Raw genomic sequence first — 72,089 nt, forward strand, 5'->3', positions numbered from 1 at the left:
CATCTCAAGCTCAAGATGCCCGGTCCACGCGGCGTCATAACAATCAATGGAAATACGGAACACTCCCTCCGTACCGAGGAGCACACAACGGCCTTAGATGCAGAAATACAACGCGACCTTTTCCAGCGGAACCTTAGTTCAGTGGCCAAGCCCCCGGACACCATTAAAAGAGTCCGGACTATCCTGCAGCGAAGCAGCCTGGCTCGTCAAGAGCTTAACTAGCAATTTGGCCTCCATCCCAGTCCCTATCAAACAGCGGCATTCGTATCGCGCGTACATAACTACACTCAAAATCCCATGGGTATCGACGGAGGCATAGCTAGCTTGCGATCCACAGTGCGGCTCGACCGATCCCAGGATTCGCACACTTTTACTTTTCTCTTTAATTTCGAGGTTTGTCTCTTTTCGAGGTCTCTCTTGATAACCCGTTTGTCGGACACACCAAGGAGGCAAGGAGCTTTGGCGTACAAGGGAACCCCCAGGTGGTCTCTGCTAACGATTGATATACCTGTTTTACATACCCGCACGCAGCTCGCTCTTGGTCATGGCATGTTAAATATCCCTACTTGCTTATCGCATTACTTGTACAAGTATGCCTTGACGTATTAATCACATTACAATGGTAATTAAATGGTAGCGTCAGCTTATTACTTAATTTCCCTTTTTTCCTTACCCTTTGTATTTACTACTCATTGCACACGTACACCCTGGTACATTTTACTTCACCAGGGGCTTTCGCGCCCCGCAGTACAACAATAAAGTCCGAACACCTTTCTCAGTGCAGTTCGGCACCCCGAACTTATAGCATTATATGCATCGGCTCCGAATCATGTCTTTCGTCAAAAGTTGGGTTGCCCGGCTCCTGTGCTTACTACCTTACGTTCCACTAGATCGGCTAGGGTAGTAAAGGGAGAACTACTGCGATTGTGTCCCGGTTCTTCCGGACGAGCGCCTCAGTAGAGAAAGCCGAAAACTGACTGTCATGATGAAGCGCGAGCCGGTCAGCTGTTCGTGAGGTTTCAAATCCTTAGAGATTTTTTCCGCTTTATGCGAGGAATCGGTTTCTTAACCGATCAGGCGTGTGTCATGCCCCAAGTTCGGCCTTCCGAATACAAGGGGCTTCGCCAAAATTCTCATTATCAAGGCTAAGTGAGGGCGATAAAGGCCGTATAGTCTGATTGCCTTGTTCGTTGCGCTAAACACCTCCTTTAAGGACTAGAATATGGAGTAAAGAGTGTTTAGATTTATACCGAACACCCCCGTACTATCTACGTGGGGGCAGAAGCCGACGACTGGCCAACCCTCAGATTTCACAAACGGCCGCACATGAGGTAAAATTTTAAAATCCCAAGCATTATATTACATAACATCATTGTTTGATATTACAGGACAGGATAATACGAATGTCTTCATGAGAATATAACATCCTTCGTACATTGCTCCGCCACAAGGCGGGATCCCTCCAGGACACCATCAAAATATAACTTGGGTCGGCGATGCTCCTTGCCCTCAGGCGTCCCCTCGGTCATTAGCTTCTTGGCATCCATCTTCGCCCAGTGCGTCTTGACGCGGGCAAAGGCCATCCGGGCACCTTCGATACAGATCGACTACTTTATAACTTCAAGCTGCGGGCAGGCATCAACAAGCCGCTTCACAAGTCCGAAGTAGCTGCTCGGTATTGGCGCGGCATGCCATAGTCGGACTATCAGTTCCTTCATGGCTAGCTCGGCCGCCTTGTGTAGCTCGACCAGTTGTTTCAGCTGGTCGCTGAAGGACAACGGATGTTCTGGTCCAATATATTGAGACCAGAACAACTTCTCCATGGAACTCCCCTCTTCGGCCCGATAGAACTCGGCAGCATCTGATACGCTGCACGGCAAATCCGTAAACGCCCCTGGAGAGCTCCAAATTCGGGTAAGTAAAAGGAACGCTTCCTTCACAGACTCGCTTTGCGTAAGGAAAGCCTTACCCGCCGCGATCTTCTTGGCCGCTTGGATTTCCTGAAGGGCGCTCTGGGCCTCGGCTCGAGCCTCTTGTGCGCTCTGGCGGGCGTTCGCAAGTTCGGACACTTGCATCTTTGAATCACGCTCCAAGGACTCGTACTTCTTGACAGCGTCCTAGAGCTCTTGCTGGACCTCGCCGACCCGGGCCTCGTGCTCCTCGCGCGCGACGCGCTCCTTGGCCGCTTTGTCCTCGGCCTCGGCTAATGCCTTCTTGAGGGCCGCCACCTCGGTCGTGGCCCCTAATAAAGTTCATGACACTTTAGTCAGCATGAAGCATTCATCCTTCCTAAATATACGTGCAGGTTACTGCGTACCTTGGCTGTCCTCCAGCTGCTTTTTCATGAGGCCGAGCTCTTGTTCGGCCCGCTCGAGGCTCTGCTTCAAACCGGAGACCTCCGCAGTACGAGCGGTAGCAGCCAACAGAGATGCCTGCTTATTCACATAGAGATTTTATGTTAGACTTCTGCGAAAATTATTTTGATCCTCTGTTCGGCCTTTTCTTTCCGAACACCGAACAGAGCATCAGGGGCTACTGTCTACGCTGTGATATTCTTCCTACAATCAAATTACTTACCTCAAAGCCTATTAAAAGGCTAGCGCAGGCTTTGGTCAGTCCGCTTTTGGTGGACTGAACCCTCTCGATCACTGTACCCATAAGGACACGGTGTTCATCCACAATGGAAGCGCCTCGCAGCGCTTCCAGCAGATTATTCGGTGCCTCTGGTTGGACAGAGGTCACCGGCGGAACAGGCACACTTCCTCCTTTCGGGGAAGGCCGTTCGCTGGACTCCGGAGCCGTGTAGGTCTCCAGAATGGTATCCGGCTGGGGGCTGAATGGAATTTGGTCCCCATCACCAGTCCCCATGGGGACTTTTTCCCCCATGTGTACGGCAACCGAGGAGTCATCCTGGGGCGCCACCCTGGCGGTTTTCGGAATCTCCCCCCGGTCTGGGAAGATCCTTTGAGACACCACCTCGTCATCACCCTTGGGTGATACAGAGTGAGCGGGCGGCTGAGACATGCTGGCCATCTCCTTTGAGTCTAGCGAACTCTTTGTCGAGGATCGCAGGGAGCCGTCGCGGGCCGGACTGTAATGGCATAATTTGAACATATTAATATTATAAACCAGAAAGGCCAGGTATTTGGAGATGCATAAAGGTTTTTGGTACTTACGAGGCGGCCCAAGGCTTGGCCCGGGGCATTCTCTCCGGACTGCTATCGACATCCCATGGGGAGTTATCCGCAAGGGAACCCTTCCCCCTCTTGGGCGCCTTCGCCTCCAGATTCATGGAGGCCCCCCTTTTCTTCCTTCCCCCTCAGGGGGGAGCCGCTTTCCTCCTCCTCCTCGCCGTCGTCGGCGTCCGAAGAGTCAGTTTCGTCTTCGGACGGCATGTCCGAAGCACCCTTTCGGCGAAGGCCACTCCTGGTCGCCTTGGCCGCCTTCTTGGCCTTCTTCTCCGGCACATCATAAGGCGCCGGAAACAACATCTTCGTCAAGAGTGGGGTCTCCTCGTCTTCGGGTAGCGGAGCTGGACAATTAATGCCCCCGATACTTCGGTCCAGGCCTAAAAGAAATTGATAGGAAGGCTTAGACTCCTTCCTCAAAATATGCCAGTAAAGGCTATACCTTGAAAACATGAAAAAGCTTACCGAATTAGCCTGGCGCTTCAGGCTAAGCCCACGATCCTCGGTTGTAGGCGGTGGTGTCATGCCGGCCTTGAAGAGCACTTTCCAAATATCTTCGTGCGTCGTGCCGAAGAGCTCTAGCAGCGTCTGGTGCTTGGCCGGATCGAACTCCCACAAATAGCAGGTCCGGCGTTGGCACGGAAGGATCCGACGGATGAGCATAACCTGGATCACGTTGACAAGCTTGATCTTCTTGGTTATCATGTTCTGGACGCACGTCTGGAGCCTAGTTAGCTCGTTCGAAGATCCCCAGGTCAGGCCCTTCTCTTGCCAGGAGGTGAGCCGCATCGGAACTCCGGATCGGAATTCGGGGGCCGCCGCCCAGTTGGTATCGCGCGGTGATGTCTATTACACAACCTTCTTCTTGTAGACGTTGTTGGGCCTCCAAGTGCAGAGGTTTGTAGGACAGTAGCAAATTTCCCTCAAGTGGATGACCTAAGGTTTATCAATCCGTGGGAGGCGTAGGATGAAGATGGTCTCTCTCAAGCAACCCTGCAACCAAATAACAAAGAGTCTCTTGTGTCCCCAACACACCCAATACAATGGTAAATTGTATAGGTGCACAAGTTCGGCGAAGAGATGGTGATACAAGTGCAATATGGATGGTAGATATAAGTTTTTGTAATCTGAAAATATAAAAACAGCAAGGTAGCAAGTGGTAAAAGTGAGCGTAAACGGTATTGCAATGCATTGAAACAAGGCCTAGGGTTCATAATTTCACTAGTGCAAATTCTCTCAACAATAATAACATAATTGGATCATATAAATATCCCTCAGCATGCAACAAAGAGTCACTCCAAAGTCACTAATAGCAGAAAACAAACGAAGAGATTATGGTAGGGTACGAAACCACCTCAAAGTTATTCTTTCTGATCGATCTATTCAAGAGTCCGTAGTAAAATAACACGAAGCTATTCTTTTCGTTCAATCTATCATAGAGTTCGTACTAGAATAACACCTTAAGACACAAATCAACCAAAACCCTAATGTCACCTAGATACTCCAATGTCACCTCAAGTATCCATGGGTATGATTATACGATATGCATCACACAATCTCAGATTCATCTATTCAAACCAACACAAAGTACTTCAAAGAGTGCCCCAAAGTTTCTACCGGAGAGTCCAGATGAAAACGTGTGCCAACCCCTATGCATAGGTTCATGGGCGGAACCCGCAAGTTGATCACCAAAACATACATCAAGTGAATCAATAGAATACCCCATTGTCACCACGGGTATCCCACGCAAGACATACATCAAGTGTTCTCAAATCCTTAAAGACTCAATCCGATAAGATAACTTCAAAGGGAAAACTCAATCCATTACAAGAGAGTGGAGGGGGAGAAACATCATAAGGTCCAACTATAATAGCAAAGCTCGCGATACATCAAGATCGTATCACCTCAAGAACATGAGAGAGAGAGATCAAACACATAGCTACTGGTACATACCCTCAGCCCCGAGGGTGAACTACTCCCTCCTCGTCATGGAGAGCGCCGGGAATGATGAAGATGGCCACCGGTGAGGGATCCCCCCTCCGGCAGGGTGCCGAAACAGGGTCACGATTGGTTTTTGGTGGCTACAGAGGCTTGCGGCGACGGAATTCTTGATCTATTCTGTTCCCCGATGATTTTAGGGTATATTGGTATATATAGGAGAAAGAAGTCGGTCAGGGGAACCATGAGGGGCCCACGAGGGTGGAGGGCACGCCCAGGGGGGTGTGCGCGCCCCCTGCCTTGTGCCTTCCTCGTTGATCCCCTGACGTGCACTCCAAGTCTCCCGGATTGCTTTCTTTCCAAAAATAACTCTCGTGAAGGTTTCATTCCGTTTGGACTCCGTTTGATATTCCTTTTCTTCGAAACACTGAAACAAGGGAAAAAACAGGAACTGGCACTAGGCTCTGGGTTAATAGGTTAGTCCCAAAAATAATATAAAAGTCTTTAATAAAGCCCATAAACATCCAAAACAGATAATATAATAGCATGGAACAATAAAAAATTATAGATACGTTGGAGACGTATCAGCATCCCCAAGCTTAATTCCTGCTCGTCCTCGAGTAGGTAAATGATAAAAACAGAATTTTTGATGTGGAATGCTACCTTACATATTTATCAATGTAATTATCTTTATTGTGGCAAGAATATTCAGATCCATAAGATTCAAAACAAAAGTTTAATATTGACATGAAAACAATAATACTTCAAGCATACTAACAAAGCAATCATGTCTTCTCAAAATAACATGGCCAAAGCGAGCTATCCCTACAAAATCATATAGTCTGGCTATGCTCTATCTTCATCACACAAAATATTTAGTTCATGCACAACCCCGATGACAAGCCAAGCAATTGTTTCATACTTTTGATGTTCTCAAACTTTTTCAATCTTCATGCAATACATGAGCGTGAGCCATGGACATAGCACTATAGGTAGAATAGAATGGTGGTTGTGGAGAAGACAAAAAGGAGAAGATAGTCTCATATCAACTAGGCGTATCAACGGGCTATGGAGATGCCCATCAATAGATATCAATGTGAGTGAGTAGGGATTGCCATGCAACGGATGCACTAGAGCTATAAGTGTATGAAAGCTGAAAAAGAAACTAAGTGGGTGTGCATCCAACTCGCTTGCTCACGAAGACCTAGGGCATTTTGAGGAAGCCCATCATTGGAATATACAAGCCAAGTTCTATAATGAAAAATTCCCACTAGTATATGAAAGTGACAACATAGGAGATTCTCTATCGTGAAGATCATGGTGCTACTTTGAAGCACAAGTGTGGTAAAAGGATAGTAGCATTGCCCGTTCTCTCTTTTTCTCTCATTTTTTTATTTTTTTATTTGGGCCTTTCTCTTTTTTTATGGCCTCTTTTTTCCTTTTTCTTTTTTCCTCCGGAGCCTCATCCCGACTTGTGGGGGAATCATAGTCTCCATCATCCTTTCCTCACTGGGACAATGCTCTAATAATGATGATCATCACACTTTTATTTACTTACAACTCAAGAATTACAACTCAATACTTAGAACAAAATATGACTCTATGTGAATGCCTCCGGCGGTGTACCGAGATGTGCAATGACTCATGAGTGACATGTATGGAAGAATTATGGACGGTGGCTTTGCCACAAATACGATGTCAACTACATGATCATGCAAAGCAATATGACAATGATGGAGCGTGTCATAATAAACGGAATGGTGGAAAGTTGCATGGCAATATATCTCGAAATGGCTATGGAAATGCCATAATAGGTAGGTATGGTGGCTGTTTTGAGGAAGGTATATGGTGGGTTTGTGATACCGGCGAAAGGTGCGCGGTATTAGAGAGGCTAGCAATGGTGGAAGGGTGAGAGTGCGTATAATCCATGGACTCAACATTAGTCATAAAGAACTCACATACTTATTGCAAAAATCTATTAGTTATCGAAACAAAGTACTACGCGCATGCTCCTAGGGGGATAGATTGGTAGGAAAAGACCATCGCTCATCCCCGACCGCCACTCATAAGGAGGACAATCAATAAATAAATCATGCTCCGACTTCATCACATAACGGTTCACCATACGTGCATGCTACGGGAATCACAAACTTTAACACAAGTATTTATCAAATTCACAACTACTCAACTAGCATGACTCTAATATCACCATATTCATATCTCAAAACAATCATAAGGAATCAAACTTCTCATAGTATTCAATGCACTCTATATGAAAGTTTTTATTATATCCCTCTTGGATGCCCATCATATTAGGACTAAATTCATAACCAAAGCAAATTACCATGCTATTCTAAATACTCTCAAATAATATAAGTGAAGCATGATAGTTCATCTATTTCTTCAAAATAAAACCACCTCCGTGCTCTAAAAGGATATAAGTGAAGCATCAGAGCAAACGACAAACTACTCCGAAAGATATAAGTGAAGATGAATGAGTAGTTTAATAATTATGCAACTATGTGAAGACTCTCTAACATTTAAGAATTTCAGATCTTGGTATTTTATTCAAACAGCAAGCAAAACAAAAGAAAATAAAATGACGCTCCAAGCAAAACACATATCATGTGGTGAATAAAAATATAGCTCCAAGTAAAGTTACCGATGAACGAAGACGAAAGAGGGGATGCCATCCGGGGCATCCCCAAGCTTAGGCTTTTTGTTGTCCTTGAATATTACCTTGTGGTGCCTTGGGCATCCCCAAGCTTAGGATCTTTCCACTCCTTATTCCATAGTCCATCGAATCTTTACCCAAAATTTGAAAACTTCACAACACAAAACTTAACAGAAGATCTTGTGAGCTCCGTTAGCGAAAGAAAACAAAACACCACTTCAAGGTACTGTAATGAACTCATTCTTTATTTGTTTTGGTGTTAAACCTACTGTATTCAAACCTCTCTATGGTTTATAAACTATTTTACTAGCCATAGATTCATCAAAATAAGCAAGCAACACAATGAAAACAGAATCTGTCAAAAACAGAACAGTCTTCAGTAATCTGTATCGAACGTATACTTATGGAACTCCAAAAATTCTAAAATAAATTTGTGGACCTGAGGAATTTGTCTAGTAATCATCTGAAAAAATAATCAACTAAATAGCACTCTCCAGTAAAAAGTTGAAGCTAATCTCGTGAGCGCTAAAGTTTCTGTTTTTTACAGCATGATCATAAAGACTTCACCCGAGTCTTCCCAAAGGTTCTACTTGGCACAAACACTAATTAAAACATGAAAACACATCTAACCAGAAGCTAGATGGATTATTTATTACTAAACAGAACCAAAAAGCAAGAAACTAAAATAAAATTGGGTTGCCTCCCAACAAGCGCTAACGTTTAACGCCCCTAGCTAGGCATGATGATTTCAATGATGCTCGCATAAAAGATAAGAATTGAAACATAAAGAGAGCATCATGAAGAATATGACTAGCACATTTAAGTCTAACCCACTTCCTATGCATAGGGATTTTGTGAGCAAAAAACTTATGGTAACAAGAATCAATTTGCATAGGAAGGTAAAACAAGCATAACTTCAAAACTTTAAGCACATAGAGAGGAAACTTGATATTATTGCAATTCCGACAAGCATACATTCCTCCCTCGTAATAAATTTCAGTAGCACCATGAATGAATTCAACAATATAACCAGCACCTAAATCATTCTTTTCATGATCTACTTGCATAGAAATTTTACTACTCTCCACATAAGCAAAATTCTTCTCATTTAGAATAGTGGGAGTATCATAAGAGACTTGAATACTATAAATTGTTTCCACATTAAAAGAGTAATGTTCAGAAAAAGGGTAATCATAATCATGACAAGTTTTATAAATATAATCATCACTACTTCTTATAGCATAAGTTTCATCACAATAATCATCATAAGTAGCAAATTTGTTCTCATCATAATCGATTGAAACCTCTTCCAAGATAGTGGACTCATCACTAAATAAAGTCATGACCTCTCCAAATCCACTTTCATAAATATTATAAGATTCAACATCCTCCAAAATAGTGGTATCATTACTTCCTAAAGTTGACACTCTTCCAAACCCACTTTCATCAATATAATCAGCATAGGTAGAAGGCATGCTATCATCATAACAACTTTGCATATCAAAACTTGGGAGGCTAAAAATATCATCATTATTAAACATAGCATCCCCAAGCTTGGGACAAACATTAATTTCAGCAAATATATTCTCAAATATGTCATCCTCATCAAACATAGGTTCCCCAAGCTTGGGCCTTTTCATGTCATAAGCATAATCACTCTCATCATTAATAGTATGGATAGGACCAATAGTATAGCAATTATCATATTCTTCCAAGAAAGTGCCAAAAAGATTTTCAAGATCATAAGAAGTATCATTATCTTCCCAATCATAATCATCACAACAATCAATAGGCATAACGAGATCATCATCAAGTGCATCATCTTCCATAATTATTTTTGATTCATTTTCATGGGGCACAACAATAATAGGAGCAACATTATTTGGGAGAGATATCTTTTTACCTCTCTGACCTTTTCTTTTCTTCTTCTTCACCACACCATGTGTGGGTTCAATCCTCTTTTTGGAGCTCCTTATTAATGAGATTGGTTGAATAGAAGGCTCCTCCTCGTTACCTGATTCATCATAAGAAATAATAGGAGGATATTGGGAAGTCTCTTCCCTTTCTTTAGTATTCTCTTCATCTTCTATTTCTTTTCTTTTCTTTATGTAGTTGGCAATATAATAATTTTCAATGCAATTCACCGTGCAATACATATAAATTTCCTCTAGATCAAAATGAAGAACTCTATCAAGGGAAAATTCTGGAATGACCTTAGTTATACGTTTCATTTCTTCATAACCCAAGAGCAAACTAAGTTCATTATGATGTGCAAGGGAAATCAAGTCATCACAATTTTTGGACACGATACAACCATGAAACAATTTGCATTGGGTACTGAAATGATCATGTTCATTGCAAAGTTCACAAGTACGGCTAAGAAAAACTAAATTTTCAGCACAAACATGTAGCCTTTCTTGCAAAAATTTAGTTTCTAAATGCTTATGCCTCTTGCAATATCTATCTTCCCTATTTGGTGTGTACTTGCAACCCAATACACTCCACAAAAATCGACATGCTTATAAGAGATATTTTCATCATGACTAGTGCAATCATCATTAGTACTATGGATATTCAAGGAGTTCATACTAACAACATTGCAATCATGCTCATCATTCACATATTTTATGCCAAGCATTCTATGTAATTCTTCTTCTAGTACTTCAGCACAATTTTCCTTTCCATCATACTCACGAAAGATATTAAAAAGATGAAGCGTATGAGACAAACTCAATTCCATTTTTTGTAGTTTTCTTTTATAAACTAAACTAGTGATAAAAATAGAAACTAAAAGATTCGATTGCAAGATCTAAAGATATACCTTCAAGCACTCACCTCCCCGGCAACGGCGTCAGAAAAGAGCTTAGTTGACGGGGTGTGAGTGCCGCTTACCTCGCCTCCCCAGCAACGGCGCCAGAAAAGAGCTTGATGTCTACTACACAACCTTCTTCTTGTAGACGTTGTTGGGCCTCCAAGTGCTGAGGTTTGTAGGACAGTAGCAAATTTCCCTCAAGTGGATGACCTAAGGTTTATCAATCCGTTGGAGGCGTAGGATGAAGATGGTCTCTCTCAAGCAACCCTGCAACCAAATAACAAAGATTCTCTTGTGTCCCCAACACACCCAATACAATGGTAAATTGTATAGGTGCACTAGTTCGGCGAAGAGATGGTGATACAAGTGCAATATGGATGGTAGATATAAGTTTTTGTAATCTAAAAATATAAAAACAGCAAGGTAGCAAGTGGTAGAAGTGAGCGTAAACGGTATTGCAATGCGTTGAAACAAGGCCTAGGGTTCATACTTTCACTAGTGCAAATTCTCTCAACAATAAGAACATAATTGGATCATATAAATATCCCTCAGCATGCAACAAAGAGTCACTCCAAAGTCACTAATAGCAGAAAACAAACGAAGAGATTATGGTAGGGTTCGAAACCACCTCAAAGTTATTCTTTCTGATCGATCTATTCAAGAGTCCGTAGTAAAATAACATGAAGCTATTATTTCCGTTCAATCTATCATAGAGTTCGTACTAGAATAACACCTTAAGACACAAATCAACCAAAACCCTAATGTCACCTAGATACTCCAATGTCACCTCAAGTATCCATGGGTATGATTATATGATATGCATCACACAATCTCAGATTCATCTATTCAAACCAACACAAAGTACTTCAAAGAGTGCCCCAAAGTTTCTACCGGAGAGTCAAGACGAAAACGTGTGCCAACCCCTATGCATAGGTTCATGGGCGGAACCCGCAAGTTGATCATCAAAACATACATCAAGTGTATCAATAGAATAATCCATTGTCACCACAGGTATCCCACGCAAGACATACATCAAGTGTTCTCAAATCCTTAAAGACTCAATCCGATAAGATAACTTCAAAGGGAAAACTCAATCCATTACAAGAGAGTGGAGGGGGAGAAACATCATAAGGTCCAACTATAATAGCAAAGCTCGCGATACATCAAGATCATATCACCTCAAGAACATGAGAGAGAGAGAGATCAAACACATAGCTACTGGTACATACCCTCAGCCCCGAGGGTGAACTACTCCCTCCTTGTCATGGAGAGCGTCGGGATGATGAAGATGGCCACCGGTGAGGGATCCCCCCTCTGGCAGGGTGCCGGAATAGGGTCACGATTGGTTTTTGGTGGCTACAGAGGCTTGCGGCGGCGGAACTCCCGATCTATTCTGTTCCCCGATGATTTTAGGGTATATTGGTTATATAGGAGAAAGAAGTCTGTCAGGGGAGCCACGAGGGGCCCATAAAGGGTGGAGGGCACGCCCAGTGGGGTGGGACACGTTGGAGACGTATCACGCGGCTCGGTGATGTAGAACCACTCCGATTGCCACCCCTTCACTGTCTCCACAAAGGAGCCTTCGAGCCAGGTGACATTGGGCATCTTGCCCACCATGGCACCTCCGCACTCTGCTTGTTGGCCACGCACCACCTTCGGCTTCACGTTGAAGGTCTTCAGCCATAGGCCGAAGTGGGGCGATATGCGGAGAAAGGCCTCGCACACGACTATAAATGCTGAGATATTCAGGATAAAGTTGGGGGCTAGATCATGGAAGTCCAGCCCGTAATAAAACATCAGTCCGCGGACAAATGGGTGGAGAGGGAATCCCAACCCGCGGACGAAATGTGCAAGGAACACCACCCTCTCTTGAGGTTCGGGGGTAGGAACAATCTGTCCCTTGACCGGGAGTCGGTGAACGATCTCCTTGGCCATGTATCCGCCCTCTCGGAGCTCCTTGATATCTTTCTTCTTGACGGAGGAGGCCATCCACTTGCCTCCAGCTCCGGATCCGGACATGTTCGAGTGCTTTCTAGGGCGGGGAAAGCTAAAGCTTGGGCGCTGGAGCTCAAGGATGGATGGGCAGTGAAAGGAGAAGGCGTGGGTAGATGAGGACGAATCTTTATCCCCTTATAAAGGCCGCGAATGTCAAATGCCCTCCCACTTGCCCTAAAGCTCGCCTATTCCCAAGGGCTGTGTAAATGACACGGTTGGGTTACCCACGCCCGTATTGATGAGAATCCCGCAATAAGGGGACACGATCTCTGCTTTGACAAGACGTGCCAATGGCAACCGCGTCTCGAAACATGGAGCGGCAGACGGGAACAGTTCAAAATTATGACCGGGCAGACGTGATGTCATGTTACAAAAAGTTGTCGGCAGATTGGATTCGTGAAATATTATATTCTCTCTAAAGTTGTGTGGGGTGTGTGTGTTACAGATCCGGACACATCGATACGTCCGAAGACTACTTCGGGTACAGTTCGGAAGGAGGAACCCGCCTTGCAATGCCGAAGACAGATCAACGCGCCGGATACCTTGTCATTGAAGCCAGGTTCAGGGGCTACTGAGGGAGTCCTGGACTAAGGGGTCCTCGGGCATCCGGCCTGTTATCATGGGCCGGACTAATGGGCTATGAAGATGCCAAGACCGAAGATTGCACCCGTATCCCGATGGGACTCTCCTTGGCGTGGAAGGCAAGCTTGGCGACCGGATATGTAGATTCCTTTCTTTTGTAACTGACCTTGTGTAACCCTAGATCCTCCCGGTGCCTATATAAACCGGAGGACTTAGTCCGGAACCAGGGATACTCATTACCATAGTCATACACGCTAGACTACTAGGGTTTAGCCATTACGATCTCGTGGTAGATCAACTCTTGTAATACTCATATTCATCAAGATCAATCAAGCAGGAAGTAGGGTATTACCTCCATAGAGAGGGCCCGAACATGGGTAAACATCGTGTCCCCTGTCTCCTGTTACCATCGACCTTAGACGCATAGTTCGGGACCCCCTACCCGAGATCCGCCGGTTTTGACACCGACAGCAAGCGTCAAGAAATGTCTATGAATTATTCACTTGCTGTTGAACCATTTGATGTTTGGGGTTTTGATTATATGGGACATTTTCCTTCCTCTAATGGGTATACGCATATTTTGGTTGCTGTTGATTATGTTACTAAGTGGGTAGAAGCTATTCCAACTAGTAGTGCTGATCACAAGACTTCCATTAAAATGCTTAAAGAAGTTATTTTCCCGATGTTTGGAGTCCCTAGATATTTAATGACTGATGGTGGTTCACACTTTATTCATGGTGCTTTCCGCAAAATGCTTGCTAAATATGATGTTAACCATAGAATTGCATCACCCTATCATCCTCAATCTAGTGGTCACCTTGAACTTAGCAATAGAGAAATAAAACTAATACTACAAAAAACTGTTAATAGGTCCCGAAAGAATTGGTCTCAGAAATTAGATGATGCACTTTGGGCCTACCGAACAGCATACAAAAATCCTATGGGTATGTCTCCCTACAAAATGGTCTATGGAAAAGCTTGTCATTTTCCTCTTGAGTTAGAACATAAAGCATATTGGGCAATTAAAGAACTCAACTATGATTTCAAACTTGCCGGTGAAAAGAGGTTATTTGATATTAGCTCACTAGATGAATGGAGAACCCAAGCTTATGAAAATGCCAAGTTGTTTAAAGAAAAAGTCAAAAGATGGCATGACAAAAGAATCCAAAAGCGGGAATTCAAAGTTGGAGAATATGTTCTTTTGTACAACTCTCGTTTCAGGTTCTTTGCAGGGAAACTTCTCTCTAAATGGGAAGGACCATATATCATCGAAGAGGTTTATCGCTCTGGAGCTATCAAAATAAATAATGCCGAAGTACTAACCCGAAGGTGGTCAATGGACAAAGAATTAAACACTATATCTCAGGTACACCTATTAATGTTGAAAGCAACATTATTCAAACCATGACACCTAAGGAACACATAAAGGAGACCTTCTGGAACACTCCAGAATAAAAAAAAGGAGGTACGTGGTATGGTAAGTAAACGGACTCTGAAAAATCTGCAAAAATATTTTCTGTCAGTTTTGGAATATATTAAAATTAGGAAAATAAGAAGCAACCAGGAAGGCACCCGAGGAGGGCAGAAGACACCAGCCTTGCGCGCCCAGGTGGGTTGTGCCCACCTCGGGAACCTTCCCGACTCCATTTTCCTCCCGTTTGTTTGTTTCCCAAGATAAAAAAAAAATCTTTATATACCCCCCGAACATATTGAACACCGTATCGCGGAGAAATCTTCTGTTTTTCTTTCTTGCAGTTTTCTGGCAGATCTAAAAATATGGCATCTCAAGATTCGGAAGGTGAGAGCTATGTTGCTGATTATATTGCAAACCCCAAGGTTTATGGAGATGTGGAACATAATGGTTGGACCTCGGAGGAAGAAGATGATTATGATCCGAAAAGGGAAGAGGAGACAAGTTCGGATGAAGATGAAGTTTCATTACCCCAACCTGGGGACATGCACGTGGAATTCAAGAAGTCAAGTCTCCCTAATAAAGCAAAGAAACCTAAGATCCATTTTATCCCTTTTCATCTCTTCCAGGAAAACAAGCAAGAATTATGCAGAAAGGTACTAAAGCTTGAGCAGGAGATCGATGACTTGAGGGAGGAGAACTCCATCCTCAAGTGTAAGCTGAGGAAGAAAAATACTCATACATCACCACCACCTTCTTCATCACCAAAGGAGACTTGAGTTCATGATATGGACACTCCCCTTGGCTTGTGCCAATCCTGGGGGAGGTGTCCCGGTATCGTATCACCACCACTATCTTTGCTTTTATCTATTTTAGTTCGATCTTTAGTTTTCCAATGATTTAGTTGAATAAAAGTTTAGTTTGATCCTTTCTTTTCATGTGTTTGCTTAGTGATCTATCTATCGATGTAATCGTGTTCGAGATATATAATGAAGAGTACTTTGAGTCTTGTTTCTTTACTTTAACGTTTCAATAGAGAGAAAAGAAAATAAATGAATAAGATCATATGCTAATATTATGGTAAGTAATGACATCACATAAGGAAAAGTATAAGTGGTAAAATTTGTTGAAGATTGACAAACATAGCATTGGTCAATGATGCAAATCATGAAAGAATTAATAAGGGAAGAGAAGAATCACATGCAAATACACTATCTTGGACATCTTTTGTGATTGTGAGCCCCCATTAAATATTTTGTGTCAAAATAGTTGACGTTGGACAAGGAAGATAACGTAATGATTTATGTGTGTTCATATTCACATAGAAGTTATATTGTCATAGATCCTTTAACATGTGGTTCTTGCCCTATATCTTTTCTAGCCAAAAATTCCGCACTAAGTAGAGATACTACTTGTGCATCCACAACCCTTAACCCAAATCTTATTTTGAGAGTCCACCATACCTACCTATGGATTGAGTAAGATCCTTCGAGTAAGTTGTCATCGGTGCAATAAGGCAATAAAAATTGCTTCTAAAAGTGTTGGATCATTTAGTGTAAGAGAAAATTGAGCATTGTATGAACTTGTGATGGCAAAGAATAAAAGCGACAGACTGCATAATAAAGGTTGCTATCATAAGGGGCAATATAACGTGACGTTCTTTTGCATTAAGGGATTTGGCATACAAACAAATAAGTGCATGACAACCTCTGCTTCCCTCTGCGAAGGGCCTATCTATTACTTTTATGCATTTACTTTTATGTAAGAGTCAAAGTATTCTTCCCTATTCCTTTTTTATTTTCTCTTTTTGCAAGCACCATGTGGTGAGGAAAGATCTAGGCACATATATCTAGTTGGATATGAGTAGACATGAGTTATTATTGTTGACATCACCCTTGAGGTGAATACGTTGGGAGGCGAAACTATAAGCCCGTATATTTCTATGTGTCCGGTTGAAACTTTTTGTTCATGGGTACGCTGTGAGTGTTAGCAATCATAGACGATTAGATGATGGTTGAGTATGTGGACTTGCCTAAAGGCTCTGATACGTGACCCTTCCTGAAAATATGATGAATTGTAGTTACAAAGTTGACTCAAAACATAGTTGGTTGGTTTTCAATAATGTTTATGCTTTATACTTCAATGTTGTGATGAATTGTTACTTGTTCATGAGAATTTATATGATAAAAAGGTTGTGTGATAAAAGTCATTTGATAAAGTTTTATGTTAAATTTCCTTGCTGTTATAATAATATGCATGATGCTTCTATTTCCGTATTTTGTTTTTATCGACACCTCTCTCTCTAAGCATGTGGACATGTTTTTCGATTTCGGTTTTCGCTTGAGGACAAGCGAGGTCTAAGTTTGGGGGAGCTGGTATGTCCATTTTGCATCATGTTTTACTACTGTTATTTATAATGTTTTTATGCATAATAATGCTTTTCGGAGTAATTCTAATGCCTTTTCTCTCATATTTTGCAAGGTTTACACAAAGAGGGAGAATACCGGCAACTGGAATTCTGGACCTGAAAAAGCATGCCAGAGCTACCTATTCTGCACAACTCCAAATAAGTTGAAACTTCACAGAGATTTTTTATGGATGATTTCAGAATTATTGGAGCAAATAACTACCAGAGGGGACCCACCAGGTGGGCACAACCCACCTGGGCGCGCCAGGGAGCCCAGACGCGCCCTGGTGGGTTGTGCCTTCCTCGGCCCACCTCCGGTGCCCCTCTTCTGGTACATAAGTCATTTTGACCTAGAAAAAATGATGGGGAGGACTTTCGGGCCGAAGCGCCACCGTCTTGAGGCGGAACTTGGGCAGGAGCACTTTTGCCCTCCGGCGGAGCGATTCCGCCGGGGGAACTTCCCCCCCGAAGGGGGACATCAGCGTCATCATCATCACCAACAACTCTCCCATCTTTTGGAGGGCCATCTCCATCAACATCTTCAACAGCAATATCTCCTCTCAAACCCTAGTTCATCTGTTGTGTTCAATCTTTGTACCGGAACCTTAGATTGGTGCTTGTGGGTGACTAGTAGTGTTGATTACATCTTGTAGTTGATTACTATATGGTTTATTTGGTGGAAGATTATATGTTCAGGTCCATTATGCTATTTAATACCCCTATGATCTTGAGCATGATTATTATCTGTGAGTAGTTACTTTTGTTCTTGAGGTCACGGGAGAAGTCATGTTGCAAGTGATCATGTGAACTTGATATGTGGTTGATATTTTGATGATATGTATGTTGTGATTCCCTTAGTCGTGTCATGTGAATGTCGACTACATGGCACTTCACCTCATTAGGTCCTAAGGGAATGCATTGTGGAGTAGTTATTAGATGATGGGTTGCTAGAGTGACAGAAGCTTAAACCCTAGTTTGTGCGCTACTTCGTAAGGAACCGATTTGGATCCAAAAGTTTAATGCTATGGTTAGATTTTATTTTAATACTTTTCTCGTAGTTGCGGATGCTTGAGAGGGGGTTAATCATAAGTAGGAGGTTGTTCAAGTAAGAACAACACCTAAGCACCGATCCACCCACATATCAAATTATCAAAGTAGCCAACACGAATCAAACCAACATGATGAAATTCCCGTGTACCCTCAAGAACGCTTTGCTTATCATAAGAGACCGTTTTGGCATGTACTTTGCCTCAAAGGTATTGGACTACCTTGCTGCACTTTTGTTACTGTTACCATTACTTGCTTGTTACAAATTATCTTGCTATCAAACAATGTGTTACCTACAATTTCAGTGCTTGCAGATATTACCTTGCTGAAAACCACTTGTCATTTCCTTCTGCTCCTCGTTGGGTTCGACACTCTTACTTATCGAAAGGACTACAATTGATCCCCTATACTTGTGGGTCATCAAGGCTCTTTTCTGGCGCCGTTTCCGGGGAGTGAAGCGCTCTTGGTAAGGGAAAATTATTACTACGTACTGAAATTTATTGTCACTTGTTACTATGGAGAATCATGCTTTGAGGCGTTTGTTTGGGGTATCTTCACCTCGACATGAACCATAATTAGTTGCCCCTCAACCTAATGCACCTACTGAAAATATTGGTTATGAAATTCCTTCGGGTATGATAGAACAACTGCTAGCTAATCCTTATGCAGGAGATGGAACTAAACATCCTGATATGCACTTGATATATGTGGATGAAATTCGTGGATTATTTAAGCTTGCAGGTTTGCCCGAAGATGAAGGTAAGAAGAAGGTTTTCCCTTTATCTTTGAATGGAAAAGCATTGGCATGGTATAGGCTATGCGATGATATTGGATCTTGGAATTGGGATCGATTGAAATTGGAATTTCACCAAAAAAAATATCCTATGCATCTAGTTCATGGTGATCAGAATTATATATATATATATAACTTTTGGCCTCGTGAAGGAGAAAGTATCGCTCTAGCTTGGGGGAGTCTTAAGTCAATGTTATATTCATGCCCCAATCATGAGCTCCCAAGAGAAATTATCATTCAGAATTTGTATGCTCGGCTTTCTCATGATGATCGATCCATGCTCGATACTTCTTGTACTGGTTCTTTTATGAAGAAGACTATTGAATCCAGGTGGCATCTTTTAGAAAGAATCAAACGCGACTCTGAAGATTGGGAACTCGATGAAGGTAAAGAGTCAGGTATTAAGCTTGAATTTGATTGTGTTAAATCTTTTATGAATACTGATGCTTTTCACAAGTTTAGCACTAAATATGGACTTGACTCTGAGATAGTAGCCTCCTTTTGTGAATCATTTGCTACTCATGTTGATCTCCCTAAGGAGAAGTGGTTTAAATATCACCCACCTATTAAAGAAGAAATTAAAGAACCCGACATAGCTAAAGAAGAAACTATCATTCACAATGTTGATGCAGTTGTGCCTACTGCTTATATTGAAAAACCACCTTTCCCTGTTAGGATAAAGGAGCATGCTAAGGTTTCAACTGTGGTTCGCAAAAGTCATATTAGAACCTAAACCTGCTGAACAAATTAAAGTAGAACCTAGTGTTGCTATGGTTAAAGATCTCCTGGTAGAAAATATTGATGGGCATGTTATTTACTTCTATGATGAAGCTACTAGAATTGCCAAACCCAATGAAAAATATAAACATAGACCTGTTGTTGGCATGCGTGTTGTCTCAGTTAAAATAGGAGATCGTTGTTATCATGGTTTATGTGATTTAGGTGCTAGCGTGAGTGCTGTTCCTTTTCCCTTATATCATGAAATTATGAATGATATAGCACCCGCTAAAATAGAAGACATAGATGTTACTATTAAACTTGCTAATAGAGACACCATCACACCACTTGGGATTGTTAGAGATGTTGAAGTCTTGTGTGGGAAAATAAAATGCCCTACTGATTTTCTAGTTCTTGGTTCCCCACAAGATGGCTTTTGTCCCATTATCTTTGGTAGACTGCTACCTCTTGAGCTTGCGTTGGTTTTTACCATGAAGAGGAAAGGGTGATGCAGCAAAGTAGATTAAGTATTTCCCTCAGCTTTTGAGAACCAAAGTATCAATCCACTAGGAGATAACGCTCAAGCCACGGAATACCTACACAAACAAACACCAACTTGCACCCAGCGGGACAAAGGGGTTGTCAATCCCTTCACGGATATTTGCAAAGTGAGATCTGATAGAGATGGATAAACGGTAAAGTAATATTTTTAGTATTTTTGGTTTATGGAAGGAAAAGTAAAGATTGCAAAGAAAGTAAATAGGAAACTAAAATTGTAGATCGGAAACTTATATGATGGAAAATAGAAGATTATATGATGGAAAATAGACCAGGGGGCCATAGGTTTCACTAAAGGCTTCTCTCAAGATAGAAATTATTACGGTGGGTGAACAAATTACTGCCGACCAATTGATAGAAAGGCGTAAAGTTATGACGATATCTAAGGCAATGATCATGAATATAGGCATCACGTCCGTGTCAAGTAGACCGAAACGATTCTGCATCTACTACTATTACTCCACACATCAACCGACTCCTGCCTGCATCTAGAGTATTAAGTTCATAAGAACAGAGTAACACATTAAGTAAGATGACATGATGTAGCGGGATTAACTCAAGCAATATGATGAAAACCCCATCTTGTTATCCTCGATGGCAACAATACAATACGTGCCTTGCTTCCCCTACTGTCACTGGGAAAGGACACCGCAAGATTGAACCCAAAGCTCTTCTCCCATTGCAAGAAAAACCAATCTAGTTGGCCAAACCAAATCGATAGTTCGAAGAGACTTGCAAAGATATCAAATCATGCATATAAGAATTCAAAGAAGATTCAAATAATATTCATAGATAAGCTGAAGATAAATCCACAATTCATCGGATCTCGACAAACACACCACAAAAGAGTATTACATCGAATAGATCTCCAAGAACATCGAGGAGAACATGGTATTGAGAATCAAAGAGAGAGAAGAAGCCATCTAGCTACTAGCTATGGACCCGTAGGTCTGTGGTAAACTACTCACGCTTCATCGGAGAGGCAATGGTGTTGATGTATAAGCCCTCCGCGATCGAATCCCCCTCCGGTAGGACGCCGGAAAAGGTCCCTAGATGGGATCTCACGGGTACAGAAGGTTGCGGAGGTGGAAAAGTGGTTTCGTGGCTCCCCTGGTAGGTTTTGGGATAGTTGAGAATATATAGGCAGAAGAAATAGGTCGGTGGAGTCACGAGGGGCCCATAAGGGTGGGGGCGCGCCCTACCCCCCTGGGCGCGCCCTCCGACCTTGTGGCCGCCTCGTGGCTTTCCTGACGTGCACTCCAAGCCCTCTGGATGTCTTCTAGTCCAAGAAAAATCATCGTGAAAGTTTCATTCCATTTGGTATTCCTTTTCTTCGAAACTCTAAAACAAGGAAAAAACAGGAACTGACACTGGCCTCTAGGTTAATAGGTTAGTCCCAAAAATCATATAAAATAGCATATTTATGCATATCAAACATCCAAAACAGATAATATAATAGCATGGAACAATAAAAAATTATAGATACGTTGGAGACGTATCAAGCATCCCCAAGCTTAATTCCTGCTCGTCCTTGAGTAGGTAAATGATAAAAATAGAATTTTTGATATGGAATGCTACCTAACATATTTATCCATGTAATTCTCTTTATTGTGGCATGAATGTTCAGATCCGTATGATTCAAAGCAAAAGTTTAATATTGACATAAAAACAATAATACTTCAAGCATACTAACAAAATAATTATGTCTTCTCAAAATAACGTGGCCAAAGAAAGCTTATCCCTACAAAATCATATAGTCTGGCTATGATCCATCTTCATCACAAAAAACATTTAAATCATGCACAACCCTGATGACAAGCCAAGCAATTGTTTCATACTTTTGATGTTCTCAAACCTTTTCAACTTTCACGCAATACATGAGCGTGAGCCATGGACATAGCACTATAGGTGGAATAAACGGTGGTTGTGGAGAAGACAAAAAGAAGGAGATAGTCTCACATAAACTAGGCATATCAAAGTGCTATGGAGATGCCCATCAATAGGTATCAATGTGAGTCAGTAGGGATTGCCATGCAACGGATGCACTAGAGCTATAAGTTTATGAAAGCTCAAAAAGAAAACTAAGTGGGTGTGCATCCAACTTGCTTGCTCATGAAGACCTAGGGCGTTTTGAGGAAGCCCATCGTTGGAATATACGAGCCAAGTTCTATAATTAAAATTCCCACTATTATATGAAAGTGACAATATAGAAGACTCTCTATCATAAAGATCATGGTGCTACTTTGAAGCACAAGTGTGGCAAAAGGATAGTAACATTGTCCCTTCTCTCTTTTTCTCTCATTTTTTGGGGCCTTCTCTTTTTTATTATTTTATTTGGCCTTTTCTCTTTTTTTTTCCTCACATGGGACAATGCTCTAATAATGAAGATCATCACACTTTTATTTACTTACAACTCCAAAATTACAACTCGACACTAGAACAAAATATGACTCTATATAAATGCCTCCTGCGGTGTACCGGGATGTGCAATGAATCAAGAGTGACATGTATAAAAAAGAATGATGAACGGTGGCTTTGCCACAAATATGATGTCAACTACATGATCATGCAAAGCAATATGACAATGATGATGCGTGTCATAATAAACGGAACTGTGGAAAGTTGCATGGCAATATATCTCGAAATGGCTATGGAAATACCATAATAGGTAGGTACGGTGGCTGTTTTGAAGAAGGTATATGGTTGGTTTATGGTACCGGCGAAAGTTGTGCGGTACAAGAGAGGCTAGCAATGGCGGAAAGGTGAGAGTGCGTATAATCCATGGACTCAACATTAGTCATAAAGAAGTCACATACTTATTGCAAAAATCTATTAGTCATCAAAACAAAGTACTACGTGCATGCTTCAAGGGGGATAGATTGGTAGGAAAAGACCATCGCTCATCCCCGACAGCCACTCATAAGGAGGACAATCAATAAATAAATCATGCTCCAACTTCATTACATAACGGTTCACCATACGTGCATGCTACGTGACTCACAAACCTTAACACTAGTATTTCTCAAATTCACAACTACTTACTAGCATGACTTTAATATCATCATAATCATATCTCAAAACAATCATAAGGAATCAAACTTCTCATAGTATTCAATGCACTTTATATGAAAGTTTTTATTATATCCCTCTTGGATGCCTATCATATTAGGACTAATTTTATAACCAAAGCAAATTACCTATTTTAAGGACTCCCCAAATAATATAAGTGAAGTGTGAGATTTCATCAATTTCTATAAAATAAAACCACCGCCATGCTCTAAAAAGATATAAGTGAAGCACTAGAGCAAATTTTCCTAGCTCAAAAGATATTAGTGAAGCACATAGAGTATTCTAATAAATCAGGATTCATGCGTATCTCTCCCAAAAGGTCTGTAAAGCAAGGATGATTGTGGCAAACTAAAAAGCAAAGACTCAAAGTATACAAGACGCTCCAAGCAAAACACATATCACGTGGTGAATAAAAATATAGCCTCAAGTAAAGTTACCGATAGACGAAGATGAAAGAGGGGATGCCTTCTCGGGGCATCCCCAAGCTTAGGCTCTTGGTATCCCTGAATATTACCTTGGGGTGCCTTGGGCATCCCCAAGCTTAGGCTCTTGCCACTCCTCATCAAATCCTTACCCAAAACTTGAAAACTTCACAACACAAAACTCAACGGAAAATCTCATAAGCTCCGTTAGTATAAGAAAATAAATCACCACTTTTGGTACTGTTGTGAACTCATTCTTTATTTATATTGGTGTAATATCTATTGTATTCCAACTTTTCCATGGTTCATGCCCCCCGATACTAGCCATAGATGCATCAAAATAAGCAAACAACACGCGAAAAACAGAATCTGTCAAAAACAGAACAGTTTGTAGCAATCTGTAACTATCGAATACTTATGCAACTCCAAAAATTCTGAAAAATTAGGAAAACCTGGGCAATTTGTGTACCAATACAGTTCAAAAAGAATCAGATCAATAGCACGCTTATGTGAATTATGAAAATTATTTTCCTGGGCGCAAAAGTTTCTGTTTCTCAGCAGGATCAAAACAACTATCACCGTAAGCTATCCCAAAGGTCTTACTTGGCACAAACACTAATTAAAACACAAAACCACATCTAATCAGAGGCTAGATGAAAAATATTTATTGGAAAACAGCAAGGAAAATATTGGGTTGTCTCCCAACAAGCGCTTTTCTTTAAAGCCTTTTTAGCTAGGCATTGAGATTTCAATGATGCTCACATGAAAGACAAGAATTGAAGCACAAAGAGAGCATCATAAAACATGCGACAAACATATCTAAGTCTAACATACTTCCTATTCATAGGCATCCTATAGGCAAACAAATTATCAAGACAAGCAAAAACCACCATATGCAAGGAAGAAGAAAGAAACAATAGCAATCTCAACATAACGAGAGGTAATTTTGTAACATGAAGATTTCTACAACCATATTTTCCTCTCTCATAATAATTATATGTGGTATCATATTCAAACTCAACAATATAACTATCACACAAAATATTCTTTGTATGAACCACATGCATGAAAAGTGACACTCTTCCAAAATAGTGGGATTAACATTAACTAAAGTCATGACCTCTCCAAACCCACTTTTATCAAAAATTTCATAAGATTGAACATCCTCCAAATATGTGGGATATAACGTTGACACTCTTCCAAACCCACTTTAAATATTATTGCAAACACTATTATCAATCTCATATTCATCATGGGGCTTAAATAAATTTTCAAGATCATAAAAAGAATCACCCCAATCATGATCATTGCAACAAGTAGTAGACATAGCAAAATTAGCATCCCCAAGCTTAGGGTTTTGCATATTATTAGCACAGTTGACATTAATAGAATTTATAATAACATCATTGCAATCATGCTTTTTATAAGATCTATCGTGAATCACTTCATAAAGTACTTCATCACAATTTTCACATTCACGAATTTCAAGCAAAACTTCATAAAGATAATCTAGTGCACAAAACTCACTAGCAATTGGTTCATCATAATTGGATCTCTTAAAAAGATTAGCAAGCGGATGAGGATCCATAAATCTTAGGTTCTCCGATTTGCAACAAATACACAATTATTCCAACCAAACGAGCCAAATAAGACATCAAGGCAAACGAAAAGATAACGGAAGAAGGGTGAACAAAAGGAAAATATTTTCAAAAATCATTTTAGAAGTGGGGGAGAGGAAAACAAGAGGCGAATGGCAAATAATGTAATGCGAGGGATGAGAGTTTATGATGGGTAGTTGGTATGTCTTGACTTGGCGTAGATCTCCCTGGCAACGATGCCAGAAATTCTTCCTGCTACCTGTTGAGCTTGGTTGGTTTTTCCCTTGAAGAGGAAAGGGTGATGCAGCAAAGTAGAGTAAGTATTTCCCTCATCTTTTGAGAACCAAGGTATCAATCTAGTAGGAGATAACGCTCATGCCACCGAATACCTGCACAAACAAACACCAACTTGCACCCAACGCGACAAAGGGGTTGTCAATCCCTTCACGGTTATTTGCAAAGTGAGATCTAATAGAGATGGATAAACGATACAGTAACATTTTTGGTATTTTTGGTTTATGGAACGGAAAATAAAGATTGCAAAGAAAGTAAATAGGAAACTAAAATTGCATATCGGAAACTTATATGATGGAAAATAGAAGATTATGATGGAAAATAGACCTGGGGCCATAGGTTTCACTAGAGGCTTCTCTCAAGATAGAAATTATTACGGTGGGTGAACAAATTACTACCGAGCAATTGATAGAAAAGCGCAAAGTTATGACGATATCTAAGGCAATGATCATGAATATAGGCATCACGTCCGTGTCAATTAGACCGAAATGATTCTGCATCTACTACTATTACTCCACACATCGACTGACTCCTGCCTACATCTAGAGTATTAAGTTCATAAGAACAGAGTAATGCATTAAGTAAGATGACATGATGTAGCAGGATTAACTCAAGCAATATGATGAAAACCCCATCATGTTATCCATGATGGCAATAATACAATACGTGCCTTACTGCCCCTACTATCACTGGGAAAGGACACCGCAAGATTGAACCCAAAGCTAAGCACTTCTCCCATTGCAAGAAAAACCAATCTAGTTGGCCAAACCAAATCGATAGTTCGAAGAGACTTGAAAATATATCAAATCATGCATATAAGAATTCAGAGAAGATTCAAATAATATTCATAGATAAGCTGACCATAAATCCACAATTCATTAAATCTCGGCAAACACACTGCAAAAGAGTATTACATCGAATAGATCCCCAAGAACATGAAGGAGAACATGGTATTGAGAATCAAAGAGAGAGAAGAAGCCATATAGCTACTAGCTATGGACCCGTAGGTCTGTGGTAAACTACTCACGCTTCATCGGAGAGGCAATGGTGTTGATGTAGAAGCCCTCCATGGTCGAATCCCCCTCCGGCAGGACGCCGGAAAAGGTCCCTAGATGGGATCTCACAGGTACAGAAGGTTGCGGTGGTGGAAAAGTGGTTTCGTGGCTCCCATGGTAGGTTTTGGGATATTTGAGAATATATAGACGGAAGAAATAGGTCGGTGGAGTCACGAGGGGCCCAGAAGAGTGGGGGCGCGCCCTCCGACCTTGTGGCCGCCTCATGGCTTTCCTGACGTGCACTCCAAGCCCTCTGGATGTCTTCTGGTCCAAGAAAATCATCGCGAAAGTTTCATTCCATTTGGACTCCATTTGGTATTCCTTTTCTGTGAAACTCTAAAACAAGGAAAAAACAGGAACTGGCACTGGGCTCTTGGTTAATAGGTTAGTCCCAAAAATCATATAAAATAGCATATTAATGCATATAAAACATCCAATATAGATAATATAATAGCTTGGAACAATAAAAAATTATAGATACGTTGGAGACGTATCATAAACCTTTCTTGAACACCGTTAATGCTAAAATAGATTGTGAGAAACAAACCGTCGGTGTAAGTTTTGGTGATGAGTCTCATGAGTTTATTTTTTTTTCAAATTTAATGGACAACGTCACAAGAAACAATTACCTAGTAAGGATGAAATAATTGGTCTTGCTTCTATTGTCGCGCCTCCTACAGATCCACTAGAACAATATTTGCTAGACCATGAAAATGATATGCATATGAATGAAAGAAATGAGATAGATAAAATTTTCTTCGAACAACGACCTCTGCTCAAACATAATTTGCCTATTAAAAATCTAGGTCCTCCTCCTCTACCTAAAGGTGATCCTGTGTTTGAATTGAAACAATTGCCAGACACTCCGAAATATGCTTATCTTGATGAGAAAAAGATATATGCTGTTATTATTAATGCTAACCTTTCAGAACATGAAGAAGAAAGATTATTGGAAGTTATGAAAAAGCATCGTGCTGCTATTGGATATACTCTTGATGATTTTAAGGGCATTAGTCCCACTCTCTGTCAGCACAAGATTAATATGGAACCTAATGCTAAACCCGTTGTTGATCATCAACGACGATTGAATCCTAAGATGAAAGAAGTGGTAAGGACTAAAATATTAAAGCTTCTGGAAGCAGGTATAATCTATCCCATAGCTGATACTAGATGGGTGAGTCACGTTCATTGTGTCCCTAGGAAAGGAGGTATTACCGTTGTTCCTGATGATAAAAATGAACTTATTCCACAAAGAATTGTTACTGGCTATAGGATGGTAATTGATTTCAGAAAATTAAATAAATCAATTAGGAAAGATCATTACCCCTTGCCTTTTATTGATCAAATGTTAGAAAGATTATCAAAGCACACACACTTTTGTTTCCTTGATGGATATTCTGGTTTTTCTCAAATACCTGTTTCACAACCTGATCAAGAGAAAACCACCTTTACTTGCCCTTTTGGAACTTATGCTTATAGACGTATGCCTTTTGGTTTATGCAATGCACATGCTACCTTTCAAAGATGCATGACTGCTATATTCTCTGATTTTTGTGAAAAGATTGTTGAGGTTTTCATGGATGATTTTTCTGTTTATGGAACTTATTTTGATGATTGCTTAAGCAACCTTGATCGAGTTTTGAAGAGATGTGAGCAAACTAATGTTGTCTTGAATTGGGAGAAGTGCCACTTTATGGTTAATGAAGGTATTTTCTTGGGTCATAAATTTTTTGAATGAGGTACTGAGGTGGCTAAAGCTAAAGTTCATGCAATTGAGAAAATGCCATGCCCCAGAGATAATAAATGTATTCGTAGTTTCCTTGGTCATGCTGGTTTCTATAGGAGGTTTATTAAAGACTTCTCTAAAATTTCTAGGCCTCTTACAAATCATTTACAAAAGGATGTTCCATTTGTTTTTGATAATGATTGTGTAGAATCCTTTGAAACACTTAAGAAAGCCTTAACATAACGGTTCACCATACGTGCATGCTACGGGAATCACAAACTTTAACACAAGTATTCTTACCAATCCACAATTACTCACTAGCATGACTCTAATATCACGATCTTCACATCTCAAAACTAATGCAAGGAATCAAACTTCTCTTGGTATTCAATGCACTTTATATGAAAGTTTTTATTATATCCCTCTTGGATGCCTATCATATTAGGACTAAATTCATAACCTAAGAAAATTACCACGCTGTTTAGAGAGTCTCTCAAAATAATATAAGTGAAGCAAGAGAGTTCAATAGTTTCTATAAAATAAACCCACTGGCGTGCTCTAAAAAGATATAAGTGAAGCACTAGAGCAAAATTGCCTAGCTCAAAAGATATAAGTGAAGCAGATAGAGTATTATAATAAATCACGATTCATGCGTGTCCCTCTCAAAACGTGTGTACAGCAAGGATGATTGTGGCAAACTGAAAATCAAAGACTCATATCATACAAGACGCTCCAAGCAAAACACATATCATGTGGTGAATAAAAATATAGCCTCAAGTAAATTTACCGATTGACGAAGACGAAAGAGGGGATGCCTTCCGGGGCATCCCCAAGCTTAGGATCTTGGTTGTCCTTGAATATTACCATGGGGTGCGTTGGGCATCCCCAAGCTTAGGCTCTTGCCACTCCTTATTCCATAGTCCATCAAATCTTTACCCAAAACTTGAAAACTTCACAACACAAAACTCAACAGAAAACTCATAAGATCCGTTAGTATAAGAAAGTAAATCACCACTTTATGGTACTGTTGTGAACTCATTCTTTATTTATATTGGTATAATATCTACTGTATTCCAACTTCCTCATGGTTCATACCCCCTGATACTACCCATAGCTTCATCAAAATAAGCAAACAACACATAGAAAACAGAATCTGTCAAAAACAGAACAGTTTGTAGCAATCTGAAAACTTCGAATACTTCTATAACTCCAAAAATTCTAAAAAATTAGGAAAACCTGGGAAATTTGTATATAAATCTTGTGTCAAAAATTCAGATCAAAATCACTCTTTATGAAAATTATTTTACTGGGTGCAAAAGTTTCTCATTTTCAGCAAGATCAAGTCAACTATCACCGTAAGCCATCCCAAAGGTCTTACTTGGCACCAACACTAATTAAAACACAGAAACACATCTAACCAGAGGCTAGATGAATTATTTATTGAAAAAAATAACCAAAAAAAAGCAAGAACAATAATAAAATTGGGTTGCCTCCCAACAAGCGCTATTGTTTAACGCCCTTAGCTAGGCATAAAAACATAGATCTAGGTATTGTCATCTTTGGTATGCAATTCTTTTCTCATCAAATCCTCCAAAACACGTCTTAACAAATCTATCCTTTCCTTTATTTCCCTTCTAGTAGATGAACTTAAATCATGAAAAGAACCTTGATTAGTGATTTTGACATTCATAAACCCGTAATCGGGATCATCACCATATATATCATCATATAGGATACGTATCTCGTTTCTTACGGGTTCCTTCATCATCTTATTCAACCAATCCCTATTAAATCCTACATAAATTCCCCTTGTAATCCAATCAAATTCCATGTAGGCCTCAGGGTACAAAGCTTGAGAGATTTTTGAATAGGGAAGCCCCCTCCTAAGATTTTTGCTATAAGATTGGTAATCCCTAGATTCCAAACTACGCATAGTTTCTTTGTCATGGAGGATATCTTCAATCGGAGGGTGTTCAACATCTTTATTATAGAAAGAAAAATATCCCTAGCCTCTTGTATTATAAAATCAAATTCTCGCATAAGGATGATTGTGGCAATCTTTTTAGCTATTGGGTGATTAATATTGGGAAGTTCGTAAAACACCTTTTGCAAATCAGGATGGATGTGCACAAATTTTCTTTCTAATTTCTCAATGAGCATAACAATGGCATCCGCATAACAGTTAGTATCGAGAAGAATAGATCTTTTACTAATGGGCATAGATCTCATACAATCAAAGAATTATTGAATAACACTTTTTCCAATAATATTACCATCTCTTACATGAAAAGTTTTTGCTTTGTAGTTAGGGGGAGCTTCAGCTTCATGATCTAAAGAACAAGATCCAAGTTTTTCCTCTAGATTTATACTAGCGGGACCCTCAAAATTTTCAGCGATAACCTCCTCAAAATCAGAAATGGTGGTACAAACCAATCTAGCAACCGAGCAAACAAAAAGCAAACTAAAATATGAACGGAAGAAGGGCGAAAAAAGGCAAATCTTTCCAAAAATTGTTTTAGAAGTGGGAGAGAGGAAAATGAGAGGCAAATGTCAAATAATGTAATGCAAGAGATGAGAGTTTTATGATGGGTATTTGGTAGGCTTGACGTAGATCTCCCCGACAACGGCGCCAGAAATTGGCAAGTTGATGGGAGACTGGTCTTGACTTGGCGTAAATCTCCCCGGCAACGGCGCCAGAAATTCTTCCTGCTACTTCTTGAGCTTGCGTTGGTTTTTCCCTTGAAGAGGAAAGGGTGACGTAGCATAGTAGAGATAATTATATCCCTCAGTTAAGAACAAAGGTATCAATCCAGTAGGAGAAATGCGCAATTCCCCAATAGATGTACCTACACAAACAATCAAACACTTGCACCCAATGCGATAAAGGGGTTGTCAACCCTTCACGGTCACTTGCAAAGGTGAGATCTGATAGAGATAGATAAAACTAAACAAAAGATAAAATATTTTTGGGTTTTTTTGGTTTATAGATATGAAATTAAAAGATTGCAAAATAGTAGATCGGGAACTAATATGATGGAAAATAGACCCGGGAGCCATAGGTTTCACTAGAGGCTTCTCTCATGAAGGGAAATAATACGGTGGGTGAACAAATTACTGTCGAGCAATTGACAGAAAGTGCAAAGTTATGACGATATCCAAGGCAATGATTATGCAATATAGGCATCACGTCTGTGTCAAGTAGACCAACTCCTTCCAGCATCTACTACTATTACTCCACACATCGACCTCTATCCAGCATGCATCTAGAGTATTAAGTTCATAAAGAACGGAGTAACGCCTTAAGTAAGATGACATGATGTAGAGGAATTAACTCAAGCAATATGATGAAAACCCCATCTTTTTATCCTCGATGGCAACAGTGCAATACGTGTCTCGCTACCCCTACTTTCTCACTGGTGAAATCACGCAAGATTGAACCCAAAGCTAAGCACCTCTCCCATTGCAAGAAAAACCAATCTAGTTGGCCAAACCAAACTGATAATTCGAGCAGAAATACAAAGATATCAAATCAAATCATGCATGTAAGAATTCAGAGAAGATTCAAATAATATTCATAGATAAGCTGATCATAAATCCACAATTCATCGGATCTCGACAAACACACAGCAAAAGAAGATTACATCAGATAGATCTCCAAGAACATCGAGGAGAACATGGTATTGAGAATCAAAGAGAGAGAAGAAGCCATCTAGCTACTAGCTATGGACACATAGGTCTGAGGTAAACTACTCACGCTTCATCGGAAGGGCAACAGAGTTGATGTAGATGCCCTCCGTGATCGAATCCCCCTCCGGCAGGATGCCGGAAAAGGCCCCAAGATGGGATCTCACGGGAACAGAAGGTTGCGGTAGTGGAAAAGTGTTTTCGTGGATGCTTCTGAGGGTTTTAGAATATATGTGAATGTATAGGAGGAAGATCTAGGTCAGGGAGTCACCGAGGGGCCCACAAGGTAGGGGCGCCTTCCTAGGGCGCGCCCTCCACCCTTGTCGCCGCCTCGTGGATCTTCTGACTTGCACTCCAAGTCCCCTGGGTGTCTTCTGGTCCAAGAAAAATCATCGTGAAGTTTTATTCTGTTTGGACTTCGTTTAGTATTCCTTTTCTGTGAAGCACAAAGACAAGGAAAAAACAAAAACTGGCACTGGGCTCTAGGTTAATAGGTTAGTCCCAAAAATAATATAGAATAGCATATTCATGCATATAAAACAAACAAAACAGATAATATAATAGCATGGAACAATCAAAAAATATAGATACGTTGGAGACGTAGCAGTAAGTGTCAAGAGATGCCTATGAATTATTTACTTGCTGTTGAACCATTTGATGTTTGGGGTTTTGATTATATGGGACCTTTTCATTCCTCTAATGGGTATACACATATTTTGCTTGCTGTTGATTATGTTACTAAGTGGGTAGAAGCTATTCCAACTAGTAGTGTTGATCATAACACTTCCAATTAAATGCTTAAATAAGTTATTTTCCCGAGGTTTGGAGTCCCTAGATATTTAATGACTGATGGTGTTTCACACTTTATTCATGGTGCTTTCCGTAAAATGCTTGCTAAATACGATGTTAACCATAAAATTGCATCACCCTATCATCCTCAATCTAGTGGTCAAGTTGAACTTAGCAATAGAGAAATAAAACTAATACTACAAAAAACTGTTAATAGGTCCCGAAAGAATTGGTCTAAGAAATTAGATGATGCACTTTGGGTCTACCGAACAACATAGAAAAATCCTATGGGTATGTCTCCCTACAAAATGGTCTATGGAAAAGCTTTTCATTTGCCTCTTGAGTTAGAACATAAAGCATATTGGGCAATTAAAGAACTCAACTATGATTTCAAACTTGCCGGTGAAAAGAGGTTATTTGATATTAGCTCAGTACATGAATGGAGAACCCAAGCTTATGAAAATGCCAAGTTGTTTAAAGAAAAAGTCAAAAGATGGCATGACAAAAGAATCCAAAAGTGGGAATTCAAAGTTGGAGAATATGTTCTTTTGTACAACTCTCGTTTCATGTTCTTTGCAGGGAAACTTCTCTCTAAATGGGAAGGACCATATATCATCGAAGAGGTTTACCACTTTGGAGCTATCAAAATAAATAATACTGAAGGTACAAACCCGAAAGTGGTCAATGGGAAAATAATTAAACACTATATCTCAGGTAAACCTATTAATGTTGAAAGCAATATTATTCAAACCATGACACCTAAGGAACACATAAAGGAGACCTTCTGGAACACTCGAGAATAATTAAAAAAAGAGGAGGTACGTGATACGGTAAGTAAACGGACTACAAAAAATATGCAAAAATATTTTCTGTCAGTTTTGGAATATATTAAAGATTAGGAAAATAAGAAACAACCAGGAAGGCACCCGAGGAGGGCACAAGACACCAGGGCGCGCCAGGCCCCCCTGGCGTGCCCAGGTGGGCTGTGCCCACCTCAGGAACCTTCCCGACTCTGTTTTCCTCCGGTTTGCTTGTTTCCCAAGAGAGAGAAATCTTTATATCCCCCCCAAACGTATTGAACACCGTATCGCGGAGAAATCTTCTGTTTTTCTTTCTTGCAGTTTTCTGGCAGATCATAAAATATGGCATCTCAAGATTCAAAAGGTGAGAGCTATGTTGCTGATTATATTCCAAACCCCAAGGTTTATGGAGATGTGGAACATAATGGTTGGACCTTGGAGGAAGAAGATGATTATGATCCGAAAAGGGAAGAGGAGACAAGTTCGGATGAAGATGAAGTTTCATTACCCCAACCTGGGGACATGCACGTGGAATTCAAGAAGTCAAGTCTCCCTAATAAAGCAAAGAAACCTAAGATCCAATTTATCCCTTTTCATCTCTTGAAGGAAAAGAAGCAAGAATTATGCAGAAAGGTACTAAGGCTTGAGCAGGAGATCGATGACTTGAGGGAGGAGAACTCCATCCTCGAGCGTAAGCTGAGGAAGAAAAATACTCATACATCACCACGACCACCTTATTCATCACCAAAGGAGACTTGAGTTCAACCTGGGGACATGCACGGTACCAAAGAGGCTAGCAATGATGGAAGGGTGAGAGTGCGTATAATCCATGGACTCAACATTAGTCATAAAGAACTCACATACTTATTGCAAAAATCTACAAGTCATCAAAACCAAGCACTACACGCATGCTCCTAGGGGGAGGTTGGTAGGAGTTAACCATCGCGCGCCCCGACCTCCACACAAAGGATGACACTCAAAGAACACCTCATGTTTCAAAATTGTTACACAACGGTCACCATACGTGCATGCTACGAGACTTGCAAACTTCAACACAAGTATTTCTCAATTTCACAATTACTCAACTAGCACAAATTTAATATTACTATCTCCATATCTCAAAACAATCATCAAGTATCAAACTTCTCATAGTATTCAATGCACTTTATATGATAGTTTTTATTATACCTATCTTGGATGCCTATTACTTTAGGACTAATTTTAAGCAAAGCAAATTACCATGCTGTTCTAAAAGACTCTCAAAATAATTTAAGTGAAGCATGAGAGATCAATAATTTCAATAAAATAAAACCACCGCCGTGCTCTAAAAGATATAAGTGAAGCACTAGAGCAAAATTATCTAGCTCAAAAGATATAAGCGAAGCACATAGAGTATTCTAATAAATTCCGATTCATGTGTGTCTCTCCCAAAAGGTATGTACAACAAGGATGATTGTGGTAAACTAAAAAGCAAAGACTCAAATCATACAAGACGCTCCAAGCAAAACACATATCATGTGGTGAATAAAAATATAGCATCAAGTAAAGTTACCAATGGACGAAGACGAAAGAGGGGATGCCTTCCGGGGCATCCCCAAGCTTAGGCTTTTGGTTGTCCTTGAATTTTACCTTGGGGTGCCTTGGGCATCCCCAAGCTTAGGCTCTTGCCACTCCTTATTCCATAATCCATCAAATCTTTGCCCAAAAACTTGAAAACTTCACAACACAAAACTCAACAGAAAATCTCATGAGCTTCGTTAGCAAAATAAAACAAACCACCACTTTAAGGTACTGTAATGAACTAATTCTTTATTTATATTGGTGTTAAACCTACTGTATTCCCACTTCTCTATGGTTTACAACCTCTGATACTAGCCATAGATTCATCAAAATAAGCAAACAACACACGAAAAACAGAATCTGTCAAAAACAGAACAGTCTGTAGCAATCTGTATCTAACGCAAACTTCTGGAACCCCAAAACTTCTACGAAATTAGGAAGTCCTAGATAATTTGTTTATTAATCTACTGCAAAAAGAATCAACTGAAAATAACGTTTCTTTGAATTATGAAAACTAATCTCGTGCGCGCAAAGTTTCTGTTTTTTACAGCAAGATCAAATAACTATCACCGTAGGTTATCCTAAAGGTTTTACTTGGCACAAACACTAATTAAAACACAAAACCACATCTAACCAGAGGCTAGATGAATTATTTATTACTAAACAGGAACAAAAAGAAAGAAATAAAAATAAAATTGGGTTGCCTCCCAACAAGCGCTATCGTTTAACGCCCCTAGCTAGGCATAAAAACAAGGATAGATCTAAGTATTGCCATGATAATGATAAGGCAAATCGCGAAAACTCATCTCATACTCCCTACGTTCAGCAGCAAGTTTTCTTTGTGGCAAGCAAAATTAATCAAAAGGGCTAAATTTAATGGGACAAAAGTCCCCAAGATCAAGCTCGGGAGGTATTGGTTCCTCCTTTGGCCCCTCATATTGCACAACGAATTCATCGTTATAAGCATTCTTTTGGCAAAATTTCATGAGCCTTTTTTCAAGAGAAAAACCTAAACCATTGTTCTGGACAGCAAAGTTATCATTAAGTTCAGAAATCCTGTCAACTAGAACATCGGTAGGAACCTTTTTTCTAGTAGATCTTTCGGTGTGCCATTGAGAATAATTAACCATAATGTTGTCTAGGAGTTTAGTAGCTTCTCCAAAAGTGATTTCCATAAAAGTGCCTCCTGCGGCCGAATCTTAAAGATTTCTAGAAGCAAAATTCAATCCGGCATAAATTTTTTGTATAATCATCCATAAATTCAATCCATGTGTAGGGCAATTACGTATCATCAATTTCATCCTCTCCCAAGATTGTGCAACATGTTCATGATCAAGTTGCTTAAAATTCATAATATCGTTTCTAAGAGAGATGATCTTAGTGGGAGGAAAATACTTAGAGATAAAAGCATCTTTGCACTTATTCCAAGAATCAATACTATTTTTAGGCAAAGACGAAAACCAAGTTTTAGCACGATCTCTAAGCGAAAATAGAAATAGCTTCAATTTGACAATATCATTATCCACATCTTTCTTCTTTTGCATATCACACAAATCAACAAAGTTGTTTAGATGGGTAGCGGCATCTTCACTAGGAAGGCCAGAGAATTGATCTTTCATAACAAGATTCAGCAAAGCAGCATTAATTTCACAAGATTCAACATCGGTAAGAGGAGCAATCGGAGTGCTAAGGAAATCATTGTTGTTGGTATTGGAAAATTCACACAATTTAGTATTGTCTTGAAACATCGTGACAAACAAGCAATCCAACACACAAGCACACAAGAAGCAACCGAAAAAGTGGCGAACGAAAAAGCGGGCGAATAAAACGGCAAGGGTGAAGTGGGGGAGAGGAAAACGAGAGGCAAATGGCAAATAATGTAATGCGAGGGATAAGAGTTTGTGATGGGTACTTGGTATGTCTTGACTTGTGCATAGATTCCCCGGCAACGGCGCCAGAAATCCTTCTTGCTACCTCTTGAGCATAGCATTGGTTTTCCCTTGAAGAGGAAAGGGTGATGCAGAAAAGTAGCATAAGTATTTCCCTCAGTTTTTGAGAACCAAGGTATCAATCCAGTAGGAGGCCACACGCAAGTCCCTCGTACCTACACAAACAAATAAGAACCTTGCAACCAACGCGATAAAGGGGATGTCAATCCCTTCACGGCCACTTGCAAAAGTGAGATCTGATAGAGATAATAAGGTCAATATTTTTGGTATTTTTATTTTATAGATTGGAAAGTAAAGGTTGCAAAATAAACGGCGACAAAAATTGGCGAGTTGATGGAAGATTAATATAATGGAAAATAGACCTGAGGGCCATAGGTTTCACGAGTGGCTTCTCTCAAGATAGCATAAGTATTACGGTGGGTGAACAAATTACTGTCAAGCAATTGATAGAAAAGTGCATAGTTATGAGAATATCTAGGCATGATCATGTATATAGGCATCACGTCCGCGACAAGTAGACCGAAACGATTCTGCATCTACTACTATTACTCCACACATCGACCGCTATCCAGCATGCATCTAGAGTATTAAGTTCATAAGAACAGAGTAACGCATTAGGCAAGATGACATGATGTAGAGGGATAAACTCAAGCATGATATAAACCCCATCTTTTTATCCTCGATGGCAACAATACAATACGTATCGGTTCCCCTTCTGTCACTGGGATCGAACACCGCAAGATTGAACCCAAAGCTAAGCACTTCTCCTATTGCAAGAAAGATCAATGTAGTAGGCCAAACCAAACTGATAATTCGAAGAGACTTGCAAAGATAACAAATCATACATAAAAGAATTCAGAGGAGATTCAAATATTGTTCATCGATAATCTTGATCATAAACCCACAATTCATCGGATCTCGACAAACACACCGCAAAAAGAGTTACATCGAATAGATCTCCAAGAAGATCGAGGAGAACTTTGTATTGAGATCCAAAGAGAGAGAAGAAGCCATCTAGCTAATAACTATGGACCCGAAGGTCTGAGGTAAACTACTCACACATCATCGGAGAGGCTATGGTGTTGATGTAGAAGCCCTCCGTGATCAATGCCCCCTCCGGCGGAGCGCCGGAAGGTTGCGGCAGTGGAAATAGGGTTTTGTGGTGCTCTCGGATGTTTTCGGGGTACGTGGGTATATATAGGAGGAAGAAGTAGGTCGGTGGAGCTGCGAGGGCCCCATGAGGGTGGGGTCGCGCCCAGGGGGGCAGGCGTGCCTCCCTGCCTCGTGGCCTCCTCGCTTCTTTCTTGACGTCCACTCCAACTCCCCTGGATTGCGTTTGTTCCAAAAATAACTCTCCCAAAGGTTTCATTTCGTTTGGATTCCGTTTGATATTCCTTTTCTGCGAAATACTGAAATAGGCAAAAAAAACAACAATTTGGACTGGGCCTCCGGTTAGTAGGTTAGTCCCAAAAATAATATGAAAGTGTATAATAAAGCCCATTAATCATCCAAATCAGATAATATAATAGCATGGAACAATAACAAATTATAGATACGTTGGAGACGTATCACTAATGCTTTGGTCCGGTTCTGTATTAAAAGGAGGCCTTACTATCCCTTAGTTTCCATTAGGACCCCACTGCCACGGGAGGGTGATACGTCCATTTTGCATCATGTTTTCTTGCTGTTATTTATGATGTTTTTATCCATAATAATGCTTTTGGGAGTAATTCTAATGCCTTTTCTCTCATAATTTGCAAGGTACACACCAAGAGGGAGAATTCTGGCAGCTGGAAATGTGGACCTGAAAAAGCTATGTCAGGCTACCTATTCTGCACAACTCCAAACAAGCTGAAACTCAACGAAGAATTTTTATGGAATATTTAAGAAATATTGGAGCAAATAACTACCAGAGGGGCCCCACGAGGTGGGCACAACCCACCTGGGCGCGCCAGGGAGCCCAGGCGCACCTGTGACGCCCCCGATTCAATCGTACACTAATCATGCACGCAAATGTGTACGATCAAGATCAGGGACTGACGGGAAGATATCACAACACAACTCTAAAAACATAAATAAGTAATACAAGCATCATAATACAAGCCAGGGGCCTCGAGGGCTCGAATACAAGTGCTCGATCATAGACGAGTCAGCGGAAGCAACAATATCTGAGTACAAACATGAGTTAAACAAGTTTGCAATAAGATGGCTAGCACAAACTGGGATACATATCGAAAGAGGCGCAGGCCTCCTGCCTGGGATCCTCCTAACTACTCCTGGTCGTCGTCAGCGGGCTGGACGTAGTAGTAGGCACCTCCGGCGTAGTAGGAGTCGTCATCGACGGTGGCGTCTGGCACCTAGGCTCCAGCATCTGGTTGCGACAACCAGGTAGAAAGGAAAGAGGGAAAAAGAGGGAGAAAGCAACCGTGAGTACTCATCCAAAGTACTCGCAAGCAAGGAGCTACACTACATATGCATGGTTATATGTGTAAAGGGCCATATCAGTGGACTGAACTGCAGAATGCCAGAATAAGGGGGGATAGCTAGTCCTGTCGAAGACTACGCTTCTGGCAGCCTCCATCTTGCAGCATGTAGAAGAGAGTAGATTGAAGTCCTCCAAGTAGCATCGCATAGCATAATCCTACCCGGCGATCCCCTCCTCGTCGCCCTATTAGAGAGCGATCACCGGGTTGTATCTGGCACTTGGAAGGGCGTATTTTATTAAGTATCCGGTTCTAGTTGTCATAAGGTCAAGGTACAACTCCGGGTCGTCCTTTTACCGAGGGACACGGCTATTCGAATAGATAAACTTCCCTGCAGGAGTGCACCACATAACCCAACACGCTCGATCCCATTTGGCCGGACACACTTTTTTGGGTCATGCCCGGCCTCGGAAGATCAACACGTCGCAGCCCCACCTAGGCACAACAGGGAGGTCAGCAAGCCGGTCTAAATCCTATGGCGCAGGGGTCTGGGCCCATTGCACACCTGCATGTTGCGAACGCGGCCGGAAGCAAACCTAGCCTAGCAGGCGTTCCAGTCCAATCCGGCGCGCGCCACTCCGTCGCTGATGTCACGAAGGCTTCGGCTGATACCACGATGTCGAGTGCCCATAACTGTTCCCGCGTAGTTGGTTAGTGCGTATAGACCAAATGGCCAGACTCAGATCAAATACCAAGATCTCGTTAAGCATGTTAAGTATCCGCGAACGCCGACCAGGGCCAGGCCCACCTCTCTCCTAGGTGGTCTCAACCTGCCCTGTCGCTCCACCACAAAGTAACAGTCGGGGTCGTCAGGAACCCAGGCCCACCTCTACTGGGATGGAGCCACCTGTCCTTTCAGCCCCCTCATCAGAATCACTTGCGGGTACTCAACGAGCTGACCCGACTTTAGTCACCACATGTGTCATGTAGATAAAGTATATAGTATATACCCGTGATCACCTCCCTAGTGATCACGACCCGATAGTATAGCATGGCAGACGGACAAGAATGTAGGGCCACTGATGGAACACTAGCATCCTATACTAAGCAGTAGGATAGCAGGTAAGGGTAACGACTGTAGGAACAATGACAGGCTATGCAGCAGAATAGGATTAACCGAAAGCAGTAACATGCTACACTCTTCTAATGCAAGCAGTATAGAGAAGAATAGGCGATATCTGGTGATCAAGGGGGGGCTTGCCTGGTTCATCTGGCAAGAGAAGGGTTCGTCGTCGATGTAGTCGATCACAGGGGTACCGGCAGCGGTCTCGGGGTCTACCGGAAAGAAGTAACGGAGGGGGAACACAATAAAAAACAGAGCAATCAAAGCATCACAAAGCATAACATGGCAATATGCTGTGCCAGGTGTGACCTAACGTATGGCTACACAATAAAGGTGAAGGGGGAATTTAACCGGGAATGTATTCCCGGTTCCCGACCTGTATCAAACAGATGACCGGAGGGGGAATGTTCCATGTTCAACATGCTAGGGGCATGTGACATGTGAACGGATCGCGTATTCGGATTCGTTGGATTTTTCTGAGCAACTTTCCTGTAGAAAACATTTTCCTTGGAGTTACGGTTTATTTTCTATGAATTTCTAAAGCTTTAAACATTTTCTGAAATTATTTAAATTAACAGAATGAATAGAAAAGGAAATATGACGTCAGCATTGCATGGGGATGATGTCAGCGGTCAACAGACACGCTGTCCAGGTCAAAACTGACCTGTGGGTCCAGCGGGTCCCACTGGTCAGTGACTGGACTAATTAACAGTGGTTAATTTAACTAAACTAAGTTAATTAGCTAGTAGGCCCCACCTGTCAGTGTCTAATTAGTTTAACTAAATAAGTTTTAATTATTAAAACGTTGATTAGAGGAATGGGGCCTGCCTGTCTGTGGCTCTGGGCTGCCCAGTCAGCGAGTTGACTGGGTCAACATAGTCAACAGGGCCCCATGGGCCCACACGTCAGCCTCACCGGGGAGGCCACGCGGCGCCACGTCGGACACCGGCCGGATACGCGCCAGAGTTGACTCCGACGAGCCAAACGCGGCGGCGTGGCTTGGGAGGGGCGTGGGTTTCGCGCATAGGGGGTCTGCGGGGTTCTGGCTGGGCGCGTTCGACGCGGCTCGGCGCCGCGCGTCCAACGGCGGTGGCCGGAGTGGCTGGAACGGACGGGGGCGAGCGCTTCGAGCTCGCCGGTGGCGAGGTGCTTCGGGCGAGCAACGGCAACGGTGGTACGGCGCGAGATAGGGCAATCCAGAGAGCAGGGCGAGGCCTACGTGCACGCGCGAGCAAGATGGGCGCGAGCAAAAGACCAAAAGGTCGCCGGAACGACGCCGGCGACGAGCTACGCGGAGGCGCATCCGGTCGGAGCATGGGGTTGGCTCTACGGGGCTCGACAAAGCGCGGGGGAGGGGGGCAACGGGCCCGCATGGACGTGCTGAGCACGATCCCGAGCTCATCTGAGCTCGACGGGCAGCAACGACACGGCTACGAGCACGCCGACGGAAGCAGAGGCACGACAACGGCGGTGAACTTGCTAGGGACGAACGCGGTTGCGGGAAGGAGGAATGGAGGGAGAGAGGAGCTCACCGAGCGGCCAAGAAAAAGCCCTCGACAGATTAATAGCTGCCAGGTTCGTCGGAGACGACGAGCATCGTCGGCGACAGAGGCGGAAGGGGGCGAAGCAGAATGCCCTCAGCGGAGCCTCCCAGCTCCTGCTGATGGTCGGAGACGAAGGAGTGGAGAACGCCGGAGCTCGTGGAGGAGTTGGTGAAGCTCGGGGTCGCCGGTCGCCGTGGCGGTGCGAGAAGAACAGCGACGACAGCGTCGGGCGACGTGGGGGGAGAGGCCAGAGGGAGAGGGGGGCGCGAGGGGATAGGGGTTAGGGTTCCAGGGGGGAGAAGGGGGCGCCGGGGTCGGCTAAATAGGCGGGATGGGGCGCCGATGGTCGCCACCGCGGCCATGGCGCCGTGGATGGCCGCCACGGCATCGTTTGCTTCTGTAGCGGGAGGAAGGGGAAAACAGGGGTGTGTTGGGCTGGGCTGTGCAGGCCTGCTAGATAGATGGGCCGGGTGGCCCAAGGGAGGGGGCTTTGTTTTATTTCTGTTTTATTTTCTTTTATTTTCTTTTTACATGTTTATTTAATTTCCACAATACTTTAGTTAGTTAAAATACAAAAGTAGTTTCTAAATTATTGTACTATTTATACCTCTGCCACAAAAAGTTCTAGTCCTAAATAAAATAGTTTGCTAATTTATAAAATAAGAAAAGGCATTTAACTAATTGTTTTAGCTACTGTTTTCATTAATTTTGAGCACTTAAACATTTTATAAAAATTTGGTTTCTTCACCACTATTACCCAAGATTTATTTAACACATTTACAACATTTTAATTTTCACTTTTGAAAACTTTAACTGTTCGACTTGATCTTAAATTTGAATTTGGATCGGTTCTAAACTAGCATGAGATTAGCAACAGTAATCGTGGTGACGTGGCATCATTACCAGAGGGTTACTGTAGCTTGATTACCCGGGCGTCACAATTCTCCTCCACTACAAGAAATCTCGTCCCGAGATTTAAGCGGTGGAGTAAGGGGGAAAAAGTGCTGGTAGCGAAAACCTAACGAGTCTTGTCGGTCTTGGCTGCCCTTTCGAAGAGGTTGATCCCTTTCGTTGATGTCTTCCTTACTCTGGTTCAAGTCACCATGATCAAGTCGTCATCCTTTCTTCGGGATCTCCATCGTACTTACGACAGAGTAAGGGGGGTATTCTAGAAGAGCGGACCTCTGCAAGGTTGACTATCTGGTCAATATCATCGGGGTAGGTGGCGTAAAGTAACTCTCGAACTAAATCTTAAGAAAAAGCCGAGAGCAAGTAAGAAAGTACCATGAGAAGTTTCCAACGGGTAGGCAATCGTTCGAAGCCTGAAACAAAGTGTGAAAGGGGTTCAAAGCAATCGGAATAAGTATTATGTCTGATGCCAGTATAGATCAGTAGGACGGTGGTCCGTGAATTACATACGAGGCCATGCGCGATGAATAAATTTGGGAACAAGGGGTGAACAGGAGAGTCAGGTTTTGATCCTGTGGAACTGTGGGTTATGGGCCCACCATGTGGTTAAAGTAGGAAGGGCGGTAACATCTTGCACGATCAAGATAGCAAGGCATGTCAGAGGGTAGCCTGTCAGTTATATGTCAGCAACATCGTCGGTACCAAGGGCGAGGGACGAAGAGAACCATTTAACTGCTCGTCGAAACGAGGCGGACCAATAGGCAACGTTCTCGTCCATCGGTGATTACCGGAATGTCACCAACAATAGTAACAGGGTCTTACTGACAGAGTTGTACACCGAGGTGTTTGCACAAGCAGGGAATTAATACTGCTTAGATCATAATGATCACCAGAAACGTTAAACCAACCAATGAAAGGAAATTATGATTATCAGATAAACAGAACAATGGAAAGGAAAATGTGTTTAAACACATATTTCAGGGGTATATCCTTCCCAAGGACAATGGTTAGAAGAGAACCATTTATGTTAGGGAAGAGGAAGTTCATGACATTACCCAAACAACGGTGTTTGAATAATTGATAACGAAAATTTAGCATTGTGCTTCAAATGTTTTTATTGAAGATCGGAGTACCACAGACATGCTTCGAGATAGCATTGACATGGTCATTAGGTAAGATCAGGCTATGGATACACAAAGGATCCATTAGGAACAACTTATAGAGTAAGTCTTACAATTTCCTCATGGAAGAATAGCTAACCTTGCTAAAAAGGAAAACTTATAATAATAGGTCCTCCGGCCAGGTGTGTTAGGCATGACATCACCTTACCGGGTCATAAATAGACCAATGTTATAACTCTTGGAAATATGTTCCAACCATCATATCTGACCGAGATTCAGATCTGATTGGTGTCAGGATAACTCAGACTCAGGATGCCTGAGAAGAAAAGGTGTGACACAATTTGACGAGAAGACATTGTAAGATTCTCGGGAAATGAACTATGGAAGCGAGTTCCGAAACAAGAGTTCATCAGTAAACCAAGGAGAGGATGACGAGGTGGCTGATGGACTCAGCAACAATTCATCAGAATTTCAAAGGATGGATTTCCACAATTATGTGAACAAGGAGATAACATTTGTCAGATCAATGATATAATGAGATATGCTCGAGGAAAACATACCCAATTAAACATCGGTTGAAAGGTGCACTCGAAATATGGGCTTATGTAGCATGACCGATGTTAGAATGGTGATTCGATAGCCAATGGTCTAAGAATGAAATGTTGACCATTAACTTCAAAGCAATAGGGTTGCTAGAATTTTGAAGTCGCACAGCATAGTACAATTGTCGGTTTTCCGGTTAGAAACAACACGGGGACCAAGGAATGATCGGAGATGGCAGGAAGTATCACTTGTACCAAGAATGCATAAGAGGTGGTGAAATTCTCACGACATTATTGACATAAAAGATGGTAATACTCCAAGGTAAAGAAGAACAATTGCTGGATAGCATGGATCTCAAGGTATAACACGAAACACGAACAAGTTTGTGTTGAACGGAAGGCAATAAAGTGGTCGATGATAATACAAATCATCGAGGGCAAGGATGGTATTTCTCATCATGAACTCAATCGTTATCCTGGGAAAAGCGCATAAGGTTGATGTTGATCACGACACATTTGTCGAGAGATTTCATGAAGATGTAATCAATCAGCAACGACATCAAGTCAAAGGAATGATGAAGCAGATGGTTATTGGAACTACGGGTAGGACACAAACTCGAAATCAAGTTTGCTGTTTAAGGAGAAGTGATATGACGAGGAAGATCGACGCAAGATTAGCTCACTGTCGAAATTTGTGCTCCGGGAAGAAGGACCCGGTAGCACAGTTAAAATTTAGCACGATAATGATATAGACGATCAGGCTAGGAATGACTTGAAGGGTTATTAAACTCGTAAACAATGAAAATTATTTAGAGTTATTGAATCAGGGTGTGGAATTTATTCACTTATCGGTGTTCTTGAGTAACTAATAACTCAGAACCCGGGGAAATCTGAAATCGATGAGAAGCAATACTAGATGAAGACTCAAGGGAAGCAACACATTTCTTTGATATTCTCGAGATACCGGAGGGTAATACTCGAATGAAGATCGAAATAGAGGTTGCAAGGATGTATTAATCTGCAGAAGACAAGTTCTTTAACTTTTCCGAGAAATGGAATCAAAGGAGAACATCTTGGTTGGAACCACGATTGCAAAGGCCAAAATAACAGATACATGATCAAATTATACAAAGGGAATAATTATTGTTACGAGAAGCTTCCATGATAAGATCTACATCGTTTCCATGGGCATGAACACAAAGTTCAAGGTCGACTCCCACTTCTCCAATGCATACCTTTCATTCACTTCTCGCGTTCAATGAAATTGTAGTGTTGAAATGTTATCTGGCAAGACACCAGAAGAGTATGACTCGTGAAAACTCTCGGGTTCACATGGATTAAGGAAGACATAGGTTCAACCCATAGGGGCACCTTGGGAACATATACCACAAACTTCAATAGTAAATATCACCAGCTCGAAAGCAGAGCATGGTTGGCCAAATCAAGGAATAGGATTTACCAAAGGCATTATGTATCAGGGAAAGAACTTCCAAAGTGATTGAATATGAAGGACGTTGTCGGATAAAATCCAACAAAGTTCTGATGGTCCATAAAGGATCTGATGTGAGTATCGGCTCACAACCAGAGGAAGAATCAATGTAAAGACATTGCATTATAGAAACAACTGAGTAACTTAGAGCTCAATTGCAAAGGAATTATGATTTACAATGCGAAGGATCAGAAGCAGACGCTCTGATCAAGGATGGATAAGTTCAATAGACTTAGGGGCACAATCGACGACAATTTGATTGGCGAGAACCAGCTCACGTTTAAAATGACGTCTGAGCCGGAAGGATGAATTCTAGGATCTGATTGAGGATTGCGAGCATTCGCAACAAATTGAATCAACGGACTCAAAATGATAATGACAAGATATGCCAATAAGATTGTAGACTTATGGGATTAACCATAATGCAAGCAAGTAAGAATTTCAAGAGCAATAGGCTACTCAGGATTTTCGGAAGTTCAAATAGTATTTTGAAGACTTTTGTAAAATACATGAATCAACTGGGGATGAGCAAATATCCGGTGAGTGCTAGAAGTTATCCATAGTGGTATTCATGTGGCAAAGAACAGCAAGGCAGTAGACAAAAAGGATTCTCGAAACAATGACGAGTATTTCGGGGTATCTTGTAATAACAAGACCAACTAGGGATGAATGTAAGAATGACAACTGCATGTAGTTATCCATAAGGGTTGACGGTGGAAGGGGAATTGCAAACGCGATGAACACAAATTCTCGGGTTAACAGCGGGGAGTGTCTTCAGGGTCTTCACGTGTAGCAGACGATCATCAGTAATAAGGGGCTCTCCGGGTGAAAGTGATAACGAGATCCTAATGTTAGATTTAGCAAAATTCACTTAACCCGAATAGAAGAGAGATCAGAGTCCCGGAGTATAGACAAGGAGTAAAAGATCCTAATACCACCCAATGGCGACGTGGGCCCGTAAGCCACACAGCCATGTTAGTAAAAGTTTTTCAATGACTAGACTCGACTTCGGCCAAGGAGTTGGAAAGGGGGATTCCTACAGGCAGTCAGCTCTGATACCAACTTGTAACGCCCCCGATTCAATCGTACACTAATCATGCACGCAAATGTGTACGATCAAGATCAGGGACTCACGGGAAGATATCACAACACAACACTACAACATAAATAAGTCATACAAGCATCATAATACAAGCCAGGGGCCTCGAGGGCTCGAATACACGTGCTCGATCATAGACGAGTCAGCGGAAGCAACAATATCTTAGTACAAACATAAGTTGAACAAGTTTCCCTTAAGAAGGCTAGCACAAACTGGGATACAGATCGAAAGAGGAGCAGGCCTCCTGCCTGGGATCCTCCTAACTACTCCTGGTCGTCGTCAGCGGGCTGCACGTAGTAGTAGGCACCTCCGGCGTAGTAGGAGTCGTCGTCGACAGTGGCGTCTGGCTCCTGCGCTCCAGCATCTGGTTGCGACAACCATGTAGAAAGGAAAGAGGGAAAAAGAGGAAGAAAGCAACCGTGAGTTCTCATCCAAAGTACTCGCAAGCAAGGAGCTACACTACATATGCATGGTTATATGTGTAAAGGGCCATATCGGTGGACTGAACTGCAGAATGCCAGAATAAGGGGGGATAGCTAGTGCTGTCGAAGACTACGCTTCTGGCAGCCTCCATCTTGCAGCATGTAGAAGAGAGTAGATTGAAGTCCTCCAAGTAGCATCGCATAGCATAATCCTACCCGGCGATCCCCTCCTCATCGCCCTGTTAGAGAGCGATCACCGGGTTGTATCTGGCACTTGGACGGGCGTATTTTATTAAGTATCCGGTTCTAGTTGTCATCAGGTCAAGGTACAACTCCGGGTCGTCCTTTTACCGAGGGACACGGCTGTTCGAATAGATAAACTTCCATGCAGGGGTGCACCACATAACCCAACACGCTCGATCCCATTTGGCCGGACACACTTTTCTGGGTCATGCTCGGCCTCGGAAGATCAACACGTCGCAGCCCCACCTAGGCACAACAGAGAGGTCAGCACGTCGGTCTAAATCCTATGGCACAGGGGTCTGGGCCCATCGCCCATTGCACACCTGCATGTTGCGAACGCGGCCGGAAGCAGACCTAGACTAGCAGGCGTTCCAATCCGGCGCACGCCGCTCCGTCGCTGACGTCATGAAGGCTTCGGCTGATACCACGACGTCGAGTGCCCATAACTGTTCCCGCGTAGTTGGTTAGTGCGTATAGACCAAATGGCCAGACTTAGATCAAATACCAAGATCTCGTTAAGCGTGTTAAGTATCCGCGAACGCCGACCAGGGCCAGGCCCACCTCTCTCCTAGGTGGTCTCAACCTGCCCTGTCGCTCCACCACAAAGTAACAGTCGGGGGTCGTCAGGAACCCAGGCCTACCTCTACCGGGATGGAGCCACCTGTCCTTTCAGCCCCCTCATCAGAATCACTTGCGGGTACTCAACGAGCTGACCCGACTTTAGTCACCACATGTGTCATGTATATAAAGTATATAGTATATACTCGTGATCACCTCCCTAGTGATCAAGGCCCGATAGTATAGCATGGCAGACGGACAAGAATGTAGGGCCACTGATGGAACACTAGCATCCTATACTAAGCAGTAGGATAGCAGGTAAGGGTAACAACTATAGCAACAATGACAGGCTATGCAGCAGAATAGGATTAACCGAAAGCAGTAACATGCTACACTCTTCTAATGCAAGCAGTATAGAGAAGAATAGGCGATATCTGGTGATCAAGGGGGGGCTTGCCTGGTTCATCTGGCAAGAGAAGGGTTCGTCGTCGATGTAGTCGATCACAGGGGTACCGGCAGCGGTCTCGGGGTCTACCGGAAAGAAGTAACGGAGGGGGAACACAATAAAAAACAGAGCAATCAAAGCATCACAAAGCATAACATGGCAATATGCTGTGCCAGGTGTGACCTAACGTATGGCTACACAATAAAGGTGAAGGGGGAATTTAACCGGGAATGTATTCCCGGTTCCCGACCTGTATCAAACAGATGACCGGAGGGGGAATGTTCCATGTTCAACATGCTAGGGGCATGTGACATGTGAACGGATCGCGTATTCGGATTCGTTGGATTTTTCTGAGCAACTTTCCTGTAGAAAACATTTTCCTCGGAGTTACGGTTTATTTTCTATGAATTTCTAAAGCTTTAAACATTTTCTGAAATTATTTAAATTAACAGAATGAATAGAAAAGGAAATATGACGTCAGCATTGCGTGGGGATGATGTCAGCGGTCAACAGACACGCTGTCCAGGTCAAAACTGACCTGTGGGTCCAGCGGGTCCCACTGGTCAGTGACTGGACTAATTAACAGTGGTTAATTTAACTAAACTAAGTTAATTAGCTAGTAGGCCCCACCTGTCAGTGTCTAATTAGTTTAACTAAATAAGTTTTAATTATTAAAACGTTGATTAAAGGAATGGGGCCTGCCTGTCTGTGGCTCTGGGCTGCCCAGTCAGCGAGTTGACTGGGTCAACATAGTCAACAGGGCCCCATGGGCCCACACGTCAGCCTCACCGGGGAGGCCACGCGGCGCCACGTCGGACACCGGCCGGATACGCGCCAGAGTTGACTCCGACGAGCCAAACGCGGCGGCGCAGCTTGGGAGGGGCGTGGGTTTCGCGCATAGGGGGTCTGCGGGGTTCTGGCTGGGCGCGTTCGACGCGGCTCGGCGCCGCGCGTCCAACGGCGGTGGCCGGAGTGGCTGGAACGGACGGGGGCGAGCGCTTCGAGCTCGCCGGTGGCGAGGTGCTTCGGGCGAGCAACGGCAACGGTGGTACGGCGCGAGATAGGGCAATCCAGAGAGCAGGGCGAGGCCTACGTGCACGCGCGAGCAAGATGGGCGCGAGCAAAAGACCAAAAGGTCGCCGGAACGACGCCGGCGACGAGCTACGCGGAGGCGCATCCGTCGGAGCATGGGGTTGGCTCTACGGGGCTCGACAAAGCGCGGGGGAGGGGGGCAACGGGCCCGCATGGACGTGCTGAGCACGATCCCGAGCTCATCTGAGCTCGACGGGCAGCAACGACACGGCTACGAGCACGCCGACGGAAGCAGAGGCACGACAACGGCGGTGAACTTGCTAGGGACGAACGCGGTTGCGGGAAGGAGGAATGGAGGGAGAGAGGAGCTCACCGAGCGGCCAAGAAAAAGCCCTCGACAGATTAATAGCTGCCAGGTTCGTCGGAGACGACGAGGATCGTCGGCGACAGAGGCGGAAGGGGGCGGAGCAGAATGCCCTCAGCGGAGCCTCCCAGCTCCTGCTGATGGTCGGAGACGAAGGAGTGGAGAACGCCGGAGCTCGTGGAGGAGTTGGTGAAGCTCGGGGTCGCCGGTCGCCGTGGCGGTGCGAGAAGAACAGCGACGACAGCGTCGGGCGACGTGGGGGGAGAGGCCAGAGGGAGAGGGGGGCGCGAGGGGATAGGGGTTAGGGTTCCAGGGGGAGAAGGGGGCGCCGGGGTCGGCTAAATAGGCGGGATGGGGCGCCGATGGTCGCCACCGCGGCCATGGCGCCGTGGATGGCCGCCACGGCATCGTTTGCTTCTGTAGCGGGAGGAAGGGGAAAACAGGGGTGTGTTGGGCTGGGCTGTGCAGGCCTGCTAGATAGATGGGCCGGGTGGCCCAAGGGAGGGGGCTTTGTTTTATTTCTGTTTTATTTTCTTTTATTTTCTTTTTACATGTTTATTTAATTTCCACAATACTTTAGTTAGTTAAAATACAAAAGTAGTTTCTAAATTATTGTACTATTTATACCTCTGCCACAAAAAGTTCTAGTCCTAAATAAAATAGTTTGCTAATTTATAAAATAAGAAAAGGCATTTAACTAATTGTTTTAGCTACTGTTTTCATTAATTTTGAGCACTTAAACATTTTATAAAAATTTGGTTTCTTCACCACTATTACCCAAGATTTATTTAACACATTTACAACATTTTAATTTTCACTTTTTGAAAACTTTAACTGTTCGACTTGATCTTAAATTTGAATTTGGATCGGTTCTAAACTAGCATGAGATTAGCAACAGTAATCGTGGTGACGTGGCATCATTACCAGAGGGTTACTGTAGCTTGATTACCCGGGCGTCACAATTCTCCTCCACTACAAGAAATCTCGTCCCGAGATTTAAGCGGTGGAGTAAGGGGGAAAAAGTGCTGGTAGCGAAAACCTAACGAGTCTTGTCGGTCTTGGCTGCCCTTTCGAAGAGGTTGATCCCTTTCGTTGATGTCTTCCTTACTCTGGTTCAAGTCACCATGATCAAGTCGTCATCCTTTCTTCGGGATCTCCATCGTACTTACGACAGAGTAAGGGGGGTATTCTAGAAGAGCGGACCTCTGCAAGGTTGACTATCTGGTCAATATCATCGGGGTAGGTGGCGTAAAGTAACTCTCGAACTAAATCTTAAGAAAAAGCCGAGAGCAAGTAAGAAAGTACCATGAGAAGTTTCCAACGGGTAGGCAATCGTTCGAAGCCTGAAACAAAGTGTGAAAGGGGTTCAAAGCAATCGGAATAAGTATTATGTCTGATGCCAGTATAGATCAGTAGGACGGTGGTCCGTGAATTACATACGAGGCCATGCGCGATGAATAAATTTGGGAACAAGGGGTGCACAGGAGAGTCAGGTTTTGATCCTGTGGAACTGTGGGTTATGGGCCCACCATGTGGTTAAAGTAGGAAGGGCGGTAACATCTTGCACGATCAAGATAGCAAGGCATGTCAGAGGGTAGCCTGTCAGTTATATGTCAGCAACATCGTCGGTACCAAGGGCGAGGGACGAAGAGAACCATTTAACTGCTCGTCGAAACGAGGCGGACCAATAGGCAAAGTTCTCGTCCATCGGTGATTACCGGAATGTCACCAACAATAGTAACAGGGTCTTACTGACAGAGTTGTACACCGAGGTGTTTGCACAAGCAGGGAATTAATACTGCTTAGATCATAATGATCACCAGAAACGTTAAACCAACCAATGAAAGGAAATTATGATTATCAGATAAAACAGAACAATGGAAAGGAAAATGTGTTTAAACACATATTTCAGGGGTATATCCTTCCCAAGGACAATGGTTAGAAGAGAACCATTTATGTTAGGGAAGAGGAAGTTCATGACATTACCCAAACAACGGTGTTTGAATAATTGATAACGAAAATTTAGCATTGTGCTTCAAATGTTTTTATTGAAGATCGGAGTACCACAGACATGCTTCGAGATAGCATTGACATGGTCATTAGGTAAGATCAGGCTATGGATACACAAAGGATCCATTAGGAACAACTTATAGAGTAAGTCTTACAATTTCCTCATGGAAGAATAGCTAACCTTGCTAAAAAGGAAAAACTTATAATAATAGGTCCTCCGGCCAGGTGTGTTAGGCATGACATCACCTTACCGGGTCATAAATAGACCAATGTTATAACTCTTGGAAATATGTTCCAACCATCATATCTGACCGAGATTCAGATCTGATTGGTGTCAGGATAACTCAGACTCAGGATGCCTGAGAAGAAAAGGTGTGACACAATTTGACGAGAAGACATTGTAAGATTCTCGGGAAATGAACTATGGAAGCGAGTTCCGAAACAAGAGTTCATCAGTAAACCAAGGAGAGGATGACGAGGTGGCTGATGGACTCAGCAACAATTCATCAGAATTTCAAAGGATGGATTTCCACAATTATGTGAACAAGGAGATAACATTTGTCAGATCAATGATATAATGAGATATGCTCGAGGAAAACATACCCAATTAAACATCGGTTGAAAGGTGCACTCGAAATATGGGCTTATGTAGCATGACCGATGTTAGAATGGTGATTCGATAGCCAATGGTCTAAGAATGAAATGTTGACCATTAACTTCAAAGCAATAGGGTTGCTAGAATTTTGAAGTCGCACAGCATAGTACAATTGTCGGTTTTCCGGTTAGAAACAACACGGGGACCAAGGAATGATCGGAGATGGCAGGAAGTATCACTTGTACCAAGAATGCATAAGAGGTGGTGAAATTCTCACGACATTATTGACATAAAAGATGGTAATACTCCAAGGTAAAGAAGAACAATTGCTGGATAGCATGGATCTCAAGGTATAACACGAAACACGAACAAGTTTGTGTTGAACGGAAGGCAATAAAGTGGTCGATGATAATACAAATCATCGAGGGCAAGGATGGTATTTCTCATCATGAACTCAATCGTTATCCTGGGAAAAGCGCATAAGGTTGATGTTGATCACGACACATTTGTCGAGAGATTTCATGAAGATGTAATCAATCAGCAACGACATCAAGTCAAAGGAATGATGAAGCAGATGGTTATTGGAACTACGGGTAGGACACAAACTCGAAATCAAGTTTGCTGTTTAAGGAGAAGTGATATGACGAGGAAGATCGACGCAAGATTAGCTCACTGTCGAAATTTGTGCTCCGGGAAGAAGGACCCGGTAGCACAGTTAAAATTTAGCACGATAATGATATAGACGATCAGGCTAGGAATGACTTGAAGGGTTATTAAACTCGTAAACAATGAAAATTATTTAGAGTTATTGAATCAGGGTGTGGAATTTATTCACTTATCGGTGTTCTTGAGTAACTAATAACTCAGAACCCGGGGAAATCTGAAATCGATGAGAAGCAATACTAGATGAAGACTCAAGGGAAGCAACACATTTCTTTGATATTCTCGAGATACCGGAGGGTAATACTCGAATGAAGATCGAAATAGAGGTTGCAAGGATGTATTAATCTGCAGAAGACAAGTTCTTTAACTTTTCCGAGAAATGGAATCAAAGGAGAACATCTTGGTTGGAACCACGATTGCAAAGGCCAAAATAACAGATACATGATCAAATTATACAAAGGGAATAATTATTGTTACGAGAAGCTTCCATGATAAGATCTACATCGTTTCCATGGGCATGAACACAAAGTTCAAGGTCGACTCCCACTTCTCCAATGCATACCTTTCATTCACTTCTCGCGTTCAATGAAATTGTAGTGTTGAAATGTTATCTGGCAAGACACCAGAAGAGTATGACTCGTGAAAACTCTCGGGTTCACATGGATTAAGGAAGACATAGGTTCAACCCATAGGGGCACCTTGGGAACATATACCACAAACTTCAATAGTAAATATCACCAGCTCGAAAGCAGAGCATGGTTGGCCAAATCAAGGAATAGGATTTACCAAAGGCATTATGTATCAGGGAAAGAACTTCCAAAGTGATTGAATATGAAGGACGTTGTCGGATAAAATCCAACAAAGTTCTGATGGTCCATAAAGGATCTGATGTGAGTATCGGCTCACAACCAGAGGAAGAATCAATGTAAAGACATTGCATTATAGAAACAACTGAGTAACTTAGAGCTCAATTGCAAAGGAATTATGATTTACAATGCGAAGGATCAGAAGCAGACGCTCTGATCAAGGATGGATAAGTTCAATAGACTTAGGGGCACAATCGACAACAATTTGATTGGCGAGAACCAGCTCACGTTTAAAATGACGTCTGAGCCGGAAGGATGAATTCTAGGATCTGATTGAGGATTGTGAGCATTCGCAACAAATTGAATCAACGGACTCAAAATGATAATGACAAGATATGCCAATAAGATTGTAGACTTATGGGATTAACCATAATGCAAGCAAGTAAGAATTTCAAGAGCAATAGGCTACTCAGGATTTTCGGAAGTTCAAATAGTATTTTGAAGACTTTTGTAAAATACATGAATCAACTGGGGATGAGCAAATATCCGGTGAGTGCTAGAAGTTATCCATAGTGGTATTCATGTGGCAAAGAACAGCAAGGCAGTAGACAAAAAGGATTCTCGAAACAATGACGAGTATTTCGGGGTATCTTGTAATAACAAGACCAACTAGGGATGAATGTAAGAATGACAACTGCATGTAGTTATCCATAAGGGTTGACGGTGGAAGGGGAATTGCAAACGCGATGAACACAAATTCTCGGGTTAACAGCGGGGAGTGTCTTCAGGGTCTTCACGTGTAGCAGACGATCATCAGTAATAAGGGGCTCTCCGGGTGAAAGTGATAACGAGATCCTAATGTTAGATTTAGCAAAATTCACTTAACCCGAATAGAAGAGAGATCAGAGTCCCGGAGTATAGACAAGGAGTAAAAGATCCTAATACCACCCAATGGCGACGTGGGCCCGTAAGCCACACAGCCATGTTAGTAAAAGTTTTTCAATGACTAGACTCGACTTCGGCCAAGGAGTTGGAAAGGGGGATTCCTACAGGCAGTCAGCTCTGATACCAACTTGTAACGCCCCCGATTCAATCGTACACTAATCATGCACGCAAATGTGTACGATCAAGATCAGGGACTCACGGGAAGATATCACAACACAACACTACAACATAAATAAGTCATACAAGCATCATAATACAAGCCAGGGGCCTCGAGGGCTCGAATACACGTGCTCGATCATAGACGAGTCAGCGGAAGCAACAATATCTTAGTACAAACATAAGTTGAACAAGTTTCCCTTAAGAAGGCTAGCACAAACTGGGATACAGATCGAAAGAGGAGCAGGCCTCCTGCCTGGGATCCTCCTAACTACTCCTGGTCGTCGTCAGCGGGCTGCACGTAGTAGTAGGCACCTCCGGCGTAGTAGGAGTCGTCGTCGACAGTGGCGTCTGGCTCCTGCGCTCCAGCATCTGGTTGCGACAACCATGTAGAAAGGAAAGAGGGAAAAAGAGGAAGAAAGCAACCGTGAGTTCTCATCCAAAGTACTCGCAAGCAAGGAGCTACACTACATATGCATGGTTATATGTGTAAAGGGCCATATCGGTGGACTGAACTGCAGAATGCCAGAATAAGGGGGGATAGCTAGTGCTGTCGAAGACTACGCTTCTGGCAGCCTCCATCTTGCAGCATGTAGAAGAGAGTAGATTGAAGTCCTCCAAGTAGCATCGCATAGCATAATCCTACCCGGCGATCCCCTCCTCATCGCCCTGTTAGAGAGCGATCACCGGGTTGTATCTGGCACTTGGACGGGCGTATTTTATTAAGTATCCGGTTCTAGTTGTCATCAGGTCAAGGTACAACTCCGGGTCGTCCTTTTACCGAGGGACACGGCTGTTCGAATAGATAAACTTCCATGCAGGGGTGCACCACATAACCCAACACGCTCGATCCCATTTGGCCGGACACACTTTTCTGGGTCATGCTCGGCCTCGGAAGATCAACACGTCGCAGCCCCACCTAGGCACAACAGAGAGGTCAGCACGCCGGTCTAAATCCTATGGCACAGGGGTCTGGGCCCATCGCCCATTGCACACCTGCACGTTGCGAACGCGGCCGGAAGCAGACCTAGACTAGCAGGCGTTCCAATCCGGCGCACGCCGCTCCGTCGCTGACGTCATGAAGGCTTCGGCTGATACCACGACGTCGAGTGCCCATAACTGTTCCCGCGTAGTTGGTTAGTGCGTATAGACCAAATGGCCAGACTTAGATCAAATACCAAGATCTCGTTAAGCGTGTTAAGTATCCGCGAACGCCGACCAGGGCCAAGCCCACCTCTCTCCTAGGTGGTCTCAACCTGCCCTGTCGCTCCACCACAAAGTAACAGTCGGGGGTCGTCAGGAACCCAGGCCTACCTCTACCGGGATGGAGCCACCTGTCCTTTCAGCCCCCTCATCAGAATCACTTGCGGGTACTCAACGAGCTGACCCGACTTTAGTCACCACATGTGTCATGTATATAAAGTATATAGTATATACTCGTGATCACCTCCCTAGTGATCAAGGCCCGATAGTATAGCATGGCAGACGGACAAGAATGTAGGGCCACTGATGGAACACTAGCATCCTATACTAAGCAGTAGGATAGCAGGTAAGGGTAACAACTATAGCAACAATGACAGGCTATGCAGCAGAATAGGATTAACCGAAAGCAGTAACATGCTACACTCTTCTAATGCAAGCAGTATAGAGAAGAATAGGCGATATCTGGTGATCAAGGGGGGGCTTGCCTGGTTCATCTGGCAAGAGAAGGGTTCGTCGTCGATGTAGTCGATCATAGGGGTACCGGCAGCGGTCTCGGGGTCTACCGGAAAGAAGTAACAGAGGGGGAACACAATAAATAACAGAGCAATCAAAGCATCACAAAGCATAACATGGCAATATGCTGTGCCGGGTGTGACCTAACGTATGGCTACACAATAAAGGTGAAGGGGGAATTTAACCGGGAATGTATTCCCGGTTCTCGACCTGTATCAAACAGATGACCGGAGGGGGAATGTTCCATGTTCAGCATGCTAGGGGCATGTGACATGTGAACGGACCGCGTATTCGGATTCGTTGGATTTTTCTGAGCAACTTTCATATAGAAAACATTTTCATCGGAGTTACGGTTTATTTCTATGAATTTCTAAAGGTTTAAATATTTTCTGAAATTATTTAAATTAACAGAATTAATAGAAAAGGAAATATGACGTCAGCATTGGATGGGGATGATGTCAGCGGTCAACAGACACGCTGACCAGGTCAAAACTGACCTGTGGGTCCAGTGGGTCCCACTGGTCAGTGACTGGACTAATTAACAGTGGTTAATTTAACTAAAGTAAGTTAATTAGCTAGTAGGCCCGACCTGTGAGTGTCTAATTAGTTTAGCTAAATAAGTTTTAATTATTAAAACATTGATTAAAGGAATGGGGCCAGCCTGTCAGTGGCTCTGGGCTGCCCAGTCAGCGAGTTGACTGGGTCAACATAGTCAAGAGGTCCCCATGGGCCCACACGTCAGCCTCACAGGGGAGGCAACGCGGCGCCACGTCAGACACCGGCCGGATACGCGCCGGAGTTGACTCCGACGAGCCAAACGCGGCGGCGCGGCTCGGGAGGGGCGGGGGTTTCGCGCACAGGGGGTCTGCGGGGTTCTGGCTGGGCGCGTTCAACGCGGCTTGGCGCCGCGCGTCCAACGGTGGTGGGCGGAGTGGCTGGAACGGACGGGGGCGAGCGTTTCGAGCTCGCCGGCGGTGAGGTGCTTCGGGCGAGCGACGGCAACGGTGGTACGGCGCGAGATCGGGCAACCCAGTGAGCGGGGCGAGGCCTACGTGCACACGCGAGCAAGATGGGCGCGAGCAAAAGACCAAAAGGTCGCCGGAACGACGCCGGCGACGAGCTACGCGGAGGCGCACCCGGTCGGAGCACGGTGTCGGCGCTACGGGGCTCGACAAAGCGCGGGTGAGGGGGGCAACGGGCCCGCACGGACGTGCTGAGCACGATCCCGAGCTCATCTGAGCTTGACGGGCAGCAACGACACGGCTACAAGCACGCCGGCGGAAGCAGAGGCACGGCAACGGCGGCGAACTAGCTAGGGACGAACGCGGCTGCGGGAAGGAGGAATGGAGGGAGAGAGGAGCTCACCAAGCGGCCAAGAAAAAGCCCTCGATGGATTAGTAGCTGTCGGGTTCGTCGGAGACGACGAGGATCATCGGCGACAGAGGCGGAAGGGGGCGGAGCAGAATGCCCTCAGCGGAGCCTCCCAGCTCCTGCTGATGGTCGGAGACGAAGGAGCGGAGAACGCCGGAGCTCGTGGAGGCGTTGGTGAAGCTCGGGGTCGCCGGTCGCCGTGGCGGTGCGAGAAGAACAACGACGACAGCGTCGGGCGACGTGGGGGGGGGGGGGGAGAGGCCAGAGGGAGAGGGGCGTGAGGGGATAGGGGTTAGGGTTCCAGGGGGGAGAAGGGGGCGCCGGGGTCGGCTAAATAGGCGGGATGGGGCGCCGATGGTCTCCACCGCGGCCATGGCGCCGTGGATGGCCGCCACGGCATCGTCTGCTTCTGTAGCGGGAGGAAGGGGAAAACAGGGGGTGTTGGGCTGGGCTGTGCAGGCCTGCTAGATAGATGGGCCGGGTGGCCCAAGGGAGGGGCCTTTGTTTTATTTCTGTTTTCTTTTCTTTTATTTTCTTTTTACATGTTTATTTAATTTCCACAATACTTTAGTTAGTTAAAATACAAAAGTAGTTTCTAAATTATTGTACTATTTATACCTCTACCACAAAAAGTTCTAGTCCTAAATAAAATAGTTTGCTAATTTATAAAATAAGAGAAGGCATTTAACTAATTGCTTTAGCTACTGTTTCATTAATTTTGAGCACTTAAACATTTTAAAAAAATTTGGTTTCTTCACCACTATTACCCAGGATTTATTTAACACATTTACAACATTTTAGTTTTCACTTTAACTGTTCGACTTGATCTTAAATTTGAATTTGGATCGGTTCTAAACTAGCACGAGATTAGCAACAGTAATCGTGGTGACGTGGCATCATTACCAGAGGGTTACTTTAGCTGGATTACCCGGGCGTCACAGCACCCTAGTGGGTTGTGCCCTCCTCGGCCCACCTCTGATGCCCATCTTCTTGTATATAAGTAATTTTGACCTAGAAAAATGAGGAGAAGGCTTTCGAGACGAAACACCGCCGTCTCGAGGCGGAACTTGGGCAGGAGCACTTTTGCCCTCCGGCGGAGCGATTCCGCCAGGGAAACTTCCCTCCCGGAGGGGAAAATCATCGTCATCGTCATCACCAACAACTCTCCCATCTTGGGGAGGGCAATCTCCATCAACACCATCTCATCTCAAACCCTAGTTCACCTCGTGTATTCAATCTTGTTACCGGAACTATAGATTGGTGCTTGTGGGTGACTAGTAGTGTTGATTACATCTTGTAGTTGATTACTATATGGTTTATTTGGTGGAAGATTATATGTTCAGATCCATTATGCTATTTAATACTCCTCTGATCATGAGCATGTTTATCATTTGTGAATAGTTACTTTGTTCTTGAGGTCACGGGAGAAATCATGTTGCAAGTAATCATGTGAATTTAATATGTGTTCGATATTTTGATGGTATGTATGTTGTGATTCCCTTAGTGGTGTCATGTGAACGTCGACTACATGACACTTCACCATATTTTGGGCCTAAGGGAATGCATTGTGGAGTAGCAATTAGATGGTGGGTTGCGTGAGTGACAGAAACTTAAACGCGAGTTTATGCAATGTTCCGTAAGGGACCGATTGGATCCTAGAGTTTAATGCTATGGTTAGAATTTATTCTTAATACTTTTCTCGTAGTTGCACATGCTTGCGGGAGGGTTAATCATAAGTAGGAGGTTTGTTCAAGTAAGAACAACACCTAAGCGTCGGTCCACCCACATATCAAATTATCAAAGTAGCGAACACAAATCAAACCAACATGATGAAAGTGACTAGATGAAATTCCCGTGTACCCTCAAGAACGCTTTGCTTATCATAAGAGACCGTTTTGGCCTGTCCTTTGCCTCAAAAGGATTGGGCTACCTTGCTGCACTTTTTTTACTACTATCGTTAGTTGCTTGTTACAAATAATTTTGCTATCAAACTACTGCGCTACTTACAATTTCAGCACTTGCAGACATCACCTTACTGAAAACTACTTGTCATTTCCATCTGCTCCTCATTGGGTTTGACACTCTTACTTATTGAAAAGAGCTACAATTTATCCCCTATACTTGTTGGTCATCAAGGCTATTTTCTGGCGCCGTTGCTGGGGAGCGAAGCGCCTTTGGTAAGTGGAATTCGGTAAGGAAACATTTATATAGTGTGCTAAAATTTATTGTCACTTGTTACTATGGAAAACAATCCTTTGAGGGGTTTGTTCGGGGTATCTTCACCTCGTCCGGAACCACAATTAGCTACCCCTCAACCTACTGCACCTACTGAAAATATTGAATATGAAATTCCTTCGGGTATGATAGAACAACTGCTAGCTAATCCTTATGCAGGAGATGGAACAGAACATCCTGATATGCACTTGATATATGTGGAACAAGTGCAGGTCTACCCTGAGATGAGGTGATGAAAAAGGTTTTCCCTTTATCTTTGAAGGGAAAGGCATTGGCATGGTATATGCTATGCGATGATATTGGATCATGGAATTGGAATCGCTTGAAATTGGAATTTCACCAAAAAAATTATCCTATGCATCTAGTTCATCGTGATCGGAATTTTATATATAATTTTTGGCCTCGTGAAGGAGAAAGTATCGCTCTAGCTTGGGGGAAGCTTAAGTCGATGTTATATTCATGCCCCAATCATGAGCTCTCAAGAGAAATTATTATCCAGAACTTTTATGCTCGGCTTTCTCCTAATGATCAAACCATGCTTGGTACTTCGTGTGCTGGTTCTTTATGAAGAAGACTATTGAATTCCGGTGGGATCTTTTGGGAAGAATTAAACGCAACTCTGAAGATTGGGAACTCGACGAAGGTAAAGAGTCAGGTATTAAACTTAAGTATGATTGTGTTAAATCTTTTATGGATACTAATGCTTTTCAGAAGTTTAGCACTAAATATGGACTTGACTCTGAGATAGTAGCCTCCTTTTGTGAATCATTTGCTACTCATGTTGATCTTCCTAAAGAGAAGTGGTTTAAGTATCACCCACCTATTAAAGAAGAAATTAAAAAACCAGTACGAGTTAAGGAAGAAACTATACTTTATAATGTTGATCCAGTTGTTCCTTTTGCTTATATTGAGAAACCACCTTTCCCTGTTAGGATAAAGGAACATGCTAAAGTTTCAACTTTGGTTAACAAAAGCTTTGTTAGAACATCTAAACCCGATGAACAAATTAAAGTAGAATCTAGCATTGCTATGGTTAAAGATCTCTTAGAGGAAGATATGGATGGGCATGTTATTTACTTCTGTAATGAAGCTGCTAGAATTGCTAAACCTGATAAAAAAGATAATCACAGACCTGCTGTTGGCATACCTGTCATCTCACTTAAAATAGGAGATCACTGTTATCATGGTTTATGTGACATGGGTGCTAGTGTGAGTGCTATTCCTTACACCTTATATCAAGAAATTATGAATGACATAGCACCCGCAGAGCTAGAAGAAATAGATGTTACTATTAAACTTGCTAATAGAGACACCATATCACCATTTGGGATTGTTAGAGATGTTGAAGTCTTGTGTGGGAAAGTAAAATACCCTACTAATTTTCTTGTTCTTGGTTCCTCACAAGATGACTTTTGCCCGATTATTTTTGGTAGACCTTTCTTGAACATAGTTAATGCTAAGATAGATTGTAAGAAACAAACTGTCGGTGTTAGCTTTGGTGGTGAGTCTCATGAGTTTAATTTTTCCAAGTTTAGTAGAAATCTTCATGAAAAGGAATTGCCTAGTAAGGATGAATTAATTGGTCTTGCTTCTATTGTTGTGCCACCTACTGATCCTTTAGAACAATATTTGCTAGACCATGAAAATGATTTACATATGCATGAAAGAAATGAAATAGATAATATTTTCTTTGAACAACTGTAACAACCTCGCTTTTTGCCCTTTTCTTTTTCTTTTGATTTATTTGGTTTTTGCTCTGTTTTTCTTTTTGGAGTGGTTCTGTGGCCTTGTCACCTGGGAAATCATCCTTATTCCCCCTCCCAAGTGGCTCATCATTCTAAAAACCTTGCCAAGATCATGTCACTTCACTCCTTGACCAAACCCTACAATCTTTTTCTAGGGAATATACCTTTTTCTACTAAAGGAATAACCCTATCTGCCCTAGGTTGTGAAGCAACCTATATTTCTGTCCATCCAAAAATCCCCAAATAATTCTCATAATTACTTTGGGTCATGTATTGATGAAATATGCCCAAACTTTCCTGTCCTCGCCCAAGAATAATTCCCCAATAATTATTCTTCTGTTCTGCCCTGAATGGCACTTTGTGAAGGAAGTGTCATTTATATTTTCCTAGTTGCTCCCAAGTTTTTTGGTCATACTTATATATCCAAATCATTGCCTCATGAAAAAATTCAACTTTATTTGCCTAGCCAATATTCCTCAGTGAATTTTCAAACTTTCTGTCAGACAGAAGGCATTGTGAAGGAAGTGCTAGCTAGGAGTACTCAAATGAGTTGAAATTCTGCACACTCTTTCATGTGCTCATATCTTTACACTCCTCCAAATTTCAGCCCCATCCAATGATCTATGTGAGTACAGGACCAAATCTTTGATTCTGCTAATGTTTTCAGGTTGTGAAGCAAGTATATTTTATATTGCTTCATTAATTCTGAGAAAGTACCAGATTGTGCTCCTACCCAAATAACATCTCTCCACCAAATTTGGGACTATTTCATCAAGCCAATATTTCTCCAAAATTATTCCAAGTTTCTGGTCAGTGAGGATGGCTATGAAACAAGTACCACTTTGGCTTGTCCATTTGGTATGAAATTTCTACAGCGTATTCTTATGACCAAATCATGATGCCTTGCCCAATTTCAGCCCAAGTGTCCACACCATGTGAGTGCATCATCCAAATCTTGATTCTGGACCAATTTTGGGGTTACACAGCAACTATATTAGTTTGTGGCCCATTGTGCTCCAAAACCTCCAGGATCATAGTCCTTCCGTAGTTAATCATCGCAAACAACTCCATTGACCCCAATCACTTCCCTGTTGATCAGCAGTGCACGTCCAAGTTTGATACAGCAAACTTCAAAGCTTAGCTCCAACCAAACCACTATGCCTCAAATCAAGCCATAGCCTCATTAATGCTCCATCTTGGAGGGACTATCAGCTAGACAACGTTTTGGGTGCTATAGAGCATTGAATGCCCCGTTTGACGTGGTGACTACGACGATGGCGTGCCTGTGCACGCGCTCTGTGCGCAGTGGCCGTGTCCAGGGCGCCGTTTCTGCTTCGCTTGCTCCCCTCTCGTCGCCTTCTTGCGCGTGACCGTGTCTAGCGTCTTCATCTCGTCATCTCAGTTGCCCTGGACCCCTCTCCCCCTCCGTCCGCTTCCTCACCGACGCAAGCCGTCACGCGCCCACGGGCGAAAAGTGGCGGTTTGGCTCGGAGCTCGCCGTCTTCTTCCTCCTTGCGCTCCCTTGGCCGCCTCTTCCCCGTGAGCTCTCCCTCCTGTTCCCTCTCGTCACCTAACTCCAAGCTCATGTGCGTGCACATGCGTCCGCGGCAACGGACACGTGTCCGCGGCGACGCCAGCACGGCACCACCCTGCTCCGGCTATATAAAGCCATCCCGGTGCCATTTCTCTTCGCCATCGACCTCACCTCGCTCCTCTAGTCCTCCCAAGTGCCATGCCCGAGCCCCGAAGCCTCTCCTTGCTGCCCTATGCCGCCATGCCCGCCGTGGCCATCTTCTCCAATTAGCTCAAGCCCGAGCCCCTCCCACACTTCCTCCACCACCTCGGCCCTCCCCTAGTACTCTAGAGCCACTCCAGCGCTTCCCTTCCTTCCCCGGTGGCTCTGTTCCTCGAGTTCGCCGGAGCCCGAAGACCTCATCCGCCGGCGCCCGTGTTGCCATCGCCCTAGTCCAGCCCGTTGTCCGTGGATGGGCCCTGGAGATGCGCCGGACTCCGCTGAGCTCGTCCATGTGCGGAGCCTCGCTGGAGATGCCCCGTAGCTCCGGCAGGTCTCGTCGGGGCCGGCTCTGCCACGGCCAGGCGCGGGCGAGAGGAAGGAGATGGTGCCGCCCTCGCCAGCTGGCCAGACGGGCCCTACCACCGCGCGCGACCCCACCCGTCAGCCTCTCCGTGCGCTGACCCGGCCCGGATGACGTGGTAACTGGAAAGGTACTGCCTGAAGTTCGTTTCCCTGGTCAGAAAGCGCCTTCCAGTTGAGCCACGGCTGAAAGTGTGTTTCCTTTTGCATAAAGCTTATTTCGCCTGAATGCGTTTTCAGTTTTCTCAATCAGGGGCTTGTTTGCAGATAACTTTTCATAGATAGGTCCCTGGCAGAAAGCACTTCATATCTTTTTGATCCTAACTCCAAATGAGGTGATTCCAAAGCCCACTTCTTCGTCTCGTAGAGCCCATTCTGTTGGTGTCATTTTCACCATGTTTTAACATTCTGAAAATGACCATTTTGCCCTTGCACCAAATCAGCCCCCTCCAAGAGAGAACGTTTTCCAGCGATTCTTTCTGCGATTGCAATGTAGTGACATGGTTTATTTATTTTTAACTTGCTTGAAATATTGCTTTAGCTACATATGATTTGTTCATGGCATTTTTCGGAGTAGTTTCGATCTTGCTATTGCCATGATGTTGTTTGGAGTTCTAGGACTAATATTTTGCAGCTTATCTGGATGTCAGGTTGCCATTGGATTATTAGTGGCTTATATTATGATTATTTTCATGTTGGTATCTAGTATTATATTTTGGAGTATTACTTTGGATGTCATGTTGCCTTTGTATTATTAGTGGCTAGTATTATTTTCATGATGATAGTTGATATTATGTTTTGGAGTATGATTTCAGAGATGATGCTTGCATGTGGATCTTAGTCGGATAGCTTGTTCTTGCTATTGGAGTAGTAGTATTATCGTTCTTGGATTCAACATGATAGTAGTGTTATGCTATCCTCGGAGTAGTTTGATATGTAAATATTATGCTTTGGATTAGTGGTTGGGTATTGCTATGACTTGGGTTACAGGTTGATGGATGAGATCGGAGTATCAGTTATCACTGTTATATTTTTGGCGATAAATTCCGTCATTAAGTTGGTCAGGTGCCACCGAACTTGGCTTTTCTAGTGCAACCACATTTGCCTTTTATGGGAAGGCCCTAATGTGATGCTATTGTCGTACCTCTCGCCAGTGCCTCCAACGAGGGAAGGTTATGGGCACACGCTACCCTGATCGGGTAGGCGGACATAACCTTGTGTGCCCGTAGTTGTTGTTAGGCGCCTTTTTGTCCCTGTTTGGGACCGTTTTTGTTTTGCCACGACGGTGGCCGTTGATGCCTTTGGTAGGCACGGGGCCACCCAGGACTGAACCCAAAGGGGGTGTTGGTCGGATGCCGGGAGAGTGTCATGGTAGTAGATCGGTTTTGTCGGAATGCTGTTGGTCCACCCGAATGGGAGTGCGAGGCCATGGATTCCGTGGTGTGGGTAAAGTGCGCTACCTCTGCAGAGTGTGTGTGTTAAATCTATCGATAGCCGCGTCCTCGGTCATGGGCACAAGTTCATACTAGGTCACACCGTTCGATCAACACTCACATGATGGAATGACTTATAGGTGATTTATATGATGATATATTGTGAGCTATAACAGTTTGGCAGGATGTTGAGGATGATGTGAGCTATAACAGTCACGGCGACGAGGAGCAGAGTGGGGGCGTCGGGGCGGAGAAGAAGTGATTTTTGCAGAAACTGCCAAGTATTTTCTTATATACACGAAGCTTTGGTTCCGGTTCGTGGCACAAACCGGTACGAATGCCACCTTTTCTACCGGTTCGTGCCACCAACCGGGACCAAAGGTCAGTTTTCGGCAGCCCAAAGGGCGGGAAGCGGCGGCCTTTGGTCCCGGTTGGTGGCACCAATCGGTACTAAAGGATGGGCATTGGTTCCGGTTGGTGCCACGAACCGGAACCAATGCAGCCCTTTTGCACCGTTTGGTGGCACCAGCCGGGACCAAAGGCCGTGTGCTGCCCGCGTCGCGGCCGAAAGTTTAGTCCCACCTCGCTAGCTGGGAGAGCTCGAGGGTGGTTTATAAGCGCTGCTACGCCAACCGTCTCGAGCTCCTCTCAACTGCAGGCTTGCGGGCCTAATTTGTCATGATGTGCTTGTGGGCCTACAGGGCCTCTTGTGGGCCTGAATCCTGGCCCATGGTTGGGTTTCTAGTCGTATTCAGGCCGTGGTGGCCCAGTAGGTGGCACTTGTTTTATTTATTTTTTTGTTGCTTTATTTATTTTATTTTGTTTCTACATACAACAAAAAATTTACTGTTGCTATTTTTATTTATTGTATTTAAGTTTATTTATTTTACTTTTATAAAGTTTATTTTGTTTCTACTTCTTTATTTTATTTTATTTTGTTTCTACTTATTTATCAAAGTTTATTTTGTTTCTTTCTTCTTTTCATGTTTTGAACAGAAAATACTTTGATAATTTCAGTGGCATGAATTTTATATAATTCTAGTTTAAAAAATACTAGAGGTTTATAAAAGCTTTTTAGTTCATTCCTTTTGTTATTAGAGTTTTCATTTTTTGAACTTACTTGAACTCCATAGTTTTTCTGTGTTCAAAATGCACCATTCAAAGCCACATCATCAATTTTCAACCCTTTCTGACTTCATTTGTTATTTTTCATGCATTTACTGATTATTTTGAGTTATAAGACCCTGAAATTGAAAAGCATTTCAAATGAACTCTGAAACGGTTAAAAGTTGGCATGGTCTCATCATTTCACCCACATAGCATGTGCAAGAAAGTAGAGAGGATTATGGCAAAAACTGGATGCACTTCGTGTACAAAACGTACAATCTCTTTCGAAGTATGAGGGTTTCATACAGAAACTCGTCTGTTACAAAGGGATTTCATTTTTTTGAAGTTACTTGAACTCCATAGTTTTTTTGTGTTCAAAATGCACCATTCAAAGCCACATCATCAATTTTCAACCCTTTCTGACTTCATTTCTTATTTTTCATGCATTTACTGATTATTTTGAGCTATAAGACCCTGAAATTGAAAAGCATTTCAAATGAACTCTGAAAACGTTAAAACTTGGCATGCTATCATCATTTCACCCACATAGCATGTGCAAGAAAGTAGAGAGGATTACGGCAAAAACTGGATGCACTTCATGTACAAAACGGACAATCTCTTTCGAAGTATCAGGGTTTCATACGGAAACTCGTCTGTTACAAAGGGATTTCATTTTTTTAACTTACTTGAACTCCATAGTTTTCTGTGTTCAAAATGCACCATTCAAAGCCACATCATCAATTTTCAACCCTTTCTGACTTCATTTGTTATTTTTCATGATTTACTGATTATTTTGAGCTATAAGACCCTGAAATTGAAAAGCATTTCAAATGAACTCTGAAAAGGTTAAAAGTTGGCATGGTATCATCATTTCACCCACATAGCATGTGCATGAAGGTAGAGACGATTACGGCAAAACTGGATGCACTTCGTGTACAAAATGGACAATCTCTTTCGAAGTATCAGGGTTTCATACGGAAACTCGTCTGTGACAAAGGGATTTCATTTTTTTGAACTTACTTGAACTCCATAGTTTTTCTGTGTTCAAAATGCACCATTCAAAGCCACATCATCAATTTTCAACCCTTTCTGACTTCATTTGTTATTTTTCATGCATTACTGATTATTTTGAGCTATAAGGCCCTGAAATTGAAAAGCATTTCAAATAAACTCTGAAAAGGTTAAAACTTGGCATGGTATCATCATTTCACCCACATAGCATGTGCAAGAAAGTAGAGAGGATTACGGCAAAAACTGGATGCACTTCGTGTACAAAACGGACAATCTCTTTCGAAGTATCAGGGTTTCATACGGAAACTCGTCTGTTACAAAGGGATTTCATTTTATTGAACTTACTTGAACTCCATAGTTTTTCTGTGTTCAAAATGCACCATTCAAAGCCACATCATCAATTTTCAACCCTTTGTGACTTCATTTGTTATTTTTCATGCATTTACTGATTATTTTGAGCTATAAGACCCTGAAATTGAAGGCAACATATAGCTCATTAAAACCAAAGTCGTACATAATTCTCATTGAACAACATATATATAGCTCTCCAGAGCATCTAATTAAACCATACATTGAAATTATGTAAAACATTTCAATGCAACAACAAATGCGATCATAATCGCAACCAAGGTAACAATTGATCCAACTGCATAATGATACCAAGCCTCGGTATGAATGGCATATTTTCTAATCTTTCTAATCTTCAACTGCATTGCATCCATCTTGATCTTGTGATCATCGACGACATCCGCAACATGCAACTCCAATATCATCTTCTCCTCCTCAATTTTTTTATTTTTTTCTTCAAGTAATTGTTTTCTTCTTCAAATTTAACCTCTCGACAATAGGGTCGGTTGGAATTTCTGGTTCAACCACCTCCTAGATAAATAAAATCTATGTCACGTTGGTCGGCATAATTTTCATAAACAATAAATGAACCAAATACTTATAAAAAGATAATATATACCACATCCGAATCATAGACAGGACGAGGGCCAACGGGGGCGGATACCAAAACCATGGCACTGTCTAATAAGAAGGAATAATAAAAGTAAGAAAATTAGACAAGTATCTATTTGAAGTAAGAATTTTTTTCTTTCAGAAAGAAGATAAGAACAAGAGGCTCACCACGGTGGTGCCGGCGACGAGATCGGCGCGGGCAATCACGGTGGTGAAGACGGGGACGGGACGTGACGGACCGCTAAACCTAGACAAATCTCGGGGAAAATGGAGCTCGGAGGTCGAGTTTCGAGAGGAGAAAGATTAACTAGTGTGGCTCAGACATTTCATCGAACACCTTATGTGCATAGGAGGTGAGCTAGAGCACCGAAATGCCCTCCCCTCGCCGGCCAGAAAAAACAGAGGACTGTGGAGTGCTCTGCCGAGGAGATGGGGTATATATAGGCAGCTCATTTGTCCCGGTTCGTGGCTGGAACCGGGACCAATGGTTGTGGGCCAGGAGTGAGGCCCATTGGTCCCGGTTCGTGCCTAGAACCGGGACAAATGGGTCACCACGAACCGGGACCAATGCTCACAAGGCCACGGCCGGTCCCCTGGGCTAACGAACCGGGACGAATGCCCCCATGGGTCCCGGTTCATGCTTGAACCGGGACTAATGGGCTTGCCCTGCCCGAACCAAAGCCCTGTTTTCTACTAGTGACACTGCACGATCATGTGGATGAAGGCAAGTACCAACCTGTCATGACGCACACAAGATCACAGGAAATCCAATCTCGTTTTGTGCAGTTGCACTAAAATCAAGTAAAGTCGCCGGTGTGACATTTAAGTTTGCTATAGCAACAAGTTGAATAGATATCCCTGATTTAACATAGGCAAAAAAGGAAACAATTACTGCCAATAAAGGAGGATGAAACATGCGGCCACAAAAAGAAGCATCTACCTTATCTTGATGGAAAACAAAGTACAGGACAGTAGCATTTCTAAAACGGTTGCATTGATTCACATTAACAGAGAAATTATCATAAAATAGTTCAGTAGTTAATTCTGAGAGTGGCATTGCTTAATTTTACCATCAGCATTAGATTAAGAAAAAGCATAAACAGTTCCAGGGGCGAGTGGGCGCAACAACACCATGTGCTTCCATCTACTTATAAAGGGGGTGATGCAGAGTTTGTTGTAACAAAGCAACAAGCATCATGTCTGGGTTGGTACCATTTTTGTTCACTACTTAATGGGAAAAGAGAGCACTACAATAGCTTCAATTCAAAATTTATTTAAAACAGTACCAATACAAGTAGCACAACATCTCAAAACACACTGCACGATCATGTGGATGGGACATGGGACATGCCAGCACCATGTGCGTCCACACGTATAAATGGGTGATGCAGAGTATGTAGCCAAGCAGCATATCTGCGTTGGTCCCATATTTGTTCTCTTTGAAACTTTTTCCTATGTGAGGGCAGCAAATCTAGTCCTGCACAAACTACCCGACCCCCTAGTTTCTTTCCCTTTTCAACAAAGAGTACGGTTCCTTATAGATGTGTGTACTGGGTTACCCCCCTTTTTCCCTTTTCGACCAACAAAGCGGCTGGATAGCTAGTCTATACTACTTTCCCTCCCTCCTTTCCTCATTGAACCACGTCCTAGATTCATGCTCCACCCCACCGCACCCTTCTTTCCTCTTTGAACCAGGACCTAGATTCGACTACAGAATCAAAAAAGATCCGCATGCAGCTAGACCAATGACGGTTTCAAAGAAACTTATACCTTAGGGTCGTCGGGAGGTCGGATCTGCCCACACTACGTACGGCAGCGAGGAAGAAGGGGTCGGTGGCCCTCCCGCACAGGCGCTGGGTGAAAGAGAAAAGCTCAACCAGCATTGGATTGCCTCCCTCGCCGAAGGCGATAGAGTGAACGCTGCACCTCCTCCCCTTCCCGGTCACGCAGTCTTGTTTAGATCTGGTGAAGAGGGTGAGAGACAGTGAATATAGCAAACCCTAGCAAAGCAACGCTGAGCCTCCATCGTGTATATATATATATATGTAGTGCGGCGAGAGTGTGGAGAGTGCAAACCCTAGCGAACAAGCGCTGAGGCTCCAGCTTATATATATACTGTAGTACGGACTGAGCTCCGGTGCCTTAACTGCACCTGCTTTTGGCTGTATGACAGGTGGGCCAGCCACATTTTGGGCCCACCTATCATAAACCCAAAGGCAGGTGCACTAAAGTCAATGAAGCTGCATCCATATAGTACTCGTGTATACGACTAATGTATAGTGGAGTGGTTTTCTTATTCTCTCCATAACAATCGTTTTAAATTGTGTAAGTACGAAACGAAACTCTTTATTTAACATACTAGTGAAGAAAACTGCTACTCCCTCTGTTCCTAAATATTTGTCTTTCTAGAGATTTCAACAAATGACTACATACGGAGCAAAATGAGTGAATCTACACTGTAAAAAAGTCTATATACATCTGTATGTGGTAGTCCACTGCAAACCACTTGAAAGACAAATATTTAGGAACGGAGGGAGTACTTCCGATGAACTAACGATCCACGCGTCCTGGTCGCACTTCCTGTCCTTCACGTGCGGTACACTACCCTCCCTTAAGTGAACAACCACACATGCGCCAAATTATCGGAAACGTGTGAGAGTGTGTACAAATAAAGAATTTTAATTTCAATTATCGGAAAGGTTTGAGAGTATGTACAGTTTGCCCTCTCTAATAATTATGGTTTGTTGTGTTCGGCCTAAACTTGGTCAAACTTTACAAAGTTTGACTTGAGTCAAATCTAATATGCGGAGTAAATAAAAATGGAGGGCTACTACGTCCATCCGGGTTTTTAGTCCACAC

Source organism: Triticum aestivum, chromosome 3D (genome assembly GCF_018294505.1).
Source record: "Triticum aestivum cultivar Chinese Spring chromosome 3D, IWGSC CS RefSeq v2.1, whole genome shotgun sequence".
NCBI classification, from domain to species: Eukaryota; Viridiplantae; Streptophyta; class Magnoliopsida; order Poales; family Poaceae; genus Triticum; species Triticum aestivum.